This window comes from Narcine bancroftii, chromosome 9 (genome assembly GCF_036971445.1).
Source record: "Narcine bancroftii isolate sNarBan1 chromosome 9, sNarBan1.hap1, whole genome shotgun sequence".
NCBI lineage: Eukaryota > Metazoa > Chordata > Chondrichthyes > Torpediniformes > Narcinidae > Narcine > Narcine bancroftii.
Genome location: NC_091477.1, coordinates 29,759,355 through 29,831,443, shown reverse-complemented (window position 1 = coordinate 29,831,443; position 72,089 = coordinate 29,759,355). Strand labels below are relative to the sequence as shown.

General features: G+C 39.2%; 2 protein-coding genes across 4 annotated transcripts; both read right to left on the bottom strand.

The window, feature by feature from the left end:
• Nucleotides 1-15,912: 15,912 nt before the first annotated feature.
• Nucleotides 15,913-28,931, bottom strand: LOC138743379 (uncharacterized). Of its 2 annotated transcripts, none has more exons than XM_069898666.1 (4): nt 28,765-28,931; nt 28,286-28,483; nt 25,031-25,244; nt 15,913-22,189 (listed from the first exon to the last, which is right to left on the bottom strand). In XM_069898666.1, exon 4 carries the CDS (start codon nt 22,023-22,025, stop codon nt 16,248-16,250), a length of 5,778 nt encoding a protein of 1,925 aa, XP_069754767.1. In that variant the 5' UTR covers nt 22,026-22,189; nt 25,031-25,244; nt 28,286-28,483; nt 28,765-28,931; the 3' UTR covers nt 15,913-16,247. The 2 variants fall into 2 exon arrangements, with proteins under 2 accessions (XP_069754767.1, XP_069754768.1); XM_069898667.1 differs by having other exon boundaries at nt 25,074-25,244.
• A 4,019-nt stretch (nt 28,932-32,950) lies between these two features.
• On the bottom strand, nt 32,951-68,087 carry dnajc18 (DnaJ (Hsp40) homolog, subfamily C, member 18). Of its 2 annotated transcripts, XR_011344846.1 has the most exons (9): nt 67,871-68,087; nt 60,217-60,391; nt 54,095-54,240; nt 48,580-48,765; nt 44,330-44,439; nt 38,826-38,935; nt 37,640-37,812; nt 36,402-36,549; nt 35,022-35,109 (listed from the first exon to the last, which is right to left on the bottom strand). XR_011344846.1 is itself a non-coding variant. In XM_069898661.1 (8 exons), the coding sequence occupies exons 1-8, from the start codon at nt 68,025-68,027 to the stop codon at nt 34,979-34,981; spliced, it is 1,188 nt and encodes a 395-aa protein (XP_069754762.1). In that variant the 5' UTR covers nt 68,028-68,087; the 3' UTR covers nt 32,951-34,978. The 2 variants fall into 2 exon arrangements, 1 of the variants encoding a protein (XP_069754762.1); XM_069898661.1 differs by lacking the exon at nt 36,402-36,549 and having other exon boundaries at nt 32,951-35,109.
• Nucleotides 68,088-72,089: the final 4,002 nt, after the last annotated feature.

The following is a 72,089-nucleotide window of genomic DNA, read 5'->3' as shown; positions in this document are numbered from 1 at the left end:
GAAAGAACTGTTCTTTTGTTACTTTCTGTTTGCAAGTCAATCATTCCTTGGAATAAGCAGCAGAGAACAATTTGCCTCAATGCATCCCCGTCACCAGGGCAGTTCAACAGTTTGCCATTTACTTTTCAATTCTCTGAAAATGCCACCCACTCATTTTTGTTTACTGACAGTTTGATTCTACCATTTAAAAACCCGAGAACACCTTTGAACCTATTGATGCTGGGTAAGAGGATCAGCACTGACTTCGAGTTGCATGGTAAAATACTGAGAAAACGTGACACAGTTCCTCACAACGAGCAGATAATCTCCACAAACACCAAAAAGACCAACAAATATTCAGACAAATAGAAAGTGAATTGGTAAATTAATTAAAATTAATGAAATTATGAAAATGATTGTTGCTTAAATATATTTTTATCAGATTAACAACGATTTTACATAAATTTTCTGGATGACTCAAGGAAAAAATGCAACATGACAATAATGATGTCACAGGGCTGTACAGCACACAAATGGGCCCTTTGGCCCAATGCTTCTATGCTGACCTTGATGCCTACCTTCACTTATTTGCCAGCATTGGGTCCTTTCTTATCCAAGTTCCTATTCAAATGCCTTTTTAACACTTAGTTACATCTACTTCTACTACTTCCTCTGGAGCTTGATTCATATAAAAAAACATCCCTCCGAACTTAGCTTAACAAATGTTCTCTAGTTTTTGACTCCCCTCAGAAAATATCTACCCTATATATGCATCTCATAATTTTAGGTAGCTGCATATCATCTGTTTTTCCAGACTATTTTGCGTGTGCCAGCGCACACATTTCTCATGCCGCACATAATAATCACCTGCATACATAAAAGATATAAAATAAATATATGCCAGTATTCTGGTATAATTTACTGTTTCATTTATAAGAGACCCAAGTTTACAGGCTACATGGATGGAAAACTGTAAAGTTAAGAAAAGGAAGAAGGGTAAATATAAGGTTTTTAGGGAACTCCAAATGTTTCCTGCTTAGGAGGTAAAAAAAAGCCATTATTAGAAAATGTGAGGGTATGTTCTAACAGAGAATAAAAAATCAATTAATGGGAACATCGAAAGAACTTTTGAATGGTTTATTTCTGTTTGCAAATAAATCATTTCTTGTAGCAGCAGAGAACAGCCTACTGGAAGAAGATATTTCCTGGCCTGACAGTCGTGATTTTGATGCTTCTGTACCTACTTCCAGATGATAGTGGGTCGAAGATACTGTGTGATAGATGGTAGGGATCTGCAATAGTTCTTTGAGACCTATTTAGGCAATGCTCCCAGTGAATAGCATCAATAGAAGAAAGGGAGAAAACACATTGATCTTCTTGGCTATTTTAATGATCCTCTGTACTGACTTCTGGTGTGATACTTTTCAACTTGCATTCCACACAATGGTGAAGCTTGACAAGACACTCTCCATTGTGTTCCTGTAAAAGGTTGTCAAGATGGTTGCTGGTAGCTATGCACTCTTCAACCTCCTTGAGAAGTGTTGGAACTGCTGCACCTTGCTGAATAATGAGGAGGTGTTGTGGGTCCAGCACCAATCCTTCTAACCTCCTCTCTGTAAATTGACTCATCATTGTTGCCAATGAGGCCAACTTCTGTTGTATCATCTACAAAACTGAAGATTCTGTTAGAACTGAATTGGACAGTATAGTTGTGGGTCAGCAGCAGGAACAATGAAGGGCTGAACACCCAGCCCTGAGGTGTGTTGTTTCTCAACATGATGAGGCTTGAGTTTTTGCTACCAACTTGAACTGACTTTGGTCTTTTGCTGAAGAAGTCTAGAATCCAGTTGCAGAGAAGGGTGTTGAGTCCCAGCAGGGTCAGTTTATTCACCAGCTTCTGATGTTGAAGTTTATGGAGGTGTATGAGGTATTATTCTCCAGGTGGGTCAGGGTGGAGTGGAGGATCAAGGCTATTGCATCATCTGTGGACTGTTTTGGGTGGTAGACAAACTGAAATATCTGGAAGTCCAATGTCGCTGGAAGGTGCAATTTTATGTGTTTCATTGCCAGACACTCAATACACTTAATGATAGCATAGATCAGTGCCACTGGGTGGTAGTCAGATAGTGACCTTTGCATCCTTGGGCACCAGTATGATGGTGGCTGCCTTGAATCCTGCGGGGATCATGGACCGCTGCTGTGAGATGCTGAAGATATAATTGAAGCCCTCCACTCAATATAACATCCAGGTAAATCTCTTCTTTGCTCTTTCTAAGCCAACCTACCACACTCATTCAGAAATATTCTCTTTTATTTCCCAGTGACATTTTGTACAATCACGATGTGCATCTAGTCCCCTGGGGAATCTAAAACCTGCTGATAACCAGTAGCTTAGTGACTTTTACATCTCAGGCTCTCAGCTGTGTGGGCTGATCCTTTCTCCTTGTTATTCAAAGTAGGGGTTATAAACTGGAATGATCTCTGGGCAAAGTCTATCATTATGGAGCATAGTAAAAAAGGGCTTCCATTGTCTGTTCTGACAGCAACTGAAATTTACAATGAGTCACCATGATAAGAAATCACATCTACCCCAGTATTTTTTTCATTACATGTAGACACAGCTGCGGATTCATCATGCAATGAATGATCTTGCACTAATTAGTTACTGAAGAATGGTACCTGACAGGATGATGGTCGACACCAGCAAAGTATTTATTGAAAGGATATATATTCACCTTTATACTAAAGTTAATTAAAATTCTACATCTAATTCCATAGTACCAATTATTCTGACTGCTTCTCTGTAAATGAATGGGAGACTTATTTTAACATCGTAATGATGAACACACCTGGATAACTGTCATTTTGTTAAACATGAGCAGTTGGTGCATTGATAAAAACAATATTATGTAACTAATGGATTAAAGGCAACATTATCATGCAAAACATTTGAAGATATCAAAAAAGTTGAGCATAGCTCAGTGGTTCTCAACCTTTTCCTTTCCACACTCACACCACTTCAAGTAATCCCTATGCCATAAGTGCTCTGTGATTGGTAAGGGATTGCTTAAGGTGGGATGTGAGTGGGAAGGGAAGGTTGAGAATCACTGCTCTAGACCCAATTGTTACTGAACTATTTTGCTTGAGAAAAATTGTCATTGGTCCATTTCCTTTGGCGTAATGAAACCGTGCACATAACGAGTCAATTAGGTACAATTAAAAGAGTGTATTTCAAACTTTTCTTTCCACCCACATACCACAATAACCCTTATTAATCACAGAGCACTTATGGCATAGGGAATACTTAAAGTGGTGTGACAGATTATGTTATATTTTACATTGTATATAGATATGTTTTAAAAGGAAATAAATTGTGGCAGAGTTTAAGTTAGGTCACATATAGATACAAACACTTCGAAACAGATCTTATTTAAAATGCTGGAGCTCTGCTCAAGCCAAACAGTTCAGGCTCTGAGTGCCTTTGCACAAACTTTGAAGAATGCCTACAAGGATTTCATAAGTAGATGTTAATGCCTATAAGGACTTAACAAGTAGGTTTTAATAGAGTAATGCATTATTATTTTGGAAAGCAACAGATGTTGCAACAGAACTCAGAAAATTAGATCTGGAGGCACAGTCTGTCTGAGTGCAGTTGGCTGTTCTAAGAGGGTCATGTGTTTTTTCTCTCTGGGTGAGAAAGAGAGAATTCAGTTCTTCATTTCAGTAGTAACAGCTGGGAATGGAACATGACAAGCTGGGAAGCTTGTGGGAAAACCCCATTTTGAAGATGGGTTGTGAATTCTTAGTTTAGCCTGGTCAAAGCCCTTCTGGTCCATACAAGAGGAGAGGACTGGCTGCCTCATATTTCACTTGAAATAAGGGAAACAAAAAGGAGCTCTTTGGTGACCTGAAAGAAAGAGGTTATCATCTGGAAAACCCTGGAGGGGCAAGTTTCTTCAGCAAGACACCAACATGACTGATCAGAAAGAATCAGTTTGTATCCAGCGAGCAACAAATCTCTCTCTGATAATCGACAAGAACCTTCCTGAGCAGTAACCATTTACCTTTCAAGCACCAAAGCCTGGTGAGATTCATCAGTGTTAAATTCTGTTCACAGTATAAGAATTGCCTGCAACCAATGAACTTGGAGGAGTGAGAAGTGAGATTGGACCATGAATTCAAGAACTTTTTTGAACTTATATACACATTACATACACACATGCTTAGAAGTTAATAGTAATAAGTTAAAGTTTGATCCTGTTTTCATGTTTAAAGATCATTAAAAGTAACTTTTGTTTAAGTAACCATTTGTCGTGGTGAATTTCTATTGCTGCTGGGTTTTGGGGTCATCTGGGTTCATGTGAGTGGAAAGAAAAAGGTTGAGAACCATTGGTATATTTGCTTTCAGAGGTACAGATGGTGATTGAAACTGGCAGGGATAACAGCAAGTTACAAAGTACAGGTGAGATTTAAACATTAAATTTGGTTGGTGTTTGTTATCCATTCACAACATCTTGTGGCAAGATATGCTCTCTCTATTAATCTAGGTGAACATTTTTCATTAAGCAAAATAGTCAGTGGTTCCCATTCTTCTGCCTTCCTCATCTAGGTTTTATAGTTGATTGGATGTCATTCCTCCACTCACTGATGCCATTAATTCATTTTAGTACATAGACTTGCACAAGTCTTTCAGATTACAGATTTATTGTCAGAGTACATACATGAAATCACATACATTCCTCAGATTCCTTTATCTTGCAGGCAGGGCAGAATTAACACTAATTGGTGGTGCAAAAAGTGAACTCTACACAGCGTAAACATGTAAACAATCAAAAGAACAGTAAGGAGATAACGAATATAAACAAACTTTGCAACACAGAAAGAGCAAAGGAAAATAAATAAAGTGCACAAGTAAGAGTCTTAAATGAATCTCTGATTGACTTTGTCATTGAGAAGTCTGATGATGGAGGGGTAGCAACTGTTCCTGAACCTTGTCGTACAAGTCTTGTGGCACCTATACCTCTTTCCTGATGGCAATAGCGAGAAAAGACTGTGTGCTGGGTGGTGTGGGTCTTTGATGATTGCTGCTGCCCTCCAATGGTAACGTTCCCTGTAGATGTACTCAATAGTGGGGAGGATTTTGCCTGAAATGTTCTGGGCTAATTATTTTTCTTCAGGCTACCAAAAATTAAAAACACTTCACCCATCTTATTAAAATGTGGTTATTTACTTTTTGTAAAAAAATAACAGCAGTAATGACAGGCAGTGATATCATTTCCTCAATGCTGATTTTGGGAAGATGGAGAAAATAAACAGTCTTAATCTATACAGCTGAAGCTCAAGATTTTCCGTTATGAGATAACGGACATACATTTTGACACATATGATACCTTTACAGTGAATAATGTTTGCTCATGTTAGGCCACAAATTAACATATGTTGCACTCATTCTCTTGTAAAATGGTTGTTTCTCATGGTGTGAGAGTTTAGGACAGTGATTTTCAAACTACCTCCCTAAACTCACATTCCACCTTAAGCAATCCCTTACTAATCAGAGCACATGGCATAGGGATTGCTTAAATTGGAATGTGATTTAGGGGGCAGTTTGAAAACCACTGGTTTAAGACAAGAGGGCACAACTTCAGGATTAAAGGGCTTCAGGTTTGAACAGGAATTTCTTCAACCAGATGGGTGTAAATCTGTGGAATTTGTTGCCACAGATAAATGAGGAGGCAAGGTCACTGGATGTATTTAAGGCAAAGATTTCATGTTCTTATTTTGCCAGGGCCTCAAAGGAGAAGGCCAGGCATTGGAGATGAGTGGGAAAATGGAGGAAGTCATGAGTAAATGGTGGGGCAGTCTCGATGGACTGAATAGCCTATTTCTGCTCATGGTCTTATAATCTTATGTTCTTGCTCACAAAATAATGTAAGATAGTGGGTTTGAAAGAATCAGAGAAATATTCAGGATCAAAAAAAACTTCTTGATCCTGAAGTGTGAATATCAAAATAATCATTCTTTAGACTTATTAAAACCAAAATGTCAATTTATATCCCTGGAGAGTTACTCAGTCAGTGCAGCCAATCCAAAAACTCAAGCAACATTTCAGCAGTAAAAAAATACAAGTTTGAGAGGGTTCTGAAGAAGAATTGAGGAAGAAAATCAAATCAAATAGTAACCATTTGTCAGTATTTCAAACTTCTCAAGCCTCCTTTTATTGAATATTCAGCGCCCTCCATAATGTTTGGGACAAAGACACTTTTTTTCCCCTTTATTTGCCCCTGTGCTCCACAGTTTTAAATTTGTAATCAAGCAATCATTTGTAATTACTGGTTCTTTTTCCGTGCATCTTCAGAAGCTGTTGAAATGTGCATCATCAGTAATCTTTCACAAGAATAAAACAGGGACAATGGTATTTAAAAGATGCCATTTCATTAAATTGCTTTCCATTTTTATTGGAAGTTGCTGATTTATGGCAGGTTATAGTACTATTGGCATCAGATTCCCATCAAAACCCCCTCTCTTTAGTCCATTAAAGAAATATTCTAAATCTATAAAGATCTGTGATGTTTATTTTTTTTGAAATAAAGAAACTTGGTTTCTTTTATAACAATTATATTTTATTAGCTAAAGCACACATGTCCTCATGGAGGCATCCATTTTGAATCTACTCCTAGCTGCAACAACTCATCTCCAACTCCCTTTAGTGGTCAGGATTATCACTTTCACTCTAACATGCATCCCTTTCCTTAAGATGTTTAATCTAACAACATGACACACTAATATAGTATTCATTTCAATTTAAACCAACACAAATGTAAACACAAACATCAGTGGCACAAACCTTTTAAGTATGCAGTTCTTTGCCTTTTAGAGATTCAGTCTGTCAGGTGCTTTGATAACACGTGTGGATCTTCTTCAGTTGGTTGTGCTGTCTCTGTTGGTCCACTAATGTCTAGCACTGGTGGTGTTTCTTCTGTTGCTGTGCAAGCTGCATCTTCTGCATTTGGCACTTTTCTCACAGTGTCTGTTACATTTTCAGCAGGCTCTTTCATTTCCTTCTCAGTATTTGACCATCCTCTGTTCTTACAGTGTAGGATCTTGGATTTACTTCCACCAAAACAGTGGCCTTCTTGTCCCAGGTGTTGGAGTCACTGTGTCATGTTGGGCCAGTGCCCCTTAGCTTTTTGCTGACTTGTCATAGATTGCTTTTGGCCTCCATTGCTGATGCTTTTGTTTCCATTCAACTCTTCAACATCTCTGTTCATGGGTCTGCAGAGTAGAGAAGTGTGGTGTGTAGTCTACATCCCATCAGACGCTCAGCGGGTGACATGCCATGTTCAAGTGGCGAAGCTCTGTAACTCAATAGAGCTAGATATGGATCTGAGCCACTGTCTTGGGATTTCTTGAGAAACTGTTTAACTATGTGAACTCCTTTCTCTGCTTTACCCTTTGACTGTGGATGAAGTCACATGTTGAAATTATACTCTTCTGCAAAGTTCTGGAATTCTCTACAACTGTCACTGTAGACAATTTGAGGAATTCCATGTCTTGCAAAGATCGACTTCATACATTAGATCACACAAGCAGCAGACACATTAGGACGCAGCGTGGTCTCTGGATAGTTTGATAAATAGTCAATAACCAGCAAGTAATTATTTCCATCAGATCAAACCCAACCTTCTGCCATAGTTCCGCTGGTAAGTCAGTTATGATCATAGGTTCCCTTGTCTGCTTTGCGTGATGTTTCAAATAGGTCTCACAGCTTGAAACCATCCTGTCAATGTCTGTGTTTTATCCCTGGCCAATGAGCAGCAGTTCTGGCCCTTGCCTTGCAATTTTCCATTCCAAGGTGCCCCTAGTGTACCATTTTCAGCATCTTTTGTTGCAGTGATTGAAGAATGATAATTCTGCTCTGTATGAACCCATTGACAACACTCAGCTGATATTCACGTTAGGCCATCCTTTATCAGATTCTTGATACCCTTCTGTAGAACTGTGTCCTTTTCTGTTTCAGCCATGATCTGCTTGGATTTCATGTCAGATATGGGAAGAGATCAGTTCACGTGGTGATTCACAATTGTCACAATGGAACTCTCATTGTGTACTTCACTTTGTGTTGTTGCCCTGGATAGCACATCGGCTAACACAATAAATTTCCTTGGTGTGTACAATAATCCAAAGTCATAACATTGTAGCTTCAGCATCAGTCTTTGGATTTTCGGCAACATTTCACTGAGATTTTTCTTGATTAAAGCTATTAATGGCTTGTGATCTGACTGTCATGAATGTTGGTAAGCCTTACACATAACTGTGGAATTCTCAAATCCATAGACCAGACCTAGACACTCCTTCTTGATCTGTGCATATCGACATTCAGATGCTTGATGCTATTGGCCTCCAATCTTCTCCCATAGCCTGAAGTAGTACGGCACCTATTCCATCTGTTGAAGTGTTCATAGATATTTTTGTCCTTCTGGATGTGTCAAAGAATGTCAAAAGCACTGGTTCTGTGGTTAGAATGGTCTCCAGTCATCCCCACACTTCCCTGTGGTTGTCTATTCACTTGAATTCACATCTCCTTCAGGTACATTGTTTTAGAAGACAGGTTTGGTATGAATTTACCAATAAAATTGATCATTCCCAGCACTTTCAATTAACCTTTTTTAAATCAGTGGATCTGGGGATCTCAAGAATTGCTTTCACCTTGTTCTTGTCTGGCTCCAGACCTGCCTCTGACAGTTTATCTCCCAGAAAGGTAATTTCTTTCACACCAAACTGACATCTTTCTCTGTTTAACTTTAATCCATACTTCTGGATATGTTGTAGCACTTTGATGAGCCTCTCGTATTGTTCTTGAGTGGATCCCCATATGGTCATCATCCATGTACACACGTACCCCATTTATGCCTTCCATGATGTGCTCCATTGTCCTGTGGAACACTTCTGGAGCTGAGGAAATTCCAAGAGGCATCCTCAGACAGGAGTATTGGCCAACTGGTGTATTAAAATATATGACATTTTATGCTATCATTGTGCAATTTTATTTGCCAGAAGCCCTGGGTTGCATCCAATTTAATGAAAAATTTTGCACTGGCCATCTCGTAGTTTCATCCCTGGTTGGAATCTGATAATGTTCTCTCTTTATATTGGCATTCAAGTCTTTTGGATCCATGCACAAGCATAGGTTACTGTTCTTCTTTTTGACAAACACCATTGAATTCATCCATTCTGTGGCTCCTCCACTTTCTTTATGACCCCTAGTGCCATAATTCAGTTGAGTTCCTGCTTTTGTTTTTCTTTTAGTGGCACTGGAACCCACCTTGGGGCATGCATTACTGGCTTATGCATCCTCTCTTAACTGTATTTTATAGATGAATGGTGGAACTCCAACCACTTTAAGACATCTGGAAATTGATCCAGTATTTCTTCTATGCTGTTATGTGCATTGGTACTGTTAATGTGGCACAACCTCTTAACTAGGTTTTCGCATGCTTTGTCACCAAGCAGTGACTCATATCCATCTGGGACTACTGAGAACCTGAGGTGGTGCTTTTAATCTTTAACTTTCACCTTGAGTTTACATGTACCTTTCATTTGAATGCTCTGTCCGTTGTAGGTTTTGAGATGTACAGGATTTGCATGGATGTATGGCTTTATCTTCATTGCCCTGATGTCGTGTACACAGATCAAATTGACCTTTGCCCCTGTTTCAAACTTGCTTACAATGACACAATGCACCTATCCTGCTTGACTCTGCTCATGCTTGGTTGTTCAGTATCTGTTGGTTTATAGTCTTTCTGCACTACCATGCCCATGAAGAGTGCACCACTGGGAACAGTTTCTTCTTTAGTGTGTCTAGTGTACACGCTTTCACTTCTGTTTTGTTTCCCTTTGAAAAACATTGCTTTGCTTAATGATTCTACCCTTTGCATTTATTGCAGATTTTTCCATAAGATTGGCATGATTTTGGTGCATGTTGAGTGTCACATCATTTACAATTGAATGTCTTTCCATGTTTTGTTGTGTCCTGTATCTCACTTTTTGTTTATGTGTGTGACCAGACAATGTGGCTATGAATATGCTTTCATTTTCTCTGGCTTTTGCGCTATCACCAAAATTTTTCACTTGCTGCAGAACTATTTCACTGGCGTGGCCTATCTTCACAGCTCCAGCTAAGGTAAGTTCTGTCTCTCTTACTTTCTTATCAATAATCCTGAGCACAATTTGATCATGATCATTGAATCTTGAAGTGATTCGAAACTGCATGTTCTTCCTTTTAATTTCAAGTCCATTAAAAAAAAGTATCAAAGCTCTCTCCATACAGCTCCATGCTCGAGCAAAATACATTCTTCTCGAACATTTCATTTTTATTTGGTGAACAGCATTCATCAAACATCTCGATGACTTTTTCAAACTTGCCCTGATCAGCTGCTTGGCAAAAGCAAATGTGTGGAAAACATCTAATCCTTTCAGTCCCACCATGATAAGTAGCAGTGCAATCTTCCATGTATCCATTTTTCTATCTTTTTCAATGGCTTGCAGGTACAGCATAGATCATTGTTTGAACAACCTCACTCATGGTTGACATTTCCAGTCTAATTTACAGTGTCAGGATACTTTACACACTCCATGTTTTCTGCTGCTATTGGCTGAATCTCACTCTGCACACTCCTGGTACCATGCACACTCCTGGTACCATGTGATGTTTGTTTTATTATAACAAAGAAACTTGGGTTCTTTTATAACAACTATACTTCATTAGCTTAAGGTACTCACGACCTCGTGGAAGCATCCATTTTGAATCTACTACTAGGTGCAACAACTTGTCTCCAACTCCATCTAGTGGTCAGGATTATCATTAGTACTCTATTATTTAAAAGATCACCAAAGCATTCAGGGTAAGTGTAAGAAAGGTAGATGAACATGAGGCAATTTTCTGTTTTTACAGATACCAAGTAATGACTTTCTCTATTTTTATATCAACAAGCTGTAACTTTTAGGTACAGAAACAGAAACCACAGGTAATTTAATCATTCTACAGTCTAATTTTTTTTTCCATTTTCATGTTTGCCTTTCTCCAAGCCTGCAAAAGTTTCCATCTCTGGAATTTTATAAAATCCTTCACAACAGCTCAATTCAAATAAGATTTTAAAAAGTCACCTCCTAATTCATCCGCAAACCACTTCCACATTGTGCGAAGCAGTCTGCTTTTAGTTTTACTCATGGTTTGGGTTACTATTACTTCATAGATTAAGTCTCCTGAACCCTATTGGCCAGTTTATTACATTAAGAGGTTGTGAAAGCCCATTCAAAAAGGCTCTGCAAATCAACAAATAGCTGGTGAATCACTGTAGACCTGAAGTCTAATTATTTTGTTAACAGATGCTGTCTGACCTTTTGCAGATTTCCAGTCATTTCTGTTTTTAATCGAAGATTTCCTGCAACATTTACTTTTTTTTTGCAAGAAATAGAGCTCTCAAATCAATAGGTAGGTAGGGTAAAGAAATGAGCAAAGCCATCTAAAACCCTTTATGGTTTGTCTGGTCATTGCTAGGTGACAAACAATGTATCCTGCTTGTTAATGCCTGAAATCTATCTACTTGAATTTATCATGCATAACTTCAACGTGCCAGCTTTCAGGCATTCATGTAGATAGTTAATGAAATAAGCTAACCCCTTGTGGTGATGGTGATTACTTTTAGCATCAGTGAAACATATGTAGCAGCTAACAGTTATATTATTTGTGTAATAATCAAGACTGATCAAAGTACCGATGTACAGAAACAAATCTCACAGTGGTAACTGGTGTATTTAAATTCAGTTTATGTGCAATAAATTTAATGTCTATAAAAATATCAGGTTCTTAGAAAAACCTTTAAGGAAGGAAATCTGCCACCTCTATCAGGCTTTACTCCTGTGTGTGATTCTAGACCTGTAGCAATATATATAACTCTGAACTTCCCTAGAAACACAGGATAACTGTGAATGAGCAATAAATTCTAGCTTACAAGTAAGGTCTGCATCACATGAAGGAAATAAAAAAGATCTGCAATTGTCAGAGCAGTGGAAGTCTGTGAAGTGTGATTAAATGGTCAAAAGTCTGAGAATCTTTGCAATATATTTCACTAAGAATCTCAAGACTCATTAGAACAGTTTAGCCCTGAAGCTGGTGCCTAATGCTGGGAGTGGCACATTCCTCCAGTGGACTCTTATTCTCAGTATATTTTGCCCCTCAACTTTATGCAACACATGAATGAAAAGTTCGTCCTGGTAATTTATATATTTATTTCACTTTAGTTTAATTGTTTTTATTAATTTCCAGTGCTTTAATGTATTTAATATTTTGTTGGTTTTAGAATTTGTGATTATAATACTTAAAAAGTTTTTAATTATGTGTTTTTGAACTATCAGTCATTATCAGAGACCATTTAAAATAATTCAAAGGCTTCAAGGGAAATGGTGTTCGGCAACAAGGACTCTGGATATACTGTCTGAGGGCTAGGTGCTGCTTGCAGCCTGTGCTGCCATGTGAAACATAGGGTCAAAGCAGCAGGCCCTCCACATCTGAGATAGGCTGAGACAGCTGCGCTGGTGACGGTCTTCATGAGTTCAAATAGCAGGGCAAATCCAAGATTATCTGACACATTGTTACTTTTTTACTTTATGTGAAAACTAATCATGCCATTGGGATATAAATAAGAATGTCTGCAGATGCTGGGAAAAGGCAGCAAACCACAAAATGCTGGAGTTACTCAAATGAGTCAAATGGAAGGCAATAGGCAGTCGAGTATTTTGGAATTAGCAAGTTCGTGCCACTAGGGGTGTAATTGTTATATTCAGTTGTAAAACATAGAATGACATTGGTTTTCATCCATGAATTAATTATTTTTGCCAATGAATCATGAAATCTAGAAATCACACATGAAAATAACTGATATTTTTAATTATCAACATCAGTTTAACTAAGTTGTTAAATTTTGGATAGCTAGAATCAATATTGAATAGAATCAGAGGCGAAGCAATAAAAAAATGGTTGAATTGTATCTTATTTCCAATTATTAGCATAGATGTACCACAGAAAGGGCTATTTGGCCCATCAGACCAAGCTGGCCCTTCAATCGCAAGACAATCAGTCTTATTCCAGCATTTTTTTTCTCCAACAAATACCTATTTGATTTCCATTTGAAAACTACAATTGAATCCACTTCCGCCATAATGTCAGATAACTCGCTGCATGAGGAAAATTTTCTCTCATGTCACTCTTTAATTCGCTTGTGTTCTTGATCTTCCTGCTAATTGTAGGATCAAATAGAAAGTAAGTGTTTAAAGTGTTTATTACAACTGGCATGCACCAACACAAAAGAAAAGGCTGATCTCCTAAGAAATATTTTGGTCCAGAATTTACACTTTCAATGGGTGGGGACATAAACTGGCTTAACACTAAAACTAATACCCCTTTTACACAGATGATTAAAACCGGGTGTGTGAACACATCAAAGGTGGATTATGAGGTCTGAACCCTGCTTTAATCCACCAAGATAGGTAATGTGGAGCAGAGCTGTACGACACGTCCTGCCTCTTTTGCTTCGGGAAGCCGGCTTGCTGTGTAAAAGGACTCAACGACCTGGCTTTTTTTCTGTTCTAGGGACTTTTATGCAGAAATCTGCATTATTCCCTGCTCACAATGAAAAAAAAGGTGAACTTACCTTTTATGCAGAGGACAGAAAAGGCGGATCGCCGTCCTTTTATGCAAAGGAGATTCCCGAGCTGGATACCGAAGGCGGAGTTTGTAGTGCAATAGCAACACCTGCCACCATAACGTGGAACATATGCGCCAGGAAGTGAAAGCGCCCTATACAGAACAATGGCAACAAGTGCTAGTGGAGATCTGTTCGCGCAGTCTTAGAACGTTCCGTTTTCATAGATGGGTACTTTAAAATTCATGCTTTTGGGTCATGGTCTGATGATGTCATCAGAAGGTCATCAGCCCTCCCCCTTTGGAGCCACTTTCAGTTGCAATCCTTTTACGCAGGAGGAGGAGAGACTTTGCCTCACCTCTGACACTACCACCCTTGGTGGAGGGAACCTGGATTGCATTGGACCTGCCAATCCACCTTTGGTCCTTTTATACGGGTAAGTGGAGTATTTTAAAGGCAGAGAAAACCTGCCTTTATAATTCGCTATATTTCACGACTCAGAGACAGGTTGTGTACACAGCAATAAAGTGGCTTTTCAGTCTTGATTACAAAATGGAATTACAAAGACCTAATTACTATCAAAATAAAGGTTGATTACAGAATAGGATGCTTCATTAGCCATCAGTCTAACTTAATTAACAGTCTAAGCTTCTGTTACAACAATGGGGGCATACTATATCATAATTGATGAAGTTCCTGAAGTGGTGTAATCACTGCTGCATTCCATTTATCAACTCTAAGGCTTTTTCTTGGTTTCCCTGTTACCATATTAGCACAATCCACATCACTGTTTACTTCCCCTCACTATTCTTTGCTGTACAACACAATGCAGGTTCTCTTCATTCGCTTTGTCTAAACCTTTGATAATTTTGAACACTTCTTATCAAATCATCTCACAAATTTCTTTGCTCCAAGAAGAGTAATCTCAACTTCTCCAGTCTGTTCATGCAACAGATATCCCTCAGGCCCAGGATCATTCTATTATCTTATTAGTGCCCTCAGAAGCAACATTTGTGTCTGACAGAATACCCTTGTTGTGGTACATTCTCAGCACATTACAGTTTGTAGATGACACAAAGATTGGAGATGTAGTGGACAGAGAGGAAGACTTTCAGAAGGATCTGGACCATTTGGAAAAATGGGCTACAAAATGTCAGATGGAACTTAATGTAGACAAATATGATGTGTTGCATTTTGGAAAGACAAACCAAGATAGGATATACACAGGTAATAGTAGGGCACTGAGGAATATGGCAGAACAAAGAGATCTGGAAATGCACATACACAATTCCCTGAAAATGTCACACATAAAAAAGGGTTATAAAAAGAGCTTTTGGTGCTCTTGGTCTTCATAAATCAAAGAATTGAGTATATGAGTTGGGATGTTATGGTACAGTTGTGTAAGACATTGGTATTTTGGTCAGCTAACTAAAGGAAAACTATCAATAAAGTTGAAAGAGTGCAGAGAAGATTTACTAGGATGTTGCCAGGACTTTAGGAACTGAGTTACAGAGAAAGGTTAAACAGGTTAAGGCTTTATTCCCTGGATTATAGAAAAATGAATGGAGATTTGATAGATGCATACAAAATTATAATGGGTACAGAAAGAGTAAATACAAGTAAGCTTTATCCATTGAGGTTAGGTGAGATATAAACCAGAAAACGTGGGTTAAGGGTGAAAGGAGAAGTTTAGGGGGAACATTTAGGGTAACTTCTTCATACAGAGAGTGGTGAGAGTATGGAACAACTGCCAGATGAAGTGGTGAATGCAGACTCAATTGTAAAATTTAATACAAATTTGGACACATACATGGATGAGAAGATTATTGAGGAATATGGAATGGGTGCAGCAGGACCAGGCAGAGTAATAGCTTGATGCAGACTACAATCATTGAAGAGTCTTTTTTTTATCTGTGCTGTAATATTCTATGGTCTATGATTCTAATTAGTGTCCAAATAATGTTATTGATGCCAAAAATGTAAATATTGATGAACTCCACTCCTGCCAGGAGAGGTAATTTACATTAACAGAAGCACACAGTTATACGGATGTCTAACACCAATGTACAGAGAATGCAGCACCAAGAACCCAACTATCATTTTCACCACATGCCCACCTGGGTAGATTTCACATTGAATCAAGTGTTTCCACCATAATGTGTATTTTAAAAATTATGTTCTTTAATTGCATTACTAAGAATAAATGATTGCTTCAATAAAATTATGGGTGTAATATAACTTTTTAAAAAATTTATTTAATTTTCACTTTTAGTGTTTTGTTATAGAGAAAGTTGATAATAAATATTTCAAAATTTGAAATTAAGCATATGGGTTTTTAAAAAAACAACACAAAATGCACAGATCAGTCAGTCAATACCTGCAAAGAAATCATACTCATAGTACTTCAGGCACGTCCAGACCCAAAACATTGACTGGTTATTTTTACTCGTGGATGCTGCCCATTCTTCCAGCAATTCTTTGTTTGCCCTTTTAACAGTGTTTGACTTTGGTGCAAAATGCTTTGTCAGCAAAACCCATAGGTTTGTAATGGACAAGATTGCTCTTTCCTCAGATTGGCTGAGATGATATAAATGCATTTGAGTGATCCTTAACTTCTGCACGAGCTCTTGAATGAATAGATATTGCTTCTGTAGCGGTCTGAGTTGGATAAGGATTTAAAGACATACTCAATGGAGTGGAATATGTACTTTCCATGTAATTAGTTTCAGCTAATTGATTTTTTAGTATTTCTTTTTTATGATTCTGCATTTCTGTTGCACCAGGAATTGTGCTGTTTAGATGTGATTGCATTTTTACTTCAGGGGACCCAGGAGGTGGACCAGGATATGTGACAAGAGGTGTAGAAATTAAATCAGAATACTGCATACGGGGTATATATGATGGCCTTAAAGCATTTGGATATAAAACACGTGGGGAGATTGACGTTTGATAAAATCCACCGTATGTTTGTTGAGGTATTATTACTTCAACATAACAACCCGTTTCTGGATCCAACAGCATTTTACGTGGAGATAACATCGGTGTTTCAACAAAGTAATGTTTTCCTGTCTCTGGATCAATAAGCACTTTCTTGTGAGCTTCTGAATACTGGAAACGAGGGAGCTGGGGATTGTCCATCAAGTGTGGTGATTGAGGCACCCTGCAATGTTTTTCCACAAGGTCTGGAGATTGTCTGGTTGAAGCTTGATTTGATACCCGAGAATTATAAAATTGATGCTGCAGAGAAGTATCAAAAGATAAAATCTCCCCAAGGCACTGGTGAGGCAACATTTGTTGATCCTGTTTATGAGGCTCTACGGTTTTCCAGTTTTGATGAGGAGGACCAGGTCTTGTTGAATAGTGACCTGCTTTGTAAATAAAGGAATGAGCAGCCGGCATTTGAATCTGAGAAGAGGCCTGTGGCTTGTATTCTTCATGAGGAATAGAAAGATTATTTATTGGAGCTGATATAATAGATGGATCTTCTTGAGTGACTACTTTGTTCATTGCCAGCATTTTCATTTCTAAGGATGGTTGTTGTTCTAGATCACTTTTGGGTGATTTAACTACAGGATTATGAGAAATTATAGACTTCACATTCAAATTTGTGAAACATGGAATTTGTGAAGCCAGCATCTTATTAACTTTGGCATTCTGAATGGCAGCTGAAAATTTTAATTTATTATGAATATCTTGACCTTCAGTTTCTTGAAATGATGTATTTGTAGAATTTTTTATTGTCTCAGAACAATTGGATGACTCCATAGGAATAACATATTTTGAAGTGCTTATAACTGGTATACTAATTTCATTTGGGACTTGGGACTTCAAAGATGAAAATTGTTCATCTACAGTTTGGATCCAACTTGAGTTGGAACATTCTTTAGTAGGACTTTGTTTTTCTTCCTCTGGAACCATCAAAATTTGATTGTGACTTTTTCTCGGTTGTGATTCACTTGCGAATATCAGTCTGATATTTTCTTCTGTTGATACTTTTTCAACTTTATCTGTGTTTTGGGGAGTGATAGAATTTGTTCGAAGATTGCTGTTCTTAATTTCCATAGCTTGAAATTTGACATCTGAGTTGTTCTGACTTTCTACTCCATTACCAGTCTCTTCTTCAAGATCATTCGCTATCGATGATAATTTTCTTTCCTCAGGATTTAAGAAACATTTTTTTTCATTTGGAAACCCACATTCCTTCCCACTTACGGACTTACTCTCTTTGATATCTGTAGCCAGTTTTCTTTCATTGCCCTCCTGAAGGACTGTCTGATCTTCAGCATCATCAAGTAACAATTTATCAACATGAACAACCGAACTTTCCAAGAGTTTGCTCTGCTCTTTTAAATTGACTCTAATGCCTCTTTTCAGTTGATATGTCCCACATAACAGTTCAAAACCTTCTTTATCCATTGTTGAATTTTCTGACATTTCATTCTGATTTTCCAATTTAAAATTAAGCTCTTTCTTGTGCTTAGTTTTTCTTGATGGAGTTTGAGTTTCTTTATCAGTGAACGTTGAGACCTTTAAACACTCATTTTGATTTTCCAATATGTTATTATTAGGATCATTTTTCCAGGCTGGTAATTCCATTCTTTTGTTGCTACCAGCAGAATTACAGAAGAGTATATTCTGGCTCTTCAACTTAACTTGACAACCATCTTGAGGATCACCTTTTCCATTTGACAGATCAAACTGCTCATTACTGTAACCAATACCCCCCGGAAGGTCATTTTGCACTTCCATGTTATTGTGAACAGCCTTTTCATCTTCACGACTGTGTATTCTTTCCGGAATATCTTCAAGCTCATTTTTATTTAGTTTCATTTGGACATCCTTGTTTGAACTAGAATTTATTGAAAATTCCTCGCTTTCTAGCTCACTTTGAATTGCTTGATTAAATTCATTTTTGGCCAGTGAGAATTTAGTGCCTTCAGCTGCTGAACCAAAACTTGGTGACTGTGCAGCAAGACTTTCCAGTCCTGCCAGAAAGCCAATGTGTTGATTACTTTCTCCTGGTACCAGAGAAGTAATTCTATTATTTAGCATCAAATTGGCTGAATTAACCTTCTGAGTTTCTTCAACCTGGAAGTTCATAAATGGTGATTTGGACTCTTTATAGTTTGAAATTGTTACAGCTTGCTGTTTCCTTTGCGGTGTTATTACATTAGCTAAAAAATTTGAGGGTTCAGTGACATTACTTCCATTGTCATCTGTGGAGAAGCCATGACTACATATTCTTTTAGCAGAAGTTACTTTGTTTTCTTGTTTTTTACATGGAATAGGCAATTTGATGTCAGAAGAAAATAACCTTGATGTATCTGAACTTTCTGTACAGATCAAATAATTTTTGTCAACAGTAACATTGCTGTCTTCATCGATGTCAGCTTTCCTACCTCTTGACCAAGAACTGTCAATCATTGAGACGTTGTGCAGAGTTGGGGGAAGTGGTGAAGAATGATAAACATCATCTGGTACATCAGAGTTAGGTTTGGTAGCACAAAATGTTGTTCCACGGTCATTGTTATGACTGAGTTTTTTCACATCCCTGGCATAGATAGGACATTTTGTTTTATTTTTTATTGATATGTTGTCTTTAATATTACACTGTGAAACTTTAGTTTGCTCTAAAGCAGGTTTGAATTTAAATGAAACAGGGTGTTTTTGATATGTGTGGTCAAGATCTGGAGTGTTGGAATCTGGTGTCAGTGAAAGCGACTTTGGGATACAGCACGAGGTGGTTCTTTCAACATTTGCTTTTGGAGAATTGTGCAGCATCTTTGGTGATTTTAATGCAAAAATATTTCTTGAGGCATCATTCTTGTATGCATATTTACTTAACTGAATGTTATTGGCTTTACTTTCATGTGGAGGTTCATCGTGTTGTATGGTATCATCTGGTTCAAGATTTTCTCCAGTATTTTGTGAATTCTCATTTATATATTTTTCTACTGAAGTGCGTGGTGGGCTTGGGTTCTTCTCTTTCCTAGATGCATTGATGCAAAAGTTATTAAATGTAGGGCATGGTTTTGCAAAACTTAATTCCAGAGTTCTTTCAGCACTTGTTCCATTCTGGTTGTCTATATTACTTTCTCTCCAATCCTCAACTACATTGGTCGTATAGCAATCTGGAAAAATTGTATTGGTCTGACCATCAAATGGTAGACCACCTTCACACCTTACAGAACTGTGACTGCACATTTGTCCCACACTTCGGTTTTCCTTGATATCATCATCATTTAATTCACAAGCATTCTTTCTCAAATAATCTTGAGCAAAATCTGGAGAGTTATTGGATTCTGATTTTGAAACAGAATTGCCAAGGCGCACTCGAGAGATCATTGGAGAAAGCAAGAAATCCTTTTTTTTCAAACGAATAGGGGTTGGAGAGAGTGAGGAGTGTGTAAGCTTATTTAATTCTTGGTCGATCTTGAGATCTTGCTCAAATTGCATTTTTTTGGATATCACATTTGTTAGAAGGCAGGATGCAATTTTGTTTTTTTGTGAAGGTCCATCCGTGGATGTTGCTTGTTGTGATTGCTTATCAATTCCAAATTCATTCTTGATATTTGTGTTTCTTGTTCTTTCTACGCAAGGCACATTTTCACTAAATTGCAAACATTCTAAAGTTTCTTTTTTATTCCCTCTTTCAACTCTAGAACCAACATAAGCACAGGAATTAACGGCATCAATTGATGTAAAGACTTTTAATTCACTTCTCTGTGGTTTCCCCAGTTCAATTTGACGTTTAGGGACAGTTCTGTTTGCTCTGATTTCTTTTCCTTTCCTTCGAGATTCCACAGCTACATTGACAGGCTCAAACTGCATTTTGTCAGATGAATCATCAAGTATTGTGTTACTTTCTTCAGTTCCAGCATATAAAGCACAGCCTCTATAACTGGAATCTGGACACCCATCAGCTGTACCCATGCAGTCTGGCTCAGTGTAAGCTGACGCTCGGGTTGCATTGTGGCGTTCCTCTGACAAAGGTGGAGACAAATCAGTGAGCCCCCCAGAATTATAAACTTGGAGATAATTATCATTTGGACACGACAAACTTTGAAAAGCCAGAGTAGTTAACTTTCGAACCTCATAATCTGTCTCATCCAGCTCACTGGCAAAACTGGATGTTTCACTCAAGCAATCAGCATGTGTCCTTTTACCATTAAGGTGTGAAGCAGTTTCCAAACTATTTTCAAACTTATCTGTTTGAAACATTTCTTTGGATTCATTTAAATCAAGATGTAGATAACAGCCTGGAGATCCATGCATACTCGTTTCAGCCTCCTGTTTTTTCAACAGCTGCACTCCGTTACTTCTCTCTGCCATTTTGCTATTTTGAGCTGTGATTGACAAATGAACCTGTTGGTCTCCATTTCCTTTACAGTTCTTTAGATTAGAGCCCATCTCTGTTGGATCACATCCAGTTGATTTGTTGACTACTCCTTGGGCACATGAAATGCTATTAGTAGTTAATATGGAATCATTACCTGTAGCATCTTTTCTGTGGACATTCCTTTCTTCTTGGGGGCTCGATGTAATTTCATACTCAAAATAATTATTTTCATCAGCTGTTTTCAGAGTTAATCTCACATCCATTTTGTAGTCAGATTTAACATCAGGCACATTTCTGCCATGTAAGCCAATAGACTTTATCTCACCATTTAATTTCCTTCCAGTATTTAGTTCAGGCAATTCCATCTTATGTTTATTCACAAATGCTTGTTCTTGCCCTTCCCAACAGCTAGACTGGGATGGCAGCGAGCAGCCATTTAAGCTGGTCTCAATTTCAGAATTGTTTGACCATTCATTACTTGATTCATTCTGCAAATCACAAAAATATTGTGAAGTGCCTCTTTCTGAAAATTTTTGGCTTTCATTATGGTCAGTGGAAAGTTCTTCCATGTCCTCGTATGGATCACTACGGTCACTAAGATGCTCTGGAACATTGGAAGACTCTGCAGTATGGTAAGAGCCAGGGGAATCACAAAGAGTATCATCTGCCTTGAAAAACAAAGGTGATTCAAATGATGCCTTTAATGCAGATGTGAAATGATCAGGTTCAGGAAGCTGATTGCTACTGATACAATCAGGACCTGCAAGAATCCCAAAGGGATTAATATTTACTTTACGTAATCCATTATCTTCTGTTAAAACCTGATTATCAGTCTCTATGCTCCTTGATGTGTTTTCTGAAATATAATTTGAGTCTGTACTTGAGTTATTAGAGATGTTTTTGAACCATATTTTAGATACAAAGTTAGCACCAACTTCAGATTCATTTCCTTTTTTGCTTCCTTTGGGATTTTCCTCAAATAGAAATTCTTGATTCAAAGAATTCATTTTCCCAACACTTTTAAGCTTGCAATTAGCCCACTCAGGTTTTGAATTGTTTTGTCTTTAAACTTATTTTAGAAGATAATTTTGCCACTACAAAAAAATGGATGATTTGTCAACTGTGATCCTCGATGATCCTGTTCTTCAGCAATTTCTCTTTTATACTAATTCTATAAAGAGAGTACAAATAATTAAACTTGAAATTCAGCAAAACTGCAATATACATAATACTTGTTTATAAATATACAATTGCACATATTTAAATGAAAACAGTACAGGACTTTAGATATATACAGTTTAGATATTGATTGATATCACATAAAAGCAACCAAATGGTGACGATAATATAAACTGCTTCAATAATCAACATCAATCCAAAAGACTGCTTTAAAATTGAATGTTGGTGAATAACACAGACCAAAAAAGTTTCATTGCACAATGCCCAAAGAGCTGGCCTTGCACAGAACATAAATTGAGCTAACTTTGGATTAAAACTTTTCTGAACACCTGTCATTCATAAAAATGGATCATCTTTTGTAAGAAACTGACACATTCTGACATTGATGTGACTCACAGGTTACTAGCCCTAACCCTAACATTGGACATTTATTTCTGAAGAGATTCAAATCGGGGTGCAGCAGCTGACTGATCCTGATAGCAGCATTGCCTGTGAGCAGACAAATAATAGCTGGAAGAACTCAGCAGGTCAGACATTATCCATAAGTAGAAATGGTCAGTCAACATTTCAACAGAATTTTGACAGTGTTCAGACCCGATATGTCTGACCTGTTGAATTCCTCCAGGATTTCTTTGTTTGCTCAAGATTCAAGCATCTGCAGCCTTTGTGTTTCTCTACTGTTGGTGTGCAATTCACCCAATGACTGAATACACTTCCGTGGTGATATGGCTTTGTATACACATTCCAAAGACTTGCTGATAAGTTGATAGGCTACTGCAAAATTTCCCCTTATTATTGATAAGTGGCAAAAGAATCAGAGAGAATGTCTGAGAGAATAACTTATAGGGTGATGAGAAATATAGAATAGGCAGAATGGGAGTGATAGGGTTGATAAACTGGCTGTCAGCATGGATGAGATGGGCCAAATAGCCTCCTTCTGTGTTGTAATAAGTAAATAAAATTGTCAAATGCCTTGTTCTGAATACATAATCAAACAAATCTGTAAAAAGACTGAAGACTCAAACTGAATATTGTTTAAAGTTCCAGTCACAAGTCACCAAATTTTTATTTTATGATTCAAAGGTCCAGTCAAAAGCAGGAAGAGTGCAGAATACTTCCATGGCAAACAATCTTCTTGTAGAGGGATTAATATTTACTTTATGTAATCCATTATCTTCTGTTAAAACCTGATTATCAGTCTCTATGCTCCTTGATGTGTTTTCTGAAATATAATTTGAGTCTGTACTTCCTGTCAGAAGGGGTTTCTCTCCAAATTAACTGTTCAGAAATGTTTGTACAAACTCCACACACAAACAATGTGGCTCCATGATAATCAGAAATGAAACATTTGAAGATCAACCTCTGACAAATAGATGGCCCTTTATTACAGGGTTTGCGAGGGAGCTCCCAGTTAAAATGAACACTTCTGTGAATGCCAACACTTCTGGGCACCTTGTGCAAGCAAAGGGGAAGTTTCCCTCACTGCCAGTGGGGCTATTCTTCACTTCTGTAATGCAGATGTGAGCACCAGCATGGCACGTCTGGGAAGAGGAACCTATCCAATGTTTCTGAGATTGAGATGTTCCTGAGTTTGACTTTGAGAACAATATGGTTTCTTGTATTTGCTTGCTTTTTTGAGATGTCTGGCAAGTTATTTTGCCAAAATCATCTGTATATATCATCTGTCAAGCATTCAACACCATCAGCAATCCTCCTTTCCCCCTCGTACAATCCACCAACCTTTCATAAATCAAGCCTAACAGTAAGTTAAGAACACAAGAATATTTGCCAACTGTTTAATCCATAATTTTTAAGTGATCTCATAGATCAAAATGCTTCCATTCTGCCATTCCAATCATGGTGGGGATAAACAACTAAACAGGAAGGGAAGGTCCAAGAACATCCAATCAGTGACATTGAGGTCCACTGCACAAGTGCTAGTGAGAAGGCTGGAGTATTTTCAACTGTCCTCCACTAGAAGTATTAACTGGATGACACATTTCAGCACCCACTAAAGAAACTACCTTCAGACAACTCCAGTAATTGCTCATGGTTAGAAGACATGGTTGAGAACATTGATGCAGCAAAGACAGTGGGGCCCGCTGAATTATTGAAAACATTTCTTAAAATTAGCCATGCTTTCACCCAAGGAATTCTAGATAGGGATCTCATTTAACAGGACAAAAGTTTTACAGATCTTGGCAGGATTCTTGCAATGTTGATGTTTCTCCTGATTGGCAGATGTATAGTCAGAAGACAAGCCATCTCAAAAAGGGGTCAACTCTTCAGGACAGAGATGAGAAGCAAAGAGAGTGATGAATATTTAGAATTCACAACCCAAGAGGGCTCTGAAGTATATGTATATTTGTGGAGTATATTCAAAATGGAGGTCAATGGACTAGACTATTAAGGGAATTAAAGAGCTTTGGGTTCATGAAAAAAAAGTTTTGAAGTTTACTGAAGTAAAATAAAAGCCATGATCTTAAAAGACAGCAATCAAAAGGATCTCCTGCCTCTAGTTTTAACGCAGTCAACACAATCTGCTAAATATATCCTGTCTGCAAAAAGGGACAATTCAATCCAGCTAATTACTCTAATCAATCTATTCTAATTATCAACATATATATTAATGATGATAACTTGCTCATTGAAGATCAGGGCAGGATTTGCCTCATCCAGGCTTGCAATAAAAATGAACAAAACAGCTGAATTCCAGAAGTGACTGCCCTTGATATCAAGGCAGCATTTAAATAAGAGTGGCATTAAACAGGCCCAACATAAATTAAGCCATTGCTAAACTAAAATAAAAATGTTCCACTTGCTGGAGTCATACCTTGCAGAATGGGATATCATTGTTGTCAGGTTAATCATCTCACCTCAGATTTTGTTTTTAAGAATTTCTTAGGGCAGCATGTGAAGCGCAACACCTCAGCTGCTTCTTTAGTTACCTTCCTTCCATCACAAGGTCAGAAATGGGATGCTTGCTCTTTTTCAATTCCATTCCATCTCTTCATAAACAAATAACTTTGGCTTGAACGCAGTTAAACCTAGACAATGTTCAGACATAGATGAGTTAGTTTTAATTAACATTGGCATTAGAAAAATGTCAGGCAATGTCCATTTTCAACTACAAAGTTGATCCTGGCATTCAATAGCATCATCATCCATGAGAACCACCATCAACCAGAAATTGAACCAGCCACATAAATACTCTGGCTACAAGAATGGTTCAGTGGTTGGATATCCAGTGATGAGGGATTTTCCTTCAGTTGACCCAAAGCCTTTCCATCATCCACAAGTCACAGGTTAGCATATGATGGAGTGATACAAGAATGTCTGAAGAGTGACTAAGCAGCTCAACACCATCCAATTCAATGCAGCATCTATAACTCTAAATGTCCATTCTCTCCACCCTGCGGCTATGGTAACACCATCCGCAAAATCTACTGTGGCCACACACCAGGATCTATTTGATAGTACCTTCCAAACCTATGAGAGCTATTTGCTAATAAAGACAGCAGGCCCACTGGAAATTCATCAGCAGATCACACATACATGGTTTATAAAGGTTCAGGCCCAAAATGTCTGTTATACATCTTTACCTCCAGTAAGCATTGTGAGACCTGCTGAGATCCTCCAGCATTTCTGTGTTTTTACTACAATCACAGTGCCTGACATGGTCTTTGCCCTCAGACAGCTCCAAGAAAAGTGCAGAGAACAAAACAAAGGACTCTACATCACCTTTGTTGACCTCACCAAAGCCTTCGACACTGTGAGCAGGAAAGGGCTTTGGCAAATACTAGAGCGCATTGGATGTCCCCCAAAGTTCCTCAACATGATTATCCAACTGCACGAAAACCAACAAGGTCGGGTCAGATACAGCAATGAGCTCTCTGAACCCTTCTCCATTAACAATGGCGTGAAGCAAGGCTGTGTTCTCGCACCAACCCTCTTTTCAATCTTCTTCAGCATGATGCTGAACCAAGCCATGAAAGACCCCAACAATGAAGACGCTGTTTACATCCGGTACCGCACGGATGGCAGTCTCTTCAATCTGTGGCGCCTGCAAGCTCACACCAAGACACAAGAGAAACTTGTCCGTGAACTACTCTTTGCAGACGATGCCGCTTTAGTTGCCCATTCAGAGCCAGCTCTTCAGCGCTTGACATCCTGCTTTGCGGAAACTGCCAAAATATTTGGCCTGGAAGTCGGCCTGAAGAAAACTGAGGTCCTCCATCAGCCAGCACCCCACCATGACTACCAGCCCCCCCACATCTCCATCGGGCACACAAAACTCAAAACGGTCAACCAGTTTACCTATCTCGGCTGCACCATTTCATCAGATGCAAGGATCGACAATGAGATAGACAACAGACTCGCCAAGGCAAATAGTGCCTTTGGAAGACTACACAAAAGAGTCTGGAAAAACAACCAACTGAAAAACCTCACAAAGATAAGCGTATACAGAGCCGTTGTCATACCCACACTCCTGTTCGGCTCCGAATCATGAGTCCTCTACCAGCATCACCTACGGCTCCTAGAACGCTTCCACCAGCATTGTCTCCGCTCCATCCTCAACATCCATTGGAGCGCTTTCATCCCTAACGTCGAAGTACTCGAGATGGCAGAGGTCGACAGCATCGAGTCCATGCTGCTGAAGATCCAGCTGCGCTGGATGGGTCACGTCTCCAGAATGGAGGACCATCGCCTTCCCAAGATCGTGTTATATGGCGAGCTCTCCACTGGCCACCGTGACAGAGGTGCACCAAAGAAAAGGTACAAGGACTGCCTAAAGAAATCTCTTGGTGCCTGCCACATTGACCACCGCCAGTGGGCTGATATCGCCTCAAACCGTGCATCTTGGCGCCTCACAGTTTGGCGGGCAGCAACCTCCTTTGAAGAAGACCGCAGAGCCCACCTCACTGACAAAAGGCAAAGGAGGAAAAACCCAACACCCAACCCCAACCAACCAATTTTCCCCTGCAGCCGCTGCAACCGTGCCTGCCTGTCCCGCATCGGACTTGTCAGCCACAAACGAGCCTGCAGCTGACGTGGACTTTTACCCCCTCCATAAATCTTCGTCCGCGAAGCCAAGCCAAAGAGACAGTGCCTGCAGACTTTCATGTTTCACTTCAGCCTCCTAAGCCCCATCCTTCAATAAATAAATAAATAGATACAATGTGGCTGCTTCTTAAATGTCCTCTGAAGTTGCCAAGCAAGTTGCAGAGACCTAAGTGGAATGTAAAATGCACAATAAATACCATGCCAGTGACATGCCTATTTTATGAATGAATAGAAAAGGAAAGCATCTCAAAACGAGAGGGAAACTTACAGTGAAGGTATGGACACTTTTTAAAAAAGAAAATTAGGAGTGCACGTGAGATTGAAAAAGGAGGAAGCAAGAGATCTTGTGGGGCTGAAAATGAATAAAATATTTGGGGGTTGAAAGCTTTAAGACTGGCAAAACCAGTTCAACTAAAAGGCAGAAAGTGATGGCACCCAGGGCAAGTTAGCATTTGGCATTCCGTTCCTACCTGCTGAGGTAGGAATGCCTTTGTTAGCTGGTTTTATCCACATCTCGGTAATTTATCGACAACGTGGAATATCAATATTGCAACTAATTTGTAGATAGGTCCATGTGTAAATTTGAACATATCTCTGTGTTGTAATTTAGCATTTCATCGCCATCAGTACGGCATCAATGCTAAATTAATCAATGCAGATCAATCAATGCTAAAAACCATTTGCATGCAGACTCTCAAACCAGAAAGCCAGGAACAAGTTCACAATGGCAGAGAAAAACGCATCTTGTTTGTATCATGCATCAAAAATTGCAGCTAAAGAGCCTGGAATTCTCTCATTCACCATACACTTATTTAAAAATTTGAATCATCTTAAAACCTAAAAGAATTGGTATTGATTGAATACTACTTTATGCCTTACCTTACAAACCATTTAGAAATACAAAAACTTAGTGAACATCACTAGCAATGTGCCTCTCCTCAGCTATTGCACATAAACAGAAAATTAAAGGTAAAAAGGTATAAATTCCATTATTGTCATGTAATACATTTAGAATGTAACATACATGAAATTCTTTAACTTTTGTCTACTGTCAGGCAAACAGAAAGTCACCACTTTGTCCAGCGCCCCTCACTGAACCTGCAGCACCTGGTGTTCCTAGGTGGTCTCCCCTCCAAGTACTGACCAGTCCTGAGCCTCCTTAGCTTCCGAGATCAGACAATCTCTGGCGTATTCGGGTTATTCAGTGCCGTGTAAAATGATCCTGTAATGTTGAAATTAACATGTAGGATATACAAAATCTTGCTTGCAGTACAGAGCTCAATAATAACATTCAAATCCAACTAGTTTGAAGACCAGAGATCATTTAATACCTTTGATACTTTATTTTTTAAAATTGTATTCCTCTAACATTTTACAAATCACATGATGAATTCCAGAATTCATCAGGAGTGAAATATGGAACATTCATTAGATTTATTTGAACCACCATTATTAGAAAATTAAATTCGTTTTGAGATCTCAGATTAAGTGGAAAGTTTTTACCTGCTGTATTCACAATAACAGTTCTCTTCAACAGTGAATGGAAAAGCTGAGCATGTGCATTCTCCACTGATGAATCAAAGACACATTTTCACTTTTCCACTCGAAGCTCCTCGGTGTAATCAGGAGTCAATGATGTCAGTCGCCATCTAGTTTGAGACTGAATCTGTCACAAGCCCAGCATGTCAGATGCTCCATGCTATAATTTTAGTTGAGGAATCATGCCAATGCCTGACTTACAGCCAACACAACTGCACATGCATTCATTTCTTAACACTTGTTTCATAAAAGCCTGAAAATCCACATGTCAGTAACCAAAACATTCTTCCTCATGATCGATCAGTTACTGTGGTGACTATTTCAATAGTTGACACCCGCTTGTGCAATTTATAAAATATACTCACTGTCTACTGTATTCTGCAACCAATTTTGCATTTGTATCAATATTAAAAGCTATCAGTTAAAAATGTATTAATATTTCCTATAAAATTGGCCCTTTGTTTGATTTTCCTCTCAATAGATTTTTCTTTTCCGTGGAGAGATAAAAAGATATACAGAAGTTAGCAGCAAGTGTCAACCCACGCACAGGCAACAGAAGATGAACCTTCTGCAGGATTCATCATGTCAAGAGCTAAATTTATCTTCAGCTAGAATAACAACCTTGAGTACTGTTTAAAGTGAGAAGTGCAAAAATCACTTCGGCTATACATGGCCAGTCCTGTCTATTCAATCAATTAACAAACAGTAACAGCACGTAAGGACATACTGCTTTTCAATAATTTAGAGTACATGGAGATTTTTAAAAATCTCATAATAAAGTATGACGCAGTACAATTGGTTCCACTTAAACCTGCTTATTTTTCTTTACTGTTAGAAATGCAATGCATATCTTGTTTTTTACTCTTAATCATACTGAAACACATCAAATTTCTCATGTAATTTTAGTATGAGACAGTGATCATTCTAATGACTGCTACAACTCTTATTAGTGAGGAACATGACTTGAAGACATGGTTGGGTCCCAATGCCTCCTGAATTTAATATCTTGGAGCAAACACAAAGTGACTTTTCAAGTGTGGTGGATTTCTTACATCATTCTGCAATTTTAGGTAGAAATGGAGAAAACAAAAACAAGACAGTAGTTCAGTAGTAATGGAATAGACCATCACATAGAATATCATATCAGAGTGGAAAACCTTTTCCATTTTAATAAATAATTTTAAGTAGTTATGACATTTAAGTTCACTTTTGCATTTAAATTTCATGGATCAACATTGATTTTTTAAACAAGCCTTTTGCAAAAAGGTTAAAGGTTTGACTCGTCAAGTGTGTACTGCCCCTCTAAAAAGTGCTCAATTCAGCTTGGTTTGTTGGTAATATGCTCTGCGGACAGCTTCGGTACCAGCAGTGTCCATTCATATTTTGTTGTTCATTGTAAAGCACAGATATGTGATCGAAGGTATCATAAGTGCACATCTGTCTTGGTGCAGCCGGACGTTTGCTTCTTGCAAGAGTTGGGACCTTTTCTACATTGGATAAGTGGTCCAAATCATCTTGACCTGGTAATTATAATGTCAGAGGTTGCAACCTACATAGAGTCCATGTTATAATTTGTCCATGACCGCATGAAATATGGCTGGGGGGTGCTGATATTCCATATAGGTGAATAACCCTAAATGAGTATTGATCACCACATATTTCTTAGAATCGTCATCCAATCCATTTGTTGGTACTCTTGTGATGAGTCTAACTTGGTGAATTTCTTTCCTCCGCTCAAAGCTTGGAATAGTTCTTCTGTTTTGGGTATAGGCTGTTCTGGTATCTGCAAAGCTTGGTTAATGGTGACTTTGTAATCACCGCAAATTCGAGTTTCCCCGTTGGCTTTTCACACTGATACAATGGGAGCTGCCCAATCAGGGCATTGGATTTCTTCCATTACTCCCTCATCTTCCAATCTGTTAAATTTCACTTCAATCTTTTCTTTTATGGCATAAGGTACTGTTCTGGGTTTAAAAAACTTAGGCTCAATGACTGGTTTCAGGTTTCAGCCTGTACTTCTTGGATTTTTCTCAGGCCTTTTTCAAACCCCCCCCCCCCCCGTACTTCTTGAGAACTTGTTCCAGTTTTGAATTGTCTATCTTCTAGGCACAAGTTCATTATGGATCCAATTTCCATCCAATCTAACGTAGGATAGCCAGTTTCTTCTGAACAACGCTGGCCCTTTGATGTCAACAATGTAGCGTGGTAGTCGTTTCGGTGTTTATCCTTTATATTTCACATTTATGTTGCATTTTCCAAACACCTCAACCTTCTTCCCGTGACTGTTTTTAACACTGTGTCGACCTGTTTGTGAGGTGAGATGAGGCAGGAGTCATCGTTTTAAATTTAATGGCATCAGCAAAACTGCTGCTCCTGTGTCCAGCTCCATTCAAAGAGGCTAGTTGTTGATTTTCACTTTGACACAGAATTTTGATTATCATTAAATCCACAAATATACACTATTTCCCTGTCTTATCTTCTTCCGAGTCATTTGTTTTGGTGTTGGGGCTTTCGTCCTACTCTTTCACTGTTCTTACTCCAGTGGGGCACTTTTTGTATCTCTGTCCTTTCTTTTTAACATTTGTTTCTCAGACACTTGGCTTTGATGAACCCTTCTTTGTCACATAGATGGCACTTTGATCGTCTGAAATAACAGTTATCGGGCGCATGTTTGCTTTTTCTGCATTGGAAGCAGTTTTGTCAGGAAAAATTGCCCACCACTAGCAGATCACCTTGGTAGATGTCCACGTTATTATGATCCGTCTCAAAACCCAAAACAGTCTCATATGCAGAATAAAGAGTTGTGTCTTTTTGACTTAGTAGTTTCTGTCTGGCATGACAGTTGGCTAACCCCATTATTAATTGGTCTCTTAATGCATTGTTTAAGAATTGACCAAATCCAGTGGCGGGACAGTTAACATAATTCTGCCAAATATTCACTTGTGGGTTCACCTGTTCCATTTTCTGAAATAAAATCTTTACCTTTCTGCTACAATAGGTGGTCTGGGGCTTAGATGTTCCCCTATCATAGCACATAACTCTGCATAAGCTCTAGATCCAGGTGTATCAGGAGCTGAGATTTTTTTTAAAAAACAGCTGAAAAATCTTACTGCCCATCATGCTTAAAAATAGCAATTTATTTCAGCTAATAAGCACAGCATCAGTAATTTTATTGGCTACAGCAATGATCAAATGATTCCAGTTGCACCAGTTTTCTTCGAGATTAAACTGCCCAAACTGTGCCTCTGTCATTTTGAATCTTTGCTCTCTGTGGCCAAGCTTGTGGGGTCTACTGTGAGAATGAACTTGTGTTTCCCTTTTAAATCTTCACTCAACGCCTGGAGCATCAAGGAAGTACGTTTTGATCCTCCTCGCCAATCTGTTCTGTATTTGATGTTCAGAAAGCACTGCACACTGAGATGTGAGGCTTCATTCATTAATACAGAACTAAAAATGGTTCCCCCAGTACACAGCATATGTGAGTGATGACATCATCATGCCCAGCAAGGTATATGTACATAACATACAATGTGCATCCAAGCAATATGCTGGAGAAATAATAATTCAGAATGATCTACTTTCAGACTGTTTCTCATGACTGTTAATGATGCAAAAAGCTGAGAGTTCATGCAGTCAATATTATGAACAGGTGGTTGGGGTGGGGAGGACATAAAGGCTGTGGAAAGTGGAGTTCAGGGAGATTCAAGTGCCCTTTAGTTGCTAAAAATGAAAATGGTAATTTGTTGTTCTTAAACTACCTAAATCAGTGGAGCTTACCATTGAGTATATACACTGAACCACATCCAATTACATTTTAAACAACACCTCAATAATCTACTAAATGGTGCTGACTTGTAATCAGTACCATTGACAAACTCGAAGGATGCAAGTGATGGCCAGTCATACAATTATCTCATTCCCACTAATTTGTTTCAACAGAAAATTAATATCGATACAATCCCATTATGTTTTCTTTTGCTACATATCCTTGCAAAACCCTTTAATCATCAAAATTTAAATATGGTAGTTTATTTACAATGATCACCTTTTAAAAAAAAAATAATTTTATTCGAGCATATTCAAAATTCCAGAATTGTATGGAGAGGCAATTAGTTGGTCTTCTACAAAGAATATCACAGGAATTCAAACAAAAGCTTTATCTTTTATTTTATTTCATTTCTGTACACTTTAAATATAGTTACATGCAATGTTGTAAACAATTGTGTGATTTGCCTTAATAAATATGTACATTCAATAAATAAACATGCAGAATTCCTTCACTAATACAGGCTTGGAACAACACTTGCACAATACCCTATGTGAAAAAAGTAACTTTCTCCCTCATGGTAACATGCATCGCCTTGATTTTAAAAAGTTAACTTCAATAGTTCTGGTCAAAATAAGTATTTAATCAAAACTTCAATTATTCAGAAATTCTGCTTTATGCCTTTTACTCAGCAGCACATGGGCCAACGCACAGCATTAACAGCACATTTGGAAATATGGAGGCTAAATATTCCCAGAACTGGCTCAGCAAATGAGATTTCAGCTCTAACTCAAGAAATTTCACAGTACATTCATACTATCTCAAAATTAGTTGTATAATATACATGATAAAATTTCAGATATTGCATTTTCAACACATTTCTGATGAAGATGCTTTATTGACAATAGTTTCAGGAAAACAAATATCAAGGAAGTACAGAATTATAAATCTATGTCATAGGTAGTGGTTATTTGGCCCACATATCCACACCATCCCCAACTAGGGAGCAATTTAGGTCAATTCTACTGCCCAGCTGCCAAACCGTAGTCACAGATCTTAAAGTATTTCTGTGTATATCCAAAGACATTAAAATCTGGAAAAGATCTGTGCCTTCCTTATCCTTAACCACATCAAGCTCAAATAAAAAAAGTGATGAACCTTTAATTCTAACTTCTAGCTATTGAACTTGTTCACATCAATAGATCATTACCAATTTGCATCATAAACCAAAAGGCCAAAATGATTGACACTAAAAATATGAAGCTCACATCAAAGATGAACTGAAGCTACAGGCATAGAATTGGAAGTTTTAATTAATGAAATTTAGTGAAATGAACGGACCTCATCTGAGCAATTAAGTTCTGCTAAAAATACTAGCAACACTGTATTCTTAAGTATTAAAGGAAAATGCTATATGCTCAGAAGGTTTGGTAGTATCAGGGCAGAAAGCTGTAACTGTCCATTCATTATTTGCTTTATTTTTAACCAAATACAGTAAATCCCAAGTGTCCAGAATTAAAGCAACTGGCAACCCAACTAACTGGCCAAAAAAAATGAAATAAATAAATAAAATTAAAATTTTGTTTAAAATTGTTAATGTTCTCTGAGGCAAAACACATCCCCCTTCGTGAAGATGGGAATAAACATTCAGCCAGCAGTTGCCCTGCTTGCAGCAGCTGTTTGAATAAATTTTAAATAAAGTTGTGTTTAAATAAAATGGTGACACCCTGCCTTTTAATTCTTTACCTTTATTAGTATTAAACAAATTAGTGAGGCTTTATCTGTAAACTTTAGGGAAGGTGGATTAATTAAGACAGCAGTGCCGTTAGTGCAGCGCCAGCGACTGGGGTTTGAATTTAAATTTTGTAAATTACGAAACTGATTTAAAAAATACTTTACATTTCACACTTTTTTTTTTTTTTTTTTTTTTTTTACACTGTATATTCTTAATGCAGATGTATTAGTTAGGCATTGTAAGAGTGTGTCTCACAGTCAACCAGAAAATTTGCATATCCAGTGACCGCAATCAACATAGGTGCTGGATACTGGGATTTTACTGTAGTAATGTCAAGTAAAAGTCTTAATGGTAACTACTAAACATTGATGTAACTTAATTGCACCATCATGGTGCAAAACTACAGTGATGGATGGATAAATAGATAACTGCAAAAGTTGGGAAAACGTTGCGCAATATACAAAAGGGCTGGAGAAACTCAACAGGTCACGCAAGATGCAAAGGAAGTAAACTTAAGCTTGAGTCCTCTGTCAAGGTACAAGCAAAAAAGTAGGCAAGTGCCTGATGGTTGAGGGAAGGGTGAAGAAGGGAGGAAGAATACAGATTCAGTTCTGGAATTAAATACAACAATTTTAGGTCTTTGCTTATTTTAATCCAGGTATTACATGTCCCTACAATTATGGTAATCTGTTCCTTTGAAGTTCAACAAGTCTGGACAACCTTTCACAGTTCTTGGCCTTGAGTGATTCAGCCTTTTGCTTCAGACGTGCATCCCTGTACAGTGTGGCTAAATTCAGCAGATCAGTTTCTGTTAAAAAAAAAATCACACTTAAATGAAGAGGTGCTTATGGCATTCAACAGTGACTATAACTTACCATGCATGATTAGTGTTGTATTGTTCAAAATATATATTTTTTAAAAATCAAGCTACTACTCCACAAACACTCAAATATACAAGTATATTTTGGTAGATCAAAACTTGAGAGTTCAAGGATATTAAAGCAATTCAAATTTTTTGGCACCAATAAGTGTAGAGATCAGAAGAACACTTTTACATGGCACTGTCTGTAAGCAGTTTGTGCATTTGCCCCGTGTCTGCAAAGGTTTCCTCCCACATTCCAAAGATGTACTGAATTAGTAGGTTAATTGGTCACTTTGGTGTATTCGGACAGTGCAAGCTCATGCCCAGAAGAGCCTCTGTCTGTACTGCATCTCCAAATATAAAAAAAACTCGACTCTGGATACAGGAAAATCAACATATTAACAGAAAATGCTGGACATGCTCAAATGGCTATGCAGTACCTGCAGAGAAAAAACATTTCTGGTCCTATCTTTCAATGATTCTATTTCTAGAATGTGTTTTGGAAAATGTACTTCTTTTTAGGAGGAAGGCAATTCTAAAATAAATCATTTGAAAGATTTAAGTGGAAAAAATACCAAAAAGTGAAATACTTCCCATTGGCCCACACAAGTGGGCTGTCGGAGCATGCGGCGACAGGAACAAATGATATTGTATTAAATATCAACTCCTCCACTCCGACATCACAGCAAGATTCATTTGCTTAAATAACATCCTCCAGACAATGGAAAAAAAATAGAATCCTCTTTAATGGAAATGAAGTTCCTCAGGACTCAAGTTCTACAGTTCCTTGTATGAAGTCAATGTAACAAAATTCATGTTGAGACCCACCAACATTCCCTGCACAAACTCAGTTTGAATCAGTTGCTGCAAATACAGTAAAAATCCTCATTATCCAACACCTACGTGGATTGCGGATACCAGAATGTGATTTTTCCAGTTGACTGAGGCTCATCACTCTTACAATGTCTAACTAATAAGCCCGCATTAAGAATGCACCATTTAAGACAAAAGAGTGCAAAATGTACACTAATTTGGAAAAAATAATCAGTCTTTAATTATGTGAAGTTCACATTAATCAAGTATTTCCCTTAACTTACAAAATTTGAATTGGAACCCCAGTTGCTGGCGCTTTAACAGCATTGCTCTAGCCACCGTCATACTTAACTTCGCCTTCCCCCCAGGTTTACAGATAAAGCCTTACTAATTCACCTAATACTAATAAAAATAAAGATACTTACGATGCAGGGATAGGGAGACACTTCAGGATAGTTGCCCCAGTGGCGAGTGGTACCAACCAGCTCATCATCTTGGTGTCCCGGTCAGGCCCTTGGCGCAACCAGATTCATCTCCATGCCAGTATCCCGGACAGGCCCTCAACGCACCGTCCTTTAAATTCAAATCCCAATCACGAGCGCTGTAACAGCGGTGCACTAGCCTCCATGTTAACTGTGCCACTGACATAATTAATCCCTGCCCCAAGCTTACAGACAAAGCCTTACTAATATACCTAATATTAATTTTAAAAAAAAGATACTTACTAGGTAGGGATAGGGAGAGTTGCCCCAGTGACGAGCACCATCCTGGGCATCACCATTTTATTGAAACAGAACTTTATTGAAACTTTATTCAAACAGCTGCTGTGGGCAGGCATGACTGGGGCACTCCACTAGCTGAATGTTTGCTCCCAAGGGGAGCTGTGTGTTGCTTCAGAGAACCTTTACGCTTACAATTTAAAACTTTTATTTAAACTTGAAAAATTTTAAATGTGTAAATTTAGACATACAGCACAGTAACAGGCCATTTCGGCCCACAAGTCCGTGTTCCCCAATTTACACCACATTAACCTATACACCTTGTAGGTTTTGAACAGTGGGAGAAAACCAAAGCCCTGTGGAAAGCTCCTGCAGACACAGGAAGAACATACAAACTCCTGAAAGACAGCATGGATTCAAACTCTGGTCGGTCTCAATCACTGGTGCTGTAAAGACGTTGCGCTAATTGTTATTTATTTCTTTATTTATTTCTTTATTTACGCAATTGTTGGTTGGGTTTCTGTTTGAGTGCCAGATAATGGGGATTTTACTGTAGTTTGTATTAGGTAGTTATGCAAGATAAATGTTCTTAACGATTGGCAAATCAAAGACAATCAAAATCTATGACCGTAACTGATGTTATTAATAGTTACAATCATGAAAATAGATATTAAAAAAGCTCTTCTTCTAATTGGTATTGAGCTCCCCCTTATGGTTGATTCCAATAATATATCCAGTTCTTTTTGGATAATGTGGGGGCAGAAAGTAATTTAAAATGCAAATATATTCTGAGCTTTTGCCCACTAAATACATTTCCATTGCAGCCAACTGACTAACCAAGTGATTCTATTTTCATTCTCGTGCATTTTTAGATTAAAATACCTGCACAATAAAAATTGAGGACTTTTTCATCAGTGAACTCCTATCTTTAACTGCACACTTACTTTGCTGTTTTTCCTTCCAGCAGCTCTTTTGAAGGTAATCAACATAGTCCTTTTCAATACTGCTTTCCACATTTTGCAGTACTTTGCCTCTGTACTCTTTCTCAAAGCCTCTGTCAACAAAATACGCTACTTTTAAATGTTCAGTTTCTCTCGACAGAATGTGACCCAGTGACCTGAATAATTGGAACACATTATTCAGTTAGCTTACACATCGAAAACAGCACCAAAATCTGTTACATTTATTAAACTATTCTAGGATAAAGAATACTTATTAATATAAGATTCAAAACACAAGTATAATAATGCCACCTTCCCTGATTATTCCCTTTTAATCTGATGTTGAGGTTTTTTGCAGCATTGGTGTTTAATGTCCACATTGTATATTTATCAGCCACAAATGTGAGTTTTGACAATGAAACAGCGGGACTGGATTTTTTCCCCCCAAAAGTCATTTACATTGGGTCAAAAACTACACCTACTTTGAAAAACGTCTGCATTTTCTTGAAACTTCTGAATATCTCAGTGATGAACAGCTCTACCATATTGCATCAAAGCAGTTTTTAAACATGCCAGTTCCATCCCCAGGACTGCTATTAAAATATAACTCTGCCACCTTGTGGTTACATCTACAAAACAGGAAATACTGAGCTGAATTTTATGTCTCAGCTTAAACTCAGTCACGTGCGTACATTGTCCAAAGAAGAAACCTTAAAATGTATGGAAAGGCAGATGCCACCAATGTAGTCTCTAAAGAAATGACAAAGTAATTGGTGTGCAACCCCTCCGTTTGAGAGCAGGACTAGAATCTGGATAGGAAGAAGTCCACCCAAGAATTATTCCAATTCATTTTAAATATTGTTTTCATACAAAATATTTAAGTCTGTAGTTTGTAATTTTAAATCTGAAATCATGCCTTTGACAGCCATCATTATGGAGGCTGCATTCAACGTAGATACTAATGATAAAAGGATTTTTAGCACAACTTCTTTTCAATTAAAATTAGAAGCTGTTACACCAGATCAAATGATCAAGAGAACTTATCAAGCAAACCTAATCACCGACATCAAGATATTTGGTTTCTTCCGGGTGTGTCTATTTAAAAAAATTTATTTTCAAATATCAAGATTTATTTTAATTTAGATAGAACAAAATTATTAAAGAAAAACTTGCAGTTTTAATAACTTACGGTTTGTAGTGAAGACTATAAGGAGGATTGGTCACCATCAACTGGACTATAAGTGACACAAGAACCAGTATAAAAATTGGTAACAGTTGCACAAATGCTGAATAAGTACCCTGCAAAATGAAAGGCAAGTGGTCAGAGAGAATGGCTCTAATCTACTTCAGTCAAAGAGGGTACCATTTATTTCCAACTCTTCTTTAAGACCAAGAATATACTAATATTTCTTAGCAACTCACTTTGCTTATGAGCTTAAGAAACAGGAGGCCAATCAGATCCTCCTTTCTGCTCCAGCATGGCTAATCTTTGCCAATGTTTCCCTGCATTCATTAGGTTCTGATCATTTATTCCCCTTTAATCCCATTAATTTTATCAATTAAGAGTTTGCTTTAAACTCGCATTAATTTATTTGAGCTCCTCTATACCTGTGGCCTATATTATTTCTAGGTGGGTTTCTGAATCTATCCTCATGGAAGACGTTTAAAAAAAATCTTTTCTCTGCCACTTCCTTGCATCCAAATACAACTTTCCATTTTTTAGTTGGGCTCTAAATAAATGTGCTAATAGTTTAACCGTTTACATATCCGTGGAATTTCTTACATTTACATTTCTAACTCGTCTACTCCTGCATTTTACTTTCCATTTCCTTCTCATGTCTTGGTCTTCCTTTGCGAATTCTTAAGTTCTCATCATTTTATCATTTTTTGGCAACTCTACAAAGCTTTCATTTCAAACAGTGCGTTTCTGATTAACCAAAAACCGATCAACTGAAATTCCGAACATCTGAAAGTTTTTTTTGGGTGAGACACGACGTCACAACTTGAAAAAAGTTGAAAAGAATTTTACCCACTGTGCAAAAGTGGGGCTACAGGGAATCAGTTTTACGAAGGACACATTTGACCACAAATTACACATTGAAGGAAAGATAGCACTGATTATTTATAAATTGTCATTTTTTTTGTCATGAATTACAGCAACTTTGTGATAAATTGCATTGTGGCATTCTCAGAATTTGAATTAAATACCACGTTCTCTCCCCGCTCACCCACCCGAGCCGCTCTCTTCCTGCTCACCTGCCTGAGCCGCTCTCTCTGTCAAATACCCTTTCTGCTGGAGGACAATCCCTGTGCAATCTCCTATCACTTGCAGGTGAGGTGAGACCTCAAGCTCCCAGGCAGGAGTGAGGACCTAGGGCTTCCGGGCAGGATTGGCGATGGCGGTGGGGAGGTGTTGGGGAAATCGGTGACAACTGGTACAAGTATTCTCCTGATGCTATTGGGCTGCTTTAGAGAAAATTCCAAAATTATCCGAAAAATCTGCTTATCCAAGATAGGTCTGGTCCCAATCATTTCAGATAATTGGAAATGTACTGTATCATCAACTTCTCAAATGCCTCAGCTGGACTTTTGACTTAAAAGTATTTATTATAATTTTGGACTACCAAATATATTTAAAATGTTAGCAATTGCTGACTACCACCAATCAGATGAAAATAAGTGCCGCGCTTGAACAGAGGAAGGAATGCACCACCTCATAAAGCACTGACCTGCCTGTCCCAAGTCTGAAATTTTCTTTGGTCTCAGCCAAATGGTTCATATTGTCCCATTTCTCATAAATTATATAGGCATGTTGTCTGTGATTCTGACATATTGCTGAGAAGTGAAGCTTTACCCTTTAATGTAGCATTGCAACTGACCATACTCAATAGCAACTCATGCTTTCAAATTTAATTTCGTACCATGTTCTGTTCTTGAACATACTGACCTAAAAAACTTGTTCTTCAGCACTCGCATTCAATTCCAACAATTTGAGTTGCCTGAGATAGCAGTGGAGTCTGAAATAGTGACAACACTTGAAAGGCATCATGATAGGTACTTAAAGGAACAGGGCATGGAGAGATTTGGAATTAATACAGGGATGGGATAAACAGATAGGCATGACTGTTGGCATGGATGCAATGGGCCAGTTTCTAGGACACCACAACTCTAATATGTGTAATTTGGGAAAATTGGGCATTGCTAATTTGTCATTTGATCTCAAAGTAGACTTTGGTGTTCCATCTCACTCCTTCCCAGGTCTCTTTGCTGAAAACTGATTGGTATTTAAAAGTATAAAATATCAAACAGAACAATTATACAATGTGCTACAAAATTAGAAAATTACAAATACGATAATAATTAAGAAATCGAGAGCACATTTTTAATAACAGGTAAACCATAACAAAAAAGGGAAAAAAATTCAAAACCCCCTGCCTCTAAGCAAGGTTGAAAATTGACATATGAATCAAGTACCACCTTCTTTTTGTTAGGGACAACACGGTGCCAAAATTCTAGAAGAACAGTAAATCTTAAGATTATGCTAGTCGTCCATAAATGAGGCCCATGTTGGAATTTAACATTTGAATCCTTGATAGCATATCTATTTTTTTCTAGATTTAAGCAAAACATAATATTTAGCCACTCTGCATGTGTAGGTGGGGTATTCTCTTCCCATTTTATCAAAATTGCATATCTGGCTATCAACGAAGTAAAAGATAAAATTTTGTTCTGAATGGAAGTCAGTAATACATAATCTTTTTGAGATATTCCAAAAAGAGCAATTAAAGAGCAAGGTTCCAATTTTAAATTTAGGAACGCCAATAATGTTTGAAAAACATCCTTCCAAATTTTTTTTTAAGCTAGGGCAAGTCCAGAACATATGAACTAAAGAAGAATCATCTGTTTTACATTTGTCACATAAAGGATTCATATCGGAATAAAAACTGGACAGTTTAACTTTAGACCTAAGTGCCCTATGGATCTCTTTAAATTGTGCAAACAATGCTGTGCACAAAAGGAAGTGGTGTTAATTAAATTAAAAATAGAATCCCAAACCTCATTAGAAAGCAAAAGGTTCAAATCCTGTTCCCAGGTGTTCTTGATTTTAATCTATCGAAGCTTGTCTTAAATTAACCACTTTGACATAAATAAGAGATATTAAGCCTTTATAAGGAGGATGTAGTTCAAAAAAATGCATCACAAATATTCGCCTCAGGGATTACAGGAAAATCAGAAATCTGAGATTGAACAAAGTGTCTAATTTGTAAATATCTAAAAAAATAAATTTTAGGCAAGTTAAATTTGACCACCAGTGGTTCAAAAGATGCAAAAGGTGATTGAATATAATAGGGCTGGCAAGAGAAAAACTCTGAAATCCTAAAACCTTCTAAATTGTGCCCATATTCTCAAACTTTTAAAATCCATACCAATTTTCATTCTTAAGCGATTCACTTGAATAAAGTTCATCTTCAGAAAGCCAAACGGAACAGTGGTTTGGTGTTTCCTAATTGAGATTTTATTATTGGGCGGCTAGTATACGTAACTTGATACTTTTGCTACAATTTGACCACCCTACATGGGTAGAAATGGAATTAAAATTTGCTAAGAATACTTCCATGTTGGCAATTCTAGAGTCCTCTTTATCTTCTTCCCCATTTACATTAACTGATAATCCAGTAATTAAACAAAGAAGCCATTATGAGGTTGAAAAACAAGAATAAAATGGTCCAAACTCTAGGATTTCCAAAAATCATTAAGAAGAGCATACTGGTGATGAGCTCAGCAATTGGAAAGGTACTGGTAGGTCAAGTCAGACCCTCCACTGATGATGACAGGAGAATTCTCATCACAATGAAGAATTCCCTAAATCTGTCCAACAGATCGATCATAAACACTCTTCAGGGGGCAGGTGTTGACGTGACAATAGCCCATTTCATATTGCCAAGCTTTCAAAAAGTTGAGTAAATGACCTGGGTTGCAGTTACCAGGAAGCCATTCACATTGGACCCGATTCATGTGGATATCTCGAATCTCAGGGGGGTTCAACCAGGTGACGCCTGGTCGAGCCGGTTTGCCTGTCCACACTGCAGTCTACCAGGTACCAAGTCAAATCCGCATTAACTCGGCCGGGCTCTGACACAACCGCCCCCTCTCCCCCCCTCCCCAACAAGAGTCAGAGCCCGGTTGACTTTTACCTGCCCTGCCCAGTTTGGGACCTTTCACACTGCCAGATTACCCACTCAACTTTATTTGGCAGTGATAAAGAGATCACGAACAGAATTAGAGGCAACACTGCAAGTGCAAACCACTTATTAGCCACAGAAATAAGTTCGAGCAAATGCCTCCAAATTCATTGGATGTCACTTCATCCTACAGCAAGGCAATGATCACAAGCACACTGAAAACTCAAGGAAACTACCCACCAAAACAAGCAGGAACTGAAGATGGCCACAGTAGAGGCCTGGCAGAGCATTACCAGAGAAAATACTCAACATCTGGTGATGTCTATGAATCAAAGACTGCAAGGGATAGACAAAAAGTACTAAACATAACTACTTTAACATACATATTATCGCTATGTTCCAAATATTACAATGCCCTGAAATGAGGGGACGATGTATAAGAAGTGCTATAATTTCTACATCAAACCAAAATGTATACAAATAACCTTGTCATTAAAGTGCACATTTGAGATTTTATTCATGTGAATTGTTTCATTACAAATTTAAAACTGTGGAGCACAGGGAAAAAAAGTGTTTTTGTTCCAAACATTATAGAGGGCATTGGATATGCATTTGCCCCTTGACAGACTACTTAACATTAATCATTTTGCAACACTGCAGCACTGATTCTCCCTTCGTTCTTAACATTTTTATTTCCCCTCAGCTGAACCCTCTCTCCATCACCTGGCTATTCACTTTAAAGCCTTAACCACAGAACTAGGTGTTTCATTCACTAGATTGCAGTGAAGTCCATTCCAATGGAAAGCATCCAGACAATTCTTGTGCAACACAGTCAATTCCTTCATGTTCTTTTTCCTATGCCAATTTGTACAGGGCTCATGCAGTAATTCAGAGATGACAACCTGTGCAATTCTACTCTTATTTCTTAAGCAAAGCCTAATTTTCCTTCCATTATCAACGGCTCCCACAAGAACTATAGCAGTACATCTTTCCTTATTCACTCCAAGCGTCTTTCCCGCACCCGAGACAATCTTAGCCACATACATTTGTTGTAATGTCAAAGATTCTTTAATTAACATTTTAACTGAGAAATATATTATGCATTTGCCATTTGGAGCAGAGGTCTTCATAACTACCTTATTTACTACCCTCATTTGAAAAGGAGGCACTCACTTCCTAGTTCTTTTACATTCAAAAAGCCAAATGATTCATAACAAAGGGCCAGTTTTGCTCTCGAAGTTATCAATACTCAAGCAGAGAAGGACAAATTCTACAATCTCAGTTACTGTACCACACACGTGATAATCAGAGGTTTGATACGCAATTCATGATCATAAGTACTTAACGTGAAATTGATTTTACAAGCTCAAATCTTCCTGCTCATGAATATAGCACTTTTGGAAGTCCTTCCCCAAACCCAGTATCCATCTACAAAGGGTCAACACAAGCCATTTCTAATCTTGTGTTGCAGAACTGCACCCATCTGAGCTCCTCGATATGTAACACTTACCTGTGTTCTGTTCTCCTGTTCTTCTTCTTCTGCCCTTTCATTCATATGCTGCTGCCGATGGTAAATATGGGTGTACATTGTTCCTCCATTAGTATAGGCATGAATGTTACCTGATCAAAAGACACCACAGGGATGGCCCATGATGAATAATAAAGTCAAATAGTTAAAGCACATGTATATAATATGTTAAAGGTTTCTCCACTTTGTATATGCCCATTTTTTTTGAGAGCCATAGAGTTTGAATGTGATATTCTTTATTTATTGGTACGTGACATTTAGGAAAGGTATCAAATGTGCAATGTCATTATTACATAGAGCCAACTGGGTAAAATCACATTTAACAAAATTAACAAGGCTGCACCAGAGAGGAGTTAACAAGGCAGGGAGGGATGGTGGAAGCTGATGGATATGTTATAGCTAAAGGTTGTTATACGAAGCAAGACCTTTCTAGTGAAATGCAAAGAGGACCGGTTAAAGGGTAGAAAATATGAGCAATAAATAGGTAATTTTAAGGTCAGCAGGGTTCAGCAAGGGGAGCTCCAAGAATCAGTGCAAGGTCCTGTCTTTCTCCTCCAATTTATATAAATGAGCAGGATGGGTTACTACTCAAAGTTTAAAAGATGTTAGCAGATTCCATTAAAAAAAACCACAAGGTATGATAGGGTGGAACGTGAAAGACCATTTTTCTAGGATGAAAGATACAAGTCTACATGATGTTTTTAAACAAATGAGAGTTTCTTCTCAAGACATTTGTGAATTTTTGGAAATCTCTGTCCCAATCACAGTTCAATACTCAGACCAATTGATGCTTTATCTCTTAAAATAATGCAAAAAATTGATACGAGGCCAAGGCATTAACATAGAATCCAGCAGCAGGATCATGTTGCCAACACCTGTTCTTATTTTTGTTGATATCCTACTCTTGAAAGGATTTGTTAATTGGCCTGTAATTAAAAACCAGGAATTTAATCTCTATTAGACAAGTCAAAAATATATATTTTTTGATGTTCTCAAAATAATTAGATTTTATTGCATGGATCCTTTAGCTCCCCTTGTTGACCATAAAATGAAGAATGAGAACTTTGTAACAGATTATAAATTAGAGACACAAGACAACAGAGAGTGGAATTGAAAGGCAACAAAATATTAGAGGAATTCTGCTAGCATCCATGGGAGGGAAATAGTTGACATTTCAGATCAAAACTCTGCTTCAAGACTGAGAAAGGGTGAAGGATGACATAAATGAGAGGTGGGTGGAGTTCAGTCACTAATGCATGGAAGCAAAGGGAAAAGAAGGAGGGGTGGAGGGAGATGGGAGAGTGAAGGTAGAGACAGCTGCAAGGAAGAAGACAGATAAAACCAAGGGAGGGATGGTGGCCTGATGGGAACAGTGGGAGGAGTGTATAGGTGGTGGTTAGGGAGAGGAAGAAGAACTAAATGACATGGACTGGAAAAAAAGGATGGGTGAAAATCAGAGTCAAAAGTTTTACAGCATGGAAACTGACCATTCAGCCCAAAAGGTTCATGCTGACCAAGTTGTCTACTCAAGATAGTCCCATATCCCTCTAAACCAGTGGTTTTCAAACTGCCCCCCTAAACTCACATTCCACCTTAAGTGCTCTATGATTGGTAAGGAATTGCTTAAAGTGATATTTGAGTGGGAAGGTAAAGTTGAGAACCAACTCCAAACCCAATTGTTACTGAAATATTTTGCTTGAGAAAAATTGTCATTGGCCCATTCTCTTTGGAGTTATGAAATCCTCCACATAACAAGTCAATTAGGTACGATTAAAATAGTGGTTTTCAAACCTTTTTCTTTCCACTCACACACCACCTTAAGCAATCCCTTACTAATCACACAGCACTCATGGCATAGGGTCTTAAGGTGGAATATGAGTTGGGGGCAGGTGGGAAGAGTTTGAAAACCTCTGCTCTAAACCTTTCCTCTCCAGTTTTCTGTCTGTCTTTTAAGTAGCAATTGTACCCATCTCAATCACTTCCTCTTGCAGCTTATTCTATGTCTGGATGAAAAAGATTCTCCTCAGGTCCCATTCATCTCTCTCCCCACTTGTCTTACATCTATGCCCTCCAATTTATATTTCTCTACCCTGAGAGAAAGACCTTATCCATTCCCCCACACAATTTTATAAACCTCTATAAAGTCACCCCTCAGCTATCAATGTACCAGGGAGAAATGTCCAGCCTCTCCTTACAACTCAATTCCATCACTACCAACAATATCCTTATCAGAAAACCAAATTGATGAGGAAAGAAAGGGATCTGGGGGAAGGGCAGTTCTTGAGATTGGAGAATGCAACATTCATGCCACTGGGGTGTGAACTACCCAGACAAAATAGGAGGTGTTGTTCTTCACGTTTGCATTTGGCCTCATCCTGTAATGGAAGAATGGGAATGGGGAGGGTAATTAAAATGGCTGGCAACTGGGAGCTCCAGCTGGCATGATGACTAAACACAGGTGCTTGTCAAAACTTGAATGGTCACATTGAGAGTATTGAATGTAGTACACAGTGTAGTCAATGCAATAAATTATACCATCTTTGACTCAATTAAGAGTAGAAATGTTAAAAAAGGTTTCTCAGGTTATGCATTCTGAAGATAGATGAAGTTTCCCTTCATGCCGAAATCAACTAATCCAAGTTCAAATAGCCTGTTTCCACACATGGCATTCAGTATTTTGTATTATCAGATTTAAAGTCCATCTACTTATGATGACCAAAATATTAGAACAAAATTACATCCAACCAAAACAATCAACCTAATCTTCACTAACTGAATTAATCCTGACTTTGATTATATTGCACAATTTATTATTCAGCTTGGGTGGTTTTTACATGAAAGCTAAAAACTAAGTTTCAAGAAATTGTCAAGTGTAGCATTTACAAATTCAAGCCTTGATTTAAAAAAAAGCATAAAAGATAAAATGCCATGCAAAAGAGAAAACAGAGAGGGCACAATTAAATTTAACACCACAAATAACAGACAAGAGAAGTGATTGGAATGGTAACCTGCCAGCCCTGGACAACAGCTGCAAGAGCCTTTTGAAAGCAAGCCAGGACGATTTCAAACCAGTACACCAGAGTTTTGCTTTGGAATTGCTGTTCCAGCTGGCATTGATCGGTCTGCAATTGCTTAGGCCATTAAGCATAAAAATCAATCTTAAAAAGTTATATGTCAAATAACTCTAGTAACCCAAGAACAGATTGAGTTAAGGGCATAGCGCGGACAAATTTCTCTGGAAACGATCCGCAATACTATCCCTGGAACTGTGTCTAAATTCCTGATAGGCATTTAACTGTTCACTTTAAAAAATATATATATAATTAGAAGTGTGACACCGAAAGATTCAACACACCTGAGTTTTGGTAAATGTAATTACCTCACAAATCACTAAAAACATTTCTTGTCTATCCAGACACATCTATTCTAACCATGTAGCTTTTGATCTTTACTTCTTTATGCTGCAGACGGATTATACTAATATCATTAGTCTAAAGACTAACTTTGGCATTTAATCACTTCAATAAGAAAGAGTGCCTGAACAATGTAAGAATCTCCTTCTCCCTAGCTTCTAGGAGGGAAAACTGTCCAAGTTAGTGTTATTGTCAAACTTGCTCTTTCCAAAGTGAATTTCATGAATTGAAGATAATACCAAGTACTCTTAGTCACTTCTATAATGTTGACTAGAGCTTGTACATAGAATGATCTGACAAATAGCAATGTGATGACTAGACAACATTTATAGCTATTAAAAAAGATACAAATTTGATCAGGATACCGGAAAGAATTCAAGTCGACTTCAATAAAACTAGCAGTTGGTTATCACCTCACCTGAAAAGGAGTACCTCTGAAAGAACAGCAATGCTCCACTTGATGAGGGATCTGCACTGCAAGAAGGTGTCACACTGTACATGTATTCAAGAATGGGACATGAACCTCAGTCAACTATTTGACTGGGAAAAAAAAAAAAAATCACAACTTACAGAAGTTTTTTTCCCCCCAAAAAGTGAAAAATAAAAATAACTTTATAGCGACATTTTTCCATCAGCATGACACGAACAGTTTTACTAGAGATTCTATCAAGAAATTTCCATATCTATTCATGGATGGTGTCTGACCTGCTAGGTTCTTCCAGCCATCTTTGTCTGTTCATGATACAATTCTAATTTAGCTGTCAATATGAATACTATGCACAAGCTTATCTTTTTGCATGATCATTTGGTAATACAAACCAGTAGGGAATCTTCCACAAAAAAACATGTTGAATACATCTTCAGGTGTTATATCTGCTTCAAATTCTCTGTAATAGCTGGAATTATTGGTGCAAGGACTGTGGATGATTGTCGATTCCTCTCTATGTTGATCATAGCGTTTTCGTTTTTCTGGATTGCTCAAAATGGCATAAGCGTTTCCTATTGCTAAAAGAAACATCCATCAATTCAATTTCTAGTACAGCAAAACTCCCATTATCTGAAATTCACTCAACTAGAAACTCAAACAACTGGCAAAAAGAAATAGATAAACAATTTCAAATAAATAAGACTGGGTGGATGGACATCACGGGGGAGCGCTGAGACTTTGTTGAGTTCAGCAGGTTTGCCCCACTGAACTTGCAACGCCCCTCAATGCATGCGCATTCTTTTCACTATCGCCACTTGTGTGGAGGTGAGCTGGGTTGTCAGCACAAGGAAGGTGTGCCGAGGGCCTGACTGGGACACTTGCATGGCAGTGAGCCAGGTTGCCTTGGTGAGGATGGAATCAAACATCCAGCCAGCAAAGTGCCCCGGTCGTGTCCTGCTCACAGCAGCTGTCTGAATAAAGTTTCAATAGAGTTGCGCTGGAATGAAATGGCAGCACCCAGGATGAAGAGTCGGCCAATGCTGCTCATCACTGGGGCGACTCTCCCAAAGTGTCTCCCTATCCCTGCCTCGCAAGCGACTTTATCTTTATTATTAGCAAGTATATTAGTAAGCCTTTATCTGTAAACTTGGGGGAAGGGAATTGATTATGATGGTAAGATGGTTAGCGCCACACATAGTGCCAGCGACCGGCATTCGAATTTAAATTTTTTTAATTTACAGGAATTTCTTGATTAAAGTGAACTTTACATAATTAAAGACTACAGTATTGATTTTTTTTCTCAAATTACTTTACATATTGCACTGTCTTCTGTCTTTTAAACAGTATATTCCTAATACAGGTGCATTAGTTAGGTATTGGAAGAGCAAGTCTCAGTCAACTGGAACATTTGCATTTCCAGCATCCAGGATCCCGGTAAGTGCTGGCTAATGGGGATTTTTACTGTATTTGTGTTCTTATTTTGCAAAGAGCTCATCTGTTTGACCACTTAAAATTTACTTTAAATATTGTAAGTTCAATTGGTAATTAGACAACTAAAACATTAGATCAATGGTTCTCAACCTTTTTCTTTCCACTCACATACCACTTTAAGTAATCCCTTTGCCATCGGGGCTCTGTGATTAGTAAGGGATTACTAAAGATGGTATGTGGGTAGAATGAAAAAGTTTGAAAACCACTCTTTTAATTGTACCTAATTGACTCGTTATGTGCATGGTTTCATAACTCCAAAGGAAATGGGCCAATGACAATTTTTCTTAAGCAAAATATTTCAGTAACAATTGGGTCTAGAGCAGTGATTCTCAACCTTCCCTTCCCACTCACATACCACTTTAAGCAATCCCTTCCTAATCACAGAGCACCGATGGCATAGGGATTACTTAAAGTGGGATGCGAGAGGAAAGAAAAAGGTTGAGAACCACTGCATTAGATGATATATTCAAATTAGGTGACATACCTTTACTTATTAATTTTTGGAACAGAAGAATCTCTTCTATCACTCAATGAGATCAAAACCAATGTACAATTTCACTCCACAAACCTACATTTGCCTTTTATCTTTTAATACATTTGTTAAACAAACATCTATCAGTATCAGACACAAAATAAATCACTAAATTAACCCTGAACCTCCCTTTCAGTTCTGGTCCTTTTCTATCCTGTGGGTTAAGAGAACTTTCATATTCAATTATTTTCTGCACACTTTGTTACACCTTAATGACATGTGGCTGAAAGGTTGGTGTGGGACCAGGGGGTCAGATTTGTGGATCATTGGGATCTCTCCAGGGAAAGGTATGACCTGTACAAAAAGGACTCGCTGCATCTGAACTGAAGAAAGACCAATATCATGGCGGGCAGGTTTGCTCGAATTGTTAGGAGGAGTTGAAGTTTAGTCATACAGGTCCTTCTAGCCCATGTCAGTGCCATCCAAATGCTCAAAATAAGCTCCAACCCCCATATATTTTTGAAAGGTAGAAGGAAACTCATGCAGACATGGGGAGAGAGAGTTGTAGTGGATGGAAAGCAGTGGAGTTCTGCAGTGATCTATTCTGGGAACACTACTTTTTTGTGATATTTATAAATGAATTGGACATAGAAGTGGAAGGATGAGCAAATGATACAAAGGTTGGAATAGTGTTGACGGTTGTCATAGGTTACCACAGGATTATAGACAGGATGTAGAGTTCCGCAGAAATGTGGCAGATGGAGTTCAATCTGGATAAGCATGTTGATGCATTTTGGTAGGACCTTGGGGTGCAAATCCATAGATCACAAGGTCACCGTGGAGTTTATTAAAGGCATTAAAAAAGCCTATGGGATGCTGGGCTTCATTAATCGGGAGATTGATTCAGGTGTCATGAGGTAATGTTGCAGCGCTACAAATCTCTGGTAAGACCACACTTAGGATAATGTGTTCAGTTTGCTAGTCACCTCATTACAGAATAAGGTAGGGAGGGTTTATTCTTTTTGGTACATATATATGGGTCAGTATAACTTTGTGGGCTGAAGTTCTATTTTCTGCATCCAAGTCACTCAAGAGAATTTCACTGCTTCCTGCTTTGCTCTGTTCTGTCTGTTTAGGTCTAAAGCAAGTGGTCTCACATTGAAATTCAGTTATCAGCTTTTCCCACTTAGTTTCCTAGGTTATGTTGTAAACTACATTGCTCATCTGCAGAGGTTTACATCTCTAGCAGGCATACATGGCCTTCTAGCCCATCAATCACAAAATTCACAAATAGTGAATAGTTAGGTCCCACTGAAATTGTGGACCAAAAGTCACACTTGTGACGGCTTGCCCACTCAACAGGAGAACTGGCTCAAGGAGTCGCAGGCAAGTGTACAGCAGATCTGACTGTAAAAGGTCTGAGTGTGGGCCAAGCCCATAGCCTGGTGGCTGATATCAGTTCCACCCTGCAGGCCACAGGGGTTGCTGGGAGAAGGTACTTATGCGCGCTGCTTTTGAATCAGTAAAGCAGTTGGTTCAACTCACCTTTGACTCTGCGTGGGCTTTTGCTCATTGCGTGACGAGACACTATTCTCAATTCCTGCCAATCACCCAACTTCCTTATCAGTTCAACTATCGGTCTTCATTTGCACAAATTTGGATGATGATAAGATCTTATTCTGAAGAACTTTGACAAAATCCTTCAGAATGTTTGTAGAATTTATCCATTAGATTACTTAGGTCACTTTTTCAAAAATACTAATTCATTAGGCATGTTTGTTCTTAATTTTGCCGAGTCTGTTCAATTGAAGATTTTAAATGTTCATTGTTCATCCTTCATTTATCAATTTAGTAATTTCCTATCAACAAATGTTAGTATAAATATTTCAATTGATCCTCAGTCCCTCCTCAACCTTCTTAAATTGTGGATCACACAAGCAATTTAAAAAACTAAACAAAATTCCCTAATCAAGAGAATTTTGGACTATTATATTTAAGCCTTCTCCAATATTCTCATTTACTTTCTTTAAACCCTGGGGCAGAAACATCTGGTCCTGGGGATTCGCTCATTATTTTCTTCATAAATATTGTTTGCTTGCATTAAAGTTGGTGGATCCCCATCCCTGATTCAACACGCCTGCCATTGTCTTATCAACTAATAATACTTCCAATATCAGTTTTAACAGGGGTCATCTAGCTGTTGAGCACAATTTTATAATTGCGGAATTTGTTGATATTGGTATACTTGGAATACCAACAGCTACTTCATTTTTATCCCCATCAAAATTCAATCGACCTTGCTTGGATAAATGTTCACAGACTAAGCCTGCTAACTACATCAGGAGTAAAGTGACAAAGCACAGGTACTCCCTGACTTACGACTGTAATTGGGTCCGAAGAATCGGTCGCATCTTAAAATGGACTCAGTCAGAATTTTGCCTGCACGCGTGGAGTACTGAAGTCTTAAAATAAACTTTTTAAAATCAAATCATTTTTTTCATCATAGATTTGACAATAACAACTTAAAATTTCCTGAATTTGTCGATCAACCTTAGCAAATCTTTCCACATTCTGCGAGTTAAGGAGGCGAATTCAATATCCTTAGGGCGCTTAATTCTCATGCGTGCGCCAACTAAACTCCAATAAGTGACCCACTGCGCACGCACCAACCGAAGACTTATGCATGCACATAGGAATCAAGATGGCCATGCCCAGACAACTAACAAGGCAAGTACACATTTTGGCTCTTACGCGCCCTGTATCCCTGTTATAATTTGTCAAATACAACATAATTCATGTAAACTTTTTTCTTTATTTTTTTAAATTTCCGGTTGTATGTGTGGATGGACGCAAGTCACATAGGTTGCAACTCGGGGAGTGCCTGTACATCCTTCAAGCCAATTCCAGAACATCCACCTCACCTATCACTGAGCAAAGAAATACAATAAAGGATAATCAAGAAAGTACTTATGGGGAAGTGAAAATGTGTCTGACTACAAGTTATGACCTGCACAATGCTTCTTGATTTTTCCAATTTTTAAAAAAATATCAAGTAATACTTTCAGTATTTCTTTGTTGGGCAAGAGGTTAAATGCATTTCAAAATGGGAAAGATGCAACCAAAATGTCCCTAATCCAGTAATTTGCAATATTTAGAAGGAAGGCAATTCATCTTTTCACAAATTGAGAACCTGTAACATTTATTTCTTGGGTTACTGAGCAGGACCAAAGCTTTGCTAACATTCAAGAACATTTTGGACACTTGGTGAAAGAAAAATGAGAGTGAAGTAATGTGATCAATGGTGTTTCAATATCTAAATGGATAAATGGCCTATGAATTTATGCATATCTAACATAACATACATTACACCAGCTCCATCACATGGCAGTGGTGATGAGGGAGGCCCTAGGATCTTGGCAGTACATCAACACATACAATAGGTGCCGCCAGTCCTAGAAACCACCATTTCGGCACTGAGATGTCATACCACCCAGTCCAGTCGTCCAACAACATTCCTCACAGGAGGCTTCTTCACACAAAGCTCAGTCAATCTTGGTTGCACAAGGGGCAGCAAAACGTAGAGTTCATGGTAGGTTCCTGTTACAGTCCTTTGCAACCACAGTGGATATCAGGTTTGGTGAAGGAAATACCAGTAAGGATCTAAACCAAAGTACTTAGAGAATTACAACAAATCCACATGCTTCGGAGCAGTACTACCCAGGGTTTAGTGTACAGAGAGTTCACTGAAAACAAATAATTTTTGAAAACACATTCACTGATTAAATTAGTAATCAAAATAAAACAAGCAACAAATTTTCAAAATTGATAGAGGTTTTCAAGAATGCAGTTAACTTTTGCCAGTTTTTGTAATTAATTTTCTATATTGCTTTAATTTTCTATTATTGGTGGTGTGATTTTGATGCAAAATTACATTATCTTTCTACCTTTAAATGCATCTGTTGCTCCAGGTGCACAGTTTTTATCAGGGTGGAACTTCAACGCCAGCTTTCTATAGGATTTCTTCAAATCTTCTTCGTCAGCATCTCGATCAACTCCCAAAATTTCATAGTAATTCTTACATCTTTTAATCCTGCAAAACATTGACATTAAAATTCAACTGATAACCTATGACCTGGCAGTTCATTTCAAGAATTAGAAGTAATAGCTCATGGAGGCAGAAGAATAGGATGATGAAAAATGCAAAGCCAAATGACAAAATTTGGTTTATTTTCCAGAGTTTGATCCAAAGTCTTAACAAGAATTGGAATCAAAATGAAGACAGCATAGGCAAAAATAGATGGATTTGCTAAAGTAAATTAAACTTCAATTTGAAGTTGTATTCTATTTACACCTTCTTTAAAAAAATCATTCTTTTGTGACCCAGGGCCTGCCACATCTGTCAGGTGTATATTGGTACAAAGAAGCTCAAAGATCTTTATTGTGAACTTACAAGTGGGAGTATACCTTATCCTTTACCCTCCCCCTTATCTTCCAACCATCAAATAATTAGCTGCCGTTCAATATTTGCATTTTTAACTAATCTGCCAAGAAATCAATTTCCACTTTACAATTTTTTAAAAATCTCAATTGCCAGACATCAGCAAACAAGCTGAAACACAAGAGTTAAGATCAAATATGCATACCATTTTTATGTGAAAGTAACTATTGGCACATCAACATGATCAGGAATCACACCATCATGAAATTCATCATCATTTCTCTGATTACAGAATGAACCAAGTACAGTAATCCCAAGCAGACTTTAATGTGACAGCGTAACAGAAGATTCTAGCTATAAAGAATCCTTTTGCTTTTACAGAAACTCGTGAACCTACAGGTTGCTTTTGATACAAAATATATCAGTAATGTTGATCTATTTTTGTACATTTTCAATTCAAAAAAAGGTCAAATTAAAATTAACATCCTGGCAATTTAAGTCACCTACAAGGTGATCCCACCACCTGACACACCTTCCTCTCTGCACCTTCTGCAGGGACTACTCCCTCCATGGTTCCCTTGACCACACATCCGTTCCCAGCAATTTCCCCCTTAGAACCTACCCATGACTGCAGGAAGTGCTACACTTGTACCCACACCACCATTCGGGGTCCTAAACAGTTCTTCCAAGTGAAACAACACTTCACTTGTGAATCTGCATGGGTTACCTATTGCATCCAGTGTGGTCTTCTCTACATCAAAGAAACTGGACACAGACTGGGAGATCATTTTGCGGAGCACCCTTGCTCTATCTGCAACAATGGTGGGGATATACCAGGGCCAACAGTTTAAATTTTGCACCCCATTCACACACCAACACGTGCACTGCCAAACAGAAGCCATCCTTAAATTGGAGGAGCAATGGCCTAATATTCCATCTGAGCACACTCCCATCAGATGGCATTAACATCAACATCTCCAGTTTCCATTAGGTTCTATTACTGCGTGACTTCCTGAGTTTCTCCAGCATTTTTGTGTAAACTTTAAGCACAATTTCTGCAGATTTCCTTGTTTAACTCAAGTTAAAATTAAGCAACCAAGGCAATAACCGACCTAGGTTCTTTGTGGAAGTAGAAGCAGTAAGAACCTTTGCAGAATAATTTCCTTCAGTTAAGGAAGACCATCAAGTTCAAGTCCTCAACGAAAACTATAAAGAGAGGTGGTGCAGATACAGCTTACTCTAAAGAGAGTTGCATCGATCCAGGCTTTAATCTGTCAACAGGAGTTACGGGGATCGAAAGGAGCAGAGTGAAACGGTTATAATTAGTAAAGATCAAGTAAATGCTGACCTTGAGGCAGAGGGTGACAGATTGTTTCCATGAACTTCATAATTAATTTCTTTTCCCGGGGGGGGGGGGGGGGGATGGGGGGCGGTTGGTTTGGGGGGAGGTGTGGGTCAAGATGTTTTTTTTTCCTTTCTTGCCTTATCCATTATGGCCCATATTGTGGCAGGAGCCACAACCCGTATGGTGGAGGGGAGTAGTACTCTTTGTTATTTATTCAGTATTTTGGGATGGGGGGGGGGGTTATACTTTGTTTTCGATTAATATAGTAATAATTCATATATTGTTTTTTTTTCTTATTATTTTTCTGTAATTTTTTTTCTTTGGGACAGACTTTCACAGGAGTCTGCTGGGTTCGATGGAGAAAGCCTGGGAGAACAGGACTGAAAGAGACTAGGATCCAAGATAAAAGGATGGGAATAATACATTAAATTTTCTTGGTTTTAATGTTAATGTGCTGAATAATAAAATTAAAAGGAAAAAATATTTGCTTATATGAAACTAGATATTGCAGTTTTACAAGAGACTCATTTGACAGAAAGAGCATTTGATTAATTTAAGGACTTTCATTCTGAATTATATCAGTCCATGAATAATAATTTTTTAAAATCTCAAATAAACCTACCTAGTTTAAATGTTCAGGAGCAAAGATATTTGATTCTTCTTTTATGGTAAGGGAAGTTAGCAAAGTAATGAGTTTATTACAATGTTATAAGTCACCATGGGAAGATTTTAAAAAAAAAGAAATGTAAAGATCATGGATTATGGAAGTGTTAAATCAAGCATTGAAGGTACATTCTCTGCCAGATTCTATTTCAGTTGCAATTATTTACTGTGATACCAAAGGATAAAGATCCATTGAAATCACCATAATATAGACCAATTTCATTATTAAATGTTGCTTATAAGATGGTAGCGAAAATGTTAGTAAATAGATTGGCAAAGTATTTACCGAAGTTAATACATATGAATCAAACTGGATTTAAAGATCAGAAATCTGCAGATAATGTGGCATGGTTGACTACATTTAGCTCAAAAGAGGGGAGATTTGAGTGTTGCAGTGGCTTTAAATACAGAAAAACAAAATGATAGATTAGAATGGGATTTCCTCTTTTTTTTTTAAAGTTTTGTTAGAATGTGGGTTAGGATCAATATTTATAGTTTGGGATAAAACGTTATACAAAAATCCTAGTGTAAAAGTAGAGACTAATGATCAAATCTCTGCAACTTTTCAGTTGACTAGATCATGTAAACAATGTTGTCCATTGTCACCAGCTTTATTTATTTTAGCAATTGAATCTTTAGCTTAATAAGACAAGATTCAAAGATAATTGGTATTAAGATGAATCAGGAAGAATATAAACTAAATTTATTTGCAGATAATGTTTTGATCTCTTTAACAGATCCTTTAAATTTCTTGTGCCAGATTAAAGTTGGATTAAAAAAATACAGGGAGGTATCTGGTTATAAAATCAATTGGGGGGAAAAAAAAGTGTAATTATGTCTTTAGTAAATAGGGATTATACACAACGCAAGACAGCAATTGATCTTAGATGGCCAGAAGTTAGAAAAAAATATTTAGGTATTCGTCTGCATTCAGAATTAAAAGAATTATTTAAATTATTCATTATTATTAAATAAAATAAGAATGATTTGGAAAGATGAAATACATTACCCACTTCAGGTACACGATCCTTTATCCAGACATGTAAAATCCGGAAAACTCAAATCCGGCAAGTGGGGAGAGAGGCAGCAGCGCAAGTCAAGTGGGCGAGGGTGAAGACTGGCAGTGAGAGTTAGGCAGCCCGGGGACCAGCAGCGTGAGTCAGGCAGGCGAAGGGGGTGGGGGGAGACGGCGGGGCGACTGGAAGGGGGTAGCAGTGGATACGGCAGCACAATTCGGGTGGGCTTAAATCTGGCTTTCCGAAATCCGGAAAAATCCTAAATTCAGAACACACTGCCCCCCAAGGGTTTCAGATAAAGGATTGTGTACCTGCACTTTAATAGGTAGGGTAAATTGTGTTAACATGAATGTTTTTCCTAGAATACAATGTTTTTCCAATCAATTCCGATTGAAATTCCTCTTTTTTTTTTAAAAAGTGCTTGTGTTAGGAAATTCTTATGGAAAGAGAAAATGGCAAGGGTTTCTTTGTAAAAATTAACATGGAACTTTGATTTAGGAGGTTTGCAGCTCCCCAATTTTATGAACTATTATAAAGCAGCCTAGTTGTCTTTTATTAATGTACAGCTTGGATAAAATACCAGCTTGGGTAAAAAGGAATCAATCCCACAAGACTATTTATAAATGGAATTCAAGATTGTTAACAATGTATAGACAAACTTTTATATTTGAAACATCTAAATGAGTTTGGGAATAAGGTTGATAAATCTATTGGAGGAGGAGGTTTGATTCTTATTTCAAAATATTCTACTTTCTATGAGAAATCCATTTCTAATAATTTGGCAACATTATGGGATTTGGAAGATTGAGGACTGTTTTGAAGGAGGGAAATTTATTATTTTTAGTAGAACGAAGGAGAAGTTTAAGGTATCTGAGGGTACCAGATATTGTTATTATCAAGTTATGAGATGATTACGTTAAAATTTTGGTCAAGATCCGTTATTGCCAGCAGGGATAGAAGAAGTCATTGTTGTGTAACGGTGATAAAGAAATTTACTTCAGTAATGTACAGGTTGTTACAAAAAGTCAGAAAGGGATTCATAATTCAAGACAAAGATAGGAAGTAGATCTGAATAAGCAAATAGATGAGCGCAATTGGATTGAGTTGTGTAGAAAAAGCATGAAAAGTACAATAAATGAGGTATAGGCTGGAATAATATAATCTTATTCATCAGTTATATTTGACATTGCAAAAGCTAAATAAATTGAACCAGAATTTCTCAGATTTATGCTTTAGATGTGGACAGGAAGTTAGTACATTTTTACATTCTATTTGGCAGTGTCCCAAGGTTAACAAATAATAGTGGTTATATTCCTGCAGGATCCAATGCTATTTTAATTGGGTGATATTAAAGGGGTTAAACACAAATTAAAATTGAATATGTATCAAGTGAAATTTGTTCAAATTGCTTTAGCAATAGCTAGAAAATATATTGCTATAACTTGGAAGTCTGATACAGTCTTGGGAATGGAAAGATGGTATGCGGAAGTTCAGAATTGTATACCATTTGATAAAATTACACAAGAGATAAATATCATATTTTGGAAAATATGGTGCCTATATTTACAAACTGTGGGTATGAATATTTAAAAGAATCTCAGACATTCCTTTTCTCCTAAGGTCTCTGTATATTAGAAGCAGCTTTATAGTAAGGAGCGCTCCTGTCCTGCTAAAGATCTCTTGTCCCATTCTTTTTTGCTTTGTGAGGTAGGGGGGGAAAGAAAGAATGGAAGGTTCTTTCTTTCTTTTCTTATATTTACACCGTATTTGAAATGGACTTCTATTATTGTAAAATAAGTGATTTTTTTTGTGGTTTTATGTTTATTAATTTTTTTTTTTAAAAAGCAGCCAAGGCAAGAATAAACTCAAGCTTTTACACAGCAGCTTGGCAAAGACACAAATTTATTACGTTTTCCCTGTATTGAATAAAAATTTGGCAGTATTACTGTCAAAGTAGTACTGTTCCTATTCGAACCCTGGAGAGCAGAGGCACAGTGCTCCTCCATAGGATCTTAATGCTCAGTCATCATACCAACAGACCCGTAAAGGTTTTAAACAACATGTAGAAGGGACAGGGGTGCCCAAGATGGAAGAGCCCATATTGACAGCAGATCATGAGGATTATAGAATTCAGCAGACACCAAAGCAGAACACCCACCCACCTCCCCTGCCAAGAAGAACCCTGGGAAAGGACATAAAAAAGATGACCATGACAGCAGACCAGTGAGGAGTTAGACACCCGAGGACTCGCACCAGTCTTTGGCCTGCTGGAGACTAACTCATGAGAACCAGATAGCGGGTCTTGGAAGGGCACCAATGACAAGGGTTTCAAGTGTTAGCATCTTCCTGATCATATTGGAACTTCAGAACTAGGAGTTGAGGTTCACCACTGGAATAAACAGGAGGCAACATGGTTGCAGGAGATGAATCATTGGACAGTCAGGTCTCTCTTTAGTTTCTCTCATTGGTTGGGGCGCTGGGCTAATGGTGCCTCTGTGCGGCCCATGTTTACAGCAAACAAAATTAAAAAGCATATTTATGTACATGACAAAAGAATCTTGAAAATACAGCCATACTTTGTGCTTCTACATTGGTTGTTCTCACCTCTGTACTCCCTCCAACTGTTCTTCTGTGTAACTCTTGGAAACCTCACTATTTTCTTCTGGTATACTTCCATTCACACACTTTTTGAATTTGCCGGACTTCAAGGAACAATCAGACTCCTTGGCATTTATCCAATCAGTTGTACATTGATTTCTAATTATTGAATTAATTAGTGCTAGAATTTAAAAGAGAAACACAAGAAAAAAAGCGAATAGCATTTAATTATAACAATGAAACAAAAACAAGGAATCAGAATCTTTAGATTTTTACCAGGTGACTTGAGCACATTATAAATTACCCATTAAATTTTGACTGATTAAAAATATTAAAAACTCAAAGAGTGAAAGTATTTTTTAAAAATAAATTATTCCACAAATATTAATGAATGAATATTCAATGTTATCAATTACTGGTGAAACCCAAGACAGGGCAAAGTGTTCATCCATTATATGTTGCACCAATTTATAATTATAGAAACATAAAAAGTACGGCTCTTTTGACCCACCTATCTAAATTACATTATAATTTCTCAAACTATCTAATTGGCCATAAACTACTATTCAGCAATCCAGTCATGTGTGGAGTGCTATACAGTTCTTTTAATTGCCTTACCAAAGGAGCATAATTTCCTTATACATCAAAATGCACCAAGTGTAGCGACAGCCAAGAGGTGGGAGTTCATGCTCGAATCGCCCCCATGATTCTGGCCGACCACATGTTCCAGGGGTTCATGCCAAGATGGTGCTGGACCCCCTTCGTCTCGGGGACGAAGTCAGCTGACTGGGGAATGTGTCAGAAGCATCGTGACGTCACTTCTGGTTTTGGGATGGCTGAACCAGAAGTCATATAAAAGTTGCTTGTAAAATTGATCAAAGCAGTTTTTTTTGCTGACCACAACTTGAGTCAGACGTTTTGCTTGTAGTTCTGCTCTTAAGGCACCACATTGGTGACCCCGATGATTCAGACATCTCTGAACCCTACACAATGGCAGATAAACCAGCTCTGAGTGCTGCTGCCATTAAGTTCCCAGCATTCTGGCCACACAGACCACGTGTGTGGTCAATCCAGGCGAAGGCACAATTCCACTTCCTCAATATTAACAGCGAAGCTACAAAGTTTTGGCATGTTGTTGCACTGCTAGACAAGGAGTCGGCCACTAAAGTCAAACTATTCCTGAGTGACCCTCCAGCAGAAGGTCAGTATGAGGCATTCAAGACCCACCTCCTATGAACTTTCTCCATGACTGAACTGGAAAGAGGGACACGCCTCCTCAACTTAGACAAACTTCGGGACAGGTCCCCCTCCAAGCTAATGACTGAAATGCCTGTGCTAGCCGACAGACAATCCAAGTGCCTGATATTCAAAGCTGCCTTTTTACAGCACCTCCCCCCGCGATGTCGCTTTGTTCCTGTGCAACACGGATTTTTCTGACCCTCGTGCAGTAGCAGCCGAGGCAGACAGACTATACAGGGCTCCCAAGACATTGTCCTGACAATCCAACAGGTTGCTGCAACCAACAGAGCAACTACATCGTCCACCTTGGCAAATGTCCACAACCCCAAACAGGCAGGAGGACCCAAAGGCCAGCAACAAGATGGGTGGTGTTTCTACCACTGAAGGTGGGGCCGGAACACCTGCCGTTACATCCCACCGTGTACCGACTTGGCCAACAACCAGGGAAACAGCACCACCAGCCGCCAGTAATGGCCTCAGCGGTTGGCAAACACAAAGGCCTCTTCTGCGCCATCAACTGGATCTCCAGATGAAGATTTTTGGTCGACACAGGAGACGAATGCAGCATCCTGCCACTGAATGCCTTTGAATGGGAAACATGGGCCAAGTAATTCAACCTACTTGCAGAAAATGGAACACCTATACCCAGCTACGGCACCAAAACAGTCCAGTTGTTACTGGGAGACTTGGCTTACCGGTGGGATTTCAGTATCGCAGTCATAAGCCAACTGATCCTGGGCTGGATTTCCTGAGGGCCAATAACCTACTATTGATGTGTTCAAGCCTCCATTTTCCAGACATGCCCACTCTCGCCTAGTACGTTCATTCCTCCATTTTCCAGACATGCCCACTCTCGCCTAGTACGCAGCCAGCCCTGTGCATATAAACCCCAGCTACAGCCAAATAGGTGAAAGTCCTAACTGAATTTCCCGAAATCCTCACACCAGATTTTCATTTGAACACCCCACCTCACAACATTACATGATGACCGAGGGACACCCATCCACACCAAGGTGAGGAGATATTCCTCCCCCCCCAACCATCTACAACAGACTAAAGACCAATTTAAAACCATGGAGGAGCTGGGCATTGTCAGGCATTCCGACAGCCCCTGGTCATCTCCCCTACACATGATCCCTGACTACCAGAGACTGAACAGTCCAACGGTACCAGATCGCTGCCCAATACCGCCAATGCAGGATTTCACCGCAAACCTGCACGGGAAACCGTTCTTTTCCAAAGTAGACCTCGAGAAAGGCTACCACAAAATCCCCGTATACTCAGACGTGCCAAAAAACGGCCATTGTAACCCCATTCGAACTTTATGAATTCCTGAGGATGCTGTTCGGTTTGAAAAATGCAGCACAAACTTTCCAACGCCTAATAGACGCAGTTTCCAGAGTCCTCCTAGTTCTTGTCTACATGAATGATATCCTAGAGACCAGCACTACAGAGGAAGAGCACAGCCAGCACCTCAGACTCTTATTCAGGAAGCTCTGGGATTTCGGTCTTATCGTGAACTCAGCCAAGTGTAAGTTCGGTAAGGATACAATTGACTTACTTGCTTCCCTGGAGCAGCCCCATTGCCAACTAAAGTGGCAGCCATCTGGATCTTCCCAAGGCCCTCCACCATCAAAGCTTTGCAAGAGTTTTTGGGCATGGTGAACTTCTACCACTGTTTTGTTCCTGCGGTTGCCAAGACAATTCACCCACTTTTCCACCTCTTGACAGGCAAGCAAACAAAGCTGTTGACTTGAATGCCCAAGGCAGAGACAGCATTCTGGGAAGCTAAGGAGGCACTAGCTAAGGCAACCATGTTAGCTCACCCACACATGGATGCCCTGTTGGCACTGACATCGGATGCCTCCAACATAGCAGTAGGAGCAGTCCTGGAACAGCGAGTCAACAGCCACTGGCAGCCACTTCCCTTTTTCAGCTGCCATCTATGGCCCCCAGAACTTAAATACAGCACCTTCAATCAGGAACTGTTGGTGCTTTATCTGGCCGTGAAACACTTCTGCCATTTCCTAGAGGGACGTCGGTTCATAGAACTTACCGACCACAAACCCCTCACTTTTCCCAATCAAAAATATCACACTCATGGACAGCAGCAACATCTGTATTTCTTTCAGAATTCACCTCCAACATTCAACACGTGTTGGGGAAAGACAATGGCATTGCAGACACCCTCTCCAGACCGGAGATCAGCTCCATCACTGGGAACCTGGACTTGAAAGCATCGGCCACAGCCCAGCAGGAGGTGCAAGCTTCCTGGACCACAATAACAGGACTCCAGCTGCATGAAATCGAAATGGGCCCAGAGAGGACCACACTGCTCTGTGATGTTTCCACAGGTAAAACTTGGCCTGTAGTACCAACAGCGTGGCACAAAAGAATTTTTGACCAGGTTCACAGGCTGTAACACCTGTCAATACGGATGACAATCAAACTTATGGCATCCACATTTGTCTGGCATGGATTAAAAAAACAAGTCTCCCAGTGGGCAAAGACCTGCATGATTTGTCAAATGGCCAAGGTCCACAAACACACCAAGAGCCCAGTGCAGGACTTTCCCCCAACCACCCAGACATTACAACACATACTCATTGATATCGTTGAATCTCTGCCTGTATCATGCAGCCACAGATACATCCTCACCATGGTCGATCGACTCGCCTGCTGGCTGGAAGCCGCACCCATGGTCCATATAACAACCAAAACTTGCACCAGGACTTTCCTATCTACCTAGGTGGCATGTTTTGGAATACCAGTGCATATGACCTCCGACAGAGGCACACAGTTTACTTTAGGTCACCTTATCACACCTCTGCAACACCCGACTCCATTTCCCTACGGCCTACCACCCACAGTCCAACGGACTAGTGGAGCTTTTTCATAGACACCTGAAACAGACCCTGCATGCACAACTCACAGGACTGCAGTGCCTGTACACACTACCCTTGGTGATGCTGGGGATATGGATTGCTCCAAAAGAGGCCATGAAAGCTTCATTAGCTGAGCTGGTTTACGAAGTGCCTGTTAGTGCCAGCCAACATTCCACCATCGCCCGCCAGTACTCATTCCACAGCATCGGACAAGTTTCAGCACTTGCACCAGCGACTAGGGGTGTTGGCCCCAATTCTAGCCATAAGACACAGTTCAGCATCCAAGCACCTACCAGTGGACCTCAACTCAGCAGACTGTGTTTGTCCGCCACCCAACACAGGGAGCACAGCTGTAGCATCCCTATAAATCGGTCCATACAAAGTGCTGAAAAACAACAAATCCACCCTGCTCTTGGACATTGGGGGCAAACATGAACTTTATACCAGGGACTGACTCAAAACCACCCATGTGGACACAGCTGAGCCAGTGGCGTTTCCACCTCTGTGTCGCCGTCATCATCCCCCCCCAAACAACCCAAGACTCATAGACTATTGCACCAGGTGACTATTCTGGGTGGGGGGTACTGTAGTAGCAGCCGAGGGGCAGGACTTTATGCTCGAATCGCCCCCATGATTCCAGCCGACCACACGTTTCTGGGGTCTGCGCTAAGATGGCGCTAGACCCCCTTCATCTCGGGGACGAAGTCAGCAGACTGGGGAATGCATTGTGACGTCACTTCTGGTTTTGAGACTACCGAAACGGAAGTGACAAAAGTTGCATGTAAAACAGATTAAAGCTATTTTTTTTGCTGACCACAACTTGAGTCAGACGTTTTGCTTGTAGCTCTGCCCTTAAGGTGTCATAACTGAGCCACACAAGGACATAGAAGCAAATACCCAAGATTTTAAGGACTGTAACTAGTCTTAATGCATGAGGATTGGACATGGCAAAGGGAGGATGCAAGTAGTTGCTTTTCTAAAATTCAATTTATTGCATTTGTCTTGGTCGTGACAGCTTTGGTATTATACAAGGCCACATTATTTCAGATGCTGAAAATCTAAATGCTGGAAATACACTTCAACTTGAAAACTTTTGTTTTCACTTCCCACAGAGAAGCTGGCTCAGTTGAGAACTTCAAGCACTGTATTTTCACCTTGATGTGAAGTTCTACACAGCAAGAATGCCACTCACCAAGTGATAAACTGCATGAGATGCGAGGAAAAATGACAGTTCTTTTACATCCTTCAGCTATCTTGCCATTAACCCAACCACCCTCACAGCTATCATTCCCCACACAGTTATTTAACATAAAAGGGGAACAAATATATTTGCTCCAAATACAAAAGGATACAACAACTGCACCATCAAGTAAAAATTCTGCAGATGCTGATACGACTGGGAAGTCCTTATTTTTACAGTAAGTGCAAAAATTAAGTATTCACTGCAACAGGAAGGATCTCCCAGTGGCCACCTACTTCAATTCCACATCCCAATGACTATGGCTCATGACCAAAGTAAATTGGAGCAACACCATCTTGTATCCCATCTCTGCAGTTTCCAACCAGACACCATCAATATCAACCTCCACTTTCTAATAAATCACCTCCCTAGCCTTGCTCTCTCTTCACCCTGTCACCCATTCTCTATTTTCCCACCCCTTCTCCTATCAGAGAGCTTACTTTCTTAGACCTCTGCCCTCTCCTATCACCTCAGCTTTCTCTTCACCCTCCTACCTATATTCACCTATTAGCTTGTGTTTTCCCCTCTTCTCCCCCCCCCCACCTTTTTTAGTCAGACATCCGACTGGTTTTCAGCACTCCTGCAGTAGAGCTCATTCCTGAAATGCCAACTGCCTCGGTTTCTTGCCTGCTCCATCTCTTTTGTATACTGCAGCAACAACCTGTAATGAAAAGATGTTGACCTCAAATGTTTACCCCTTGTCTCTTCTGGAGCAGTGGCCCAACAGACTAAGCAACACCTTAATGAAGGGTCACAAATAAGCACAGGACATGGCCTATCTGGCAGCAATAGAAGCCCTCCCAGTCAGATCCTTTGTGTACAACCAAAATATTACCCACAATTCAAATGCAGTGGGAAGGAGACAGTCACCCATCTCTTTGCAGAATGCCGATTTGCTAAAAGCACATGGGCAAGGATGTAAAAGTCCTTGTCACAGTTCACCGTCAAAAGCAGAGACACACATCCAGGGCTGCTGGAAGATTGTGAGCTCAGTGAAAGACACACTTTGGTCTGCCCGAAATTTGTCAGCCTTCCAGCATACTGAGATGTCAGTGAGGGAATGTTGCCAACTGGAATGCTTAAGGCTGTAGGAAATTATTCTGAGGGATGCCCCTTGGCTTGGCACAGTGGGGAAGAACCACAGTTTACGGCCTTCCACTAGCAAACATTCCGGGGGAGGGGGAGGGGGGGAGAAAGAGCTGAGACTGGAGGGGCACGGCTGCAAAACCTCACTCCAATGGGCTGGCCAGCTGCAGCCAATTAGGTGAAGCTAGAGAAGCAGCCAAACCCGGGGATGAGAGGGACTCAATGATCGTCCGGTCCCTGGATAGCACTAAACAACCAATCCCAGGAAGCGGATCATCATGCCACCAGACGGGTGGCATGATGACGTCAGAGGTGGGCTTCTAAGTCCTTTATCAGCAGAGCTGCCAGCTCAATAAACCAGGGTTCAACTCACTCCCGTAGGGTGTGTCTCTGCTTTGAGTCTCACCTCTCCAGCAGAAGCAGCCACTGCAACATCTAAATAAGGCATAACTATAACAAGGTACGGAAATGTAATGAGTGAATAGGACTCAAATGATCTTTTGTACACATTTTGTAGTGAATAAAGGGTCCAGACCAGAAATGTTTACTGGCCATTCCTCCCCACGGATGCTGTCCGACTCGCTGAGTTTCTCCAGCGATGATTTTTTACAACACCTGCAGTTTTTGCGTCTCTCACCAGGGATTGTTTTCATTTGAGCATCGTCAGAACCCGTTTTGAATGAGAGCATTCAGCCCTGCCGAGCATTCGTGGCCGGACTCCCATGCACCCCTCCCCCCTCCCTCCCCCCCTCCCCCCTTCCCCCCCCTCCCCCCTTCCCCTCCCTCCCCCCTTCCCCTCCCTCCCCCCTTCCCCTCCCTCCCCCCCTCCCCTCCCTCCCCCCCTCCCCTCCTCCCCCCCTCCCCTCCTCCCCCCCTCCCCTCCTCCCCCCTTCCCCTCCTCCCCCCTTCCCCTCCTCCCCTCCCCCCTTCTCCCCCCTTCTCCCCCCTCCCCCCTTCTCCCCCCTTCCCCTCCTCCCCCCTTCCCCCTTCCCCTCCTCCCCCCTTCCCCCTTCCCCCTTCCCCTCCTCCCCCCTTCCCCCTTCCCCTCCTCCCCCCTTCCCCCTCCCCCCCTCTCCCCTCCTCCCCCCTTCCCCCTCCCCCTTCTCCCCTCCTCCCCCCTTCCCCCTCCCCCTTCCCCCCTCTCCCCTCCCCCCTCTCCCCTCTCCCCTCCCCCCTCCGCCCTCTCCCCTCTCAGGCCGGACCCCCTTACCTTTGGCTCGCTGGGTCGGATGCCTCTGTTGCGCCCAGTGCAGGAACTGCAGCGCCCGCTCAATATCGCCACGCTTTAAACACCTGCGTGCCGCCTCGATGCACCGCTCCGCTTCCTCCTGCTTCTTTTTCATCGCCCGGCTCCAGTTTCTTTCCATTTGCGACTCCTCCCTCCCCCCATCCCATTGAGTGGTCGTGATCCGACCCGGAAGAAGAGCGGCGACTCCTCCCTTCACCCCCCCCCCCTTATCCACTCCATCCCATTGATTGGTCGAGATCCGACCCGGAAGAAGAGCGGCGACTCCGGGCGGATGACCTTGGCTGGGCGCCTGTGCGCATGCGCGCCGGCGACTTGGCTCCGCCGCTGCAGTCAAGGTAGGGCTCGTTTTGTCTGGCAGGATAACAGGAAATGGCCTTCCCGTGGGGAAAAAAAATATATATATTTGGTGGTCGAACCACAAGTAGTTTATTTGGCTTCCTCAATTTTTAACCGAGTCCCAGATCATTGTCAAGTGGACACACAAGAGTGTGCAGATGTTGGGCTCTGTGGCAAAGGTCACTCTGCTGGACAAGCTCCAATGGAACACTGGCATCACTAGGGAGGGTGACACCAAAATGACTGCCTCAACTTTTTGTACAGTGTTTCATCAGGAATTTATTTTTAATAAAAAAAATCTCCCTGTCGTCAGTAATAACAGCAAAAACATTTTTTTGTAAACCCAGCTTACCTGCATCACTATACCTACAAGGCTAAATCTCTACGCCGATTTGCTTTTTGAACCTTCTGATGCACCGCGGTCAGACATTATTACCCAATGACGCTTCGAAACACGTGGTTTCGTCTGCACGGGCGACAAGCACGCGCTGTTGTTTTCTTTGCTGCTGGTGTTTTCGTATTCGCTGCTTTTCTCATTCTCTGGTGTTCTAGCTACAATATTTTTTTAAATTTTCTTTTATTTTTCACACTATGAACCATACTAACCAAAATACACACAAACATTTCCCTCTTGACCATACACTGTGTCATTTTCTCCCCTTCACCCCCCCCCCACCTTCCCTCCCTCCTTCCTTCACCTTCTCGCTACAATATTGTGGCAATTAGAAACTATATCAATATTGTTTTTGAGAATGAAGTAGTAATTAAAGGAAAAGAAGGATCTCGTGTAACAATAAAGTTTAATGTTAAAATCAACATAATTTTGATGTAGTTCTTAAACATTTTTATTTCAATTTCCATTGTTCCCAAATTTTCACTTAAACCACATTTAGGCTGTTCATATGATATTTTAATTTAATTAATTTTGCTAGTTGTTTATCTCACTAGTATTGCCATTACATTCAGTGATATATGGGAATTATGATTTACGAGTAACACCAGTACAAAGAACATTACTATGCTCTGCTACAAGTGGAGGTCATTGGGTGGTGGGGAGTGTGGGGTGACACCATGAGTTATCGCACTGGGTGACACCAACCCTAGTGACGCCACTACAACTCCTGGCCTGAATTGTTGACTGACTATTTCTATCCCTGGATGCTACCTGATCTGCTCTTCCTTATTTGCTCAAGATTCAAAATGTACCAGGGTTGTAGGTCTATTGGGTGCAATTGGGCTCCACAGACTTGTGGGCCAAAAGGGCCTGTGGCCGTGTGGTATGTCTAAATTTCAAAAAAAAATAAATTCTATTGTCTGCAGTTTGTACAGAACTTGTCTGCTGAAGAATCTCAGTAGATCGAGCATGATCAGTGAGGGGAAAGGAAATTGTTGACTCTGCCAACTGGCTATGGCGTTCCTGTCTACAAATCATATCTTTCAAGGTTATCAGGTAGTCAAGCGTAGCATGATAGATCTTTAAGGAATTCCAGGGGCAACAGTAAGAAGAAAAGATGTGGCTGTAGAAGCTGGCTAAAATGGTTTGGCAAAGGTAGAATGACTCTATGTTGGAGGTGGTGTGAGTGTGGGGGATGGCTAAATTAGATGAGTGGTCATCTCTCTGTCAGAAAGTGAGAGGTGAGATTAATATACCATCATTAGTACAGAATTATTGCTTTGCCTTTGATAAATTGGTTGTTCTTTGATAATTCCATGGATTGCAGATGACTTGTGTACTCTACATTGAAGAGTGGAAGGTGCCTGCCCAAGATTTATTTTACTCTTGGAAAACTATAGAATGAGCTTGACATCACCAATTATGTGGTCATGATCCATTGGAGACCAGGCAATATGGCTTTGGCTTAACATACAAGCACAGGTACCTAACCACACATTATCCAAACAAAAACAGAGGCCTATGCATACTCTATTCACACATAAACCGATGGATACAGAGTCATCTGATACTTCCCACTCCTTCCTGACCTGTCTTCTCATACTACGGCTCTGTCCTTCCATCCAACAATTTTTCTTGCCCCACTGTTTTCCACGTGCTCCTCACCTGTGTTCCTTCACTTTTCTCCCATTCTGTGTGGAGATGAGGTCCTCCCACTTCCAGACTTTCCAAGCCGTCGACTGCCATTGTTTGTCCCTTTCCATTATTGTCCCATGACCATCAATTATCCTCATTTCTGGCTTACTGATATCACGTCACATTTTGCAGGACACCAAAGTCGTCCTAAGGATTTTAGAGGAATGTTTTGTGTGATGTGTGCCTGTGCTTGATAACAGGCAATGGGCAGCCTGGTTCCTGGATTATGGGAGGAGAGTGAAAAGGCCAGTGATTGAAACAGCCTATGGCCAAAGGTTTGATTTGATTAAGACCACAGCAGTGCTGCAACAGAATCCCAATTTAAAATATTAAGAAATGGAATAGGAAGAAAGATGGCCACAAAGTTTCAAGGCAATTATGTTCAAGAATTCCAGAAAGTTGGTTAGTTCTCAATGACTAAGGGAATCTAGGATTTTTTTTTCGACAGTGTATATTATTAAAGAGGAGAGTATTGAAAGAGTTGCTCTGACAGGCCCAGAGAAAAAAAATTGGTCGTTTAGTGGGGATAGGATTAATAATGTAAGAGGCAGATTTTGTAGCTAAGGTAACTAAAAACAATAGATGAGAGAAATGGAAAAGGTTAGTTATGTGGAGTTGGTGGGGGTGGGGAGTAGGGGAAGCCCCTGTGGGTGGCTTGGTTTGTAGAATAGGGAATGAAAATGGCAGACAGCTGAATTGAACGTTCAGCCTTGGTGACAAGAAATTACAAAGTACTTGCAGTTTTTGCATAAATTTAAGGAAGTGGTTGGTTGTGGAATATATTTGCTAGGTGTTTTCTTGATAGTCTGGAATATTGGGTTGTTTTGGTGTAGGATCGGCATTAGTAGTCCTCTCAAAGACCAGCTAATGTGAACAATTTTGATTTCCTAAATATTGATGAAATGTAAAAAGTCTGTAATACAATTAAAATACAGGGGATATTCTGGCACATAGAAGTTTAATTCACAAAATTATGGTTATGACCCAGATAGTTTATGGAGCTACTGTTTGGACCACGTCTAGTCACCCAAGTAACGAACAGACAATTTTAAATCATTGTCAATAAGATGTCTCAGTATCATATTCTCTTAAATTTGTTCAATGATTACAATTTCTCCTGTCTGCAGAAAGTGCATACATCAGCTATATGGAAAATTATTTGACTGCAGTCCTGGTATCCCACTTAATTTAGTCTCTTTTTGTTGAAAATATTGCATGGGTTATTTTATAAATCTAGTTCCAGAATATTATCCAATTGAAGTTTAATTTCAGTCAAAGATTGTACTTGAAAAATGTATTGTATTGAACACATTAAATGTTTTAGTCATCAACTTTTGAATGGTTACTTTTTGCAGTCTGCAATTTATATTGCAATTTCATGATGTTATTGGATTTTATTCATCTTTGTACCCACATGTCAAGCAGTACAATGACAATAAATCAGAAAACAGGAACCTTCTGACCTATATACAATATTTGTTAAACAAATATGAAACCAATGTTTTACTCTATAAATTCCTCCAAATAAAATCAAATGCAAACTATATCTTATGAATTTGCAAAAGAACACAATTAATCATTTTCCATTGTTTAACTGAGTTTCAAAATGTACTGGGGATTGTAGATCAATTGATTATAATTCGGTGGCACAGGCTCATGGGCCGAAAGGCCTGCTACCATGCTGTATGTCTAAATTTAATCTAAATTTTTACAGAAAGTTTGCTTCCTGAAAAAAATGGGGATTATGATAGACAA

Coding starts and splice junctions, on each gene's coding strand:
- dnajc18 (XM_069898661.1), bottom strand. CDS start 68,027: ATGGAAAGAAACTGGAGCCGGGCGATGAAAAAGAAGCAGGAGGAAGCG. Junction 38,936..44,329: donor AACAGGAGAACAGAACACAG/GTAAGTGTTACA, acceptor TTCATTTTGCAG/GGTACTTATTCAGCATTTGT. Junction 37,813..38,825: donor TATAGTCTTCACTACAAACC/GTAAGTTATTAA, acceptor CCAATTATTCAG/GTCACTGGGTCACATTCTGT.
- LOC138743379 (XM_069898666.1), bottom strand. CDS start 22,025: ATGAATTCTTTGAATCAAGAATTTCTATTTGAGGAAAATCCCAAAGGA.